The sequence below is a fragment of the Haliotis rufescens genome, unplaced genomic scaffold (assembly GCF_023055435.1).
Source record: "Haliotis rufescens isolate VD_foot unplaced genomic scaffold, xgHalRufe1.0.p SCAF_127, whole genome shotgun sequence".
NCBI lineage: Eukaryota > Metazoa > Mollusca > Gastropoda > Lepetellida > Haliotidae > Haliotis > Haliotis rufescens.
Window position 1 is genome coordinate 341,601 of NW_025963810.1, and position 69,109 is coordinate 410,709.

The window sequence follows — 69,109 nt, forward strand, 5'->3', positions numbered from 1 at the left end:
GGATACCAGGCAGTCCGGAACTTGACATCAGGTACTCCGTAACTTGATACCAGAAACACCATAACTGGATACCAGGCAGACCGGAACTTGACATCAGGTACTCCGTAACTTGATACCAGAAACACCATAACTGGATACCAGGCAGGCCGGAACTTGACATCAGGTACTCCGTAGCTTGATACCAGGCAGGCCGAATATCGACATAAGGTTCATCATAACTTGATACCAGAAACACAAGAACTGGATACCAGGCAGGCCGGAATTGGACATCAGGCACTCTGTACCTGAACACCAAGCAGACCAGAAGTGGACATCATCCACACTGGAACTGTACATCAGGCAGACCAGAAGTGGACATCATATGCACACCGTATGTGGACACCAGGCTGACTGGAACTGGACATCAGGCACACCGTAACTGGACACCAGGCACACTGTAACTGGAAACCCAGGCACACGGTAACTGGACACCAGGCAGACTGGAACTGGACACCAGGCACACCGTAACTGGACAGTAGGCAGACTGTAACTAGACACCAGGCACATCGTAACTGGACAGTAGGCAGACTGTAACTGGACACCAGGCACACCGTAACTGGACAGTAGGCAGACTGTAACTGGACACCAGGCACACCGTAACTGGACAGTAGGCAGACTGTAACTGGAAACCCAGGCACACGGTAACTGGACACCAGGCAGACTGGAACTGGACACCAGGCACACCGTAACTGGACAGTAGGCAGACTGGAACTGGACACCAGGCACATCGTAACTGGACAGTAGGCAGACTGTAACTGGACACCAGGCACACCGTAACTGGACAGTAGGCAGACTGTAACTGGACATCAGGCACACCGGAACTGGACACCAGGCACACTGTAACTGGAAACCCAGGCAGACTGTAACTGGACACCAGGCACACCTTAACTGGGCAGTAGGCAGACTGTAACTGGACAGCAGGCACACCGTAACTGGACACCAGGCATACTGTAACTGGACACCAGCCATATCGTAACTGGACAGTAGGCAGACTGTAACTGGAAACCCAGGCACATTGGAACTGGACACCAGACACATCGTAACTGGACACCAGGCACACTGTAACTGGACCTCAGGCAGACTGTAACTGGACACCAGGCACACCTTAACTGGGCAGTAGGCAGACTGTAACTGGACAGCAGGCACACCTTAACTGGACACCAGGCATACTGTAACTGGACACCAGCCATATCGTAACTGGACACAAGGCACATCATAAATTGACATAAGGCACACCGTAACTGGATACCAGGCACACCATAACTGGTCAGTAGGCACATCGTAACTGGACATCAGGCACATCAGAACTGGACACAAGGCACATCATAACTTGACATCAGGCACACCGTAACTGGATAGCAGGCACACCATAACTGGACAGTTGTCAGACTGTAACTGGACACCAGGCACATCGTAACTGGACATCAGGCACATCGTAACTGGACATCAGGCACACCGGAACTGGATACCAGGCACACTGTAACTGGACACAAGGCCACTGTAACTGTACACAAGGCACACCGTAACTGGACACCAGGCTGAACGGAACTGGACACCAGGCAGACCAGAACTGGACACAAGGCACACTGTAACTGGGCAGTAGGCAGACTGTAACTGGACACAAGGCACACCGGAACTGGACACCAGGCACACCGTAACTGGACACAAGGCACACTGTAACTGGACACCAGGCACACCGTAACTGGACCCCAGGCACAGGCAGAACGGAACTGGACACCAGGCAGACCAGAACTGGACACCAGGCACACCGTAACTGGACACAAGGCACACTGTAACTGGACACCAGGCACACCGTAACTGGACACCAGGCACACCGTAACTGGACACAAGGCACACCGGAACTGGACACAAGGCAGACTGTAACTGGACATCAGGCACACCGTAACTGGACACAAGGCACACTGTAACTGGACACAAGGCAGACCGGAACTGGACACCAGGCACACCGTAACTGGACACAAGGCACACTGTAACTGGACACAAGGCACACCGTAACTGGACACCAGGCAGAACGGAACTGGACACCAGGCACACCGTAACTGGACACAAGGCACACTGTAACTGGACACAAGGCACACCGTAACTGGACACCAGGCAGAACGGAACTGGACAGTAGGCAGACCAGAACTGGACACAAGGCACACTGTAACTGGGCAGTAGGCAGACTGTAACTGGACACAAGGCACACCGGAACTGGATACCTGGCACACTGTAACTGGACACCAGGCAGACTGGAACTGGACACCAGGCACACCCTAACTGGACACAAGGCACACTGTAACTGGACACAAGGCACACCGTAACTGGACACCAGGCAGAACGGAACTGGACACCAGGCAGACCAGAACTGGACACAAGGCACACTGTAACTGGGCAGTAGGCAGACTGTAACTGGACACAAGGCACACCGGAACTTGATACCCGGCACACTGTAACTGGACACCAGGCAGACCGGAACTGGACACCAGGCACACTGTAACTGGACACAAGGCACACTGTAACTGGACACAAGGCACACCGTAACTGGACACCAGGCAGAATGGAACTGGACACCAGGCAGACCAGAACTGGACACCAGGCACACCCTAACTGGACACCAGGCAGACTGGAACTGGACAGTACGCAGACTGTAACAGGACAGTAGGTACACCGTAACTGGACACCAGGCACACCGTAACTGGACACCAGGCACACCGGAACTGGACACCAGGCACACCGTAACTGGACATCAGGTACACCGTAACTGGACACCAGGCACATCAGATGTGGACATCAGGTTCACTGGAACTGGAGAACAGGCACACCAGGAATTAGTGACATTGCCTACTTACAGATACCCCTATCAATGTTACCAAAGGTCAAGACACATAATAAACGCTCTAATTGGGATCTTATGTAAAACGTTTATTATGTTCCTATGGATTGCCTTTTTTTTTGATTTATCATGTGTTGGAGACACAGGCATATTTGTATAGTACGATTATACAGAGTCTGATCACAGCTGATAGGAGGTCGTTATACTTTAGCTTCAAATGTACAGTTAAGTCAGATTTACATTTACACTGTATCATGTAACTGTCAACGTAGGAAGGCTTAGAAGCTAATTTTACTCTCTGAGAAGACAAATTAAAGAAAAGGCCTGTATGATACTGCAGATATCGAGGCAACTTGTTCATTATATAATGTCATTAAAGATAGACAACATTATTTTCTAGTAGTTCATTGAGGGAAAATGGAAATGCTGAAATTATGTTGAACTCCCTGTTTGAAATCATTACTTGTAAGTGTAAACATTGATAGATTATTCATGATTATGACTGTATGGAGTAATGGTCAAGAATCGACATTTATTGACTGAATGACTGACTGACTGACTGACTGATTGATGACACATGCTATTATGTATCTAGTTACAAAGTATTTTAATATGGTACAAAGTTGTACTGCAATTTACCTTGACAAGCACAGATGCACCAAGCAGTCGGGGTGATCTGCATGTCCCAGACACCGCCCCTCCTCTCTACACGTGCGGCGTTGACAGTTGATGCCTCGACATTCCAGGTGTAGATGATCCCAGTTGATACAAAGACTGTTGGAGCACAGGTGTGAACAGTCCATGGTCTTTGGTAACTGCACGCTCCCATGACGAATCATGTAGGCCAGTCTGTGAACCAGTACAGTGTGCCAAGTGCTGCTGTTGGGAAACTGAATTGTCATCCTACCATACGTAATCTGTCCTGACGTCTGTCCACAGCCACCCCACAGGACACATTCTCCGTTGGTCGAAAGGGAGGACCTTTCCCTCAGCTTCTGGAGGTATTTCTCTTGCCACCTATCCATTACCATCCGCCTGTGAAGACGTTCTATAATGTGACGTCATTGAGAGTAGTAGACGGGATAATACTCTCTGAACTCGTTCAACCAGACTGCATCGTTCCAGGTTGGAAGATGCGTCCGTATTAACGAACGTCATGGAAATCAACGTAAAAGTGTACGAATCTTTAAAACGCCTCCAACTTACGTTTAGGGTAGAAGGGTTTTTTAGACTCGCATGTTTTACACAGTTTTATTTAAGAGTTTCATATGTTACTGAATATTCTAATTTTCGGCCAAAATTGGAAATGGAGTCAAATTATAACTGACATATGTAAATGTAAAGAAAATGGTGTCCTATGTAATAGGATCATTTCCGTCATTGAAATATTAACAGCAAGTGTTATCTTTATGGTCAGTCACCAAATTCTTTGAAGTTGGTTATATATCATTCACTACATGGTAACAGACCGACCGACACAATAAACTTAAGGAGCGTGGCCTTATAACTATATAGAGACGGAGCTCGGTTGTTCTTGAGAAAAGTGTAACGTGATCTTGTATCCTTGAACCATCACTGTCTTGCAATATTCAATCGGAGTAAATCTGGCATCATCCAGATATCAACAAAGTTAAATAAACATAAATGCAGGATCAAATATACTGAACTTAAACAGATACGTCCGATTTTTAAAATGTCTTAACTGAACTATGTATTATTCTCTGCACTAACGAAGACAAGCGTGTTGATTGTCACAGTTAATTGAGCATTATCAAACGTTACAAACACAATCCTAAAAACATGCAAAACGGACGTGCGTCGCGCGAGTCACATGTCGTATGCCTGAATGCTAGGGTGACTGCTTATCATTGACGGTAATTGTTAGAACATACGGTCGTGGCTTAGCTCTTGTTCCTATTCATGGAAATCGGTTGTATGTGCGCAGATTGATGCGCAATAAGCTCATACCAGTCATGTACTAACATATCACCAATCCCATCTTAATCTTTTAACTGAAAGAACAGCTATGTGTATGCAGATTTGTAAGACGTTTGATAGCGCTTGACTGTAGGTCTAACTTCTATAGCAGAGACGGTATTTATTCCATTTGTGTTAACAAAGAACTTATAACAATGACGTCTGTTATTTTCAATGTTTATGTTTGATGTAAAAAGGGGGAAATGTTTCTCAGGCATCGGCGCGTGGCTGAATTACCCGGATGAGATTCTTGCTCAGCACGTCCCTCACCTCAAAGCCAACGCCAACATGACGCTTTAACAAGTCACACTACATGCATCACGCGCAACTTTCTGCGGGCTAACCACGTGGATTTATGCCCTGACCAGCCAAAAATCCGGACATCAATCCAATTGAACATGTGTGGGACTCTTTGGACAGACGTGTAAGACGACGTCAGAATCAGCATCAACATGAAACACGACATGAAATCCAGAGAATAGTGACGTCATGAGACGCCGATGCAGAGCTGTGATTGATGCAGACGCTGGCCACACCTGGTCTTGATAATTCAACTTTCAGTTGTGATAGCACTTCCACAGTAACGTCAGCCACATCATTCTACGGGTGTTTCTGTGACAGATTTCTGCTGACATCAACTCACAAGGCAGTGCATGTTTTGGAATATTATAACAGTTTACATCATGGTGACAATATAATATTATTTTCATTAAAATAAAGTCCGACGTTTCTTTTTTTGTTCAGTGTACTTGCATAGAAGTCCAAGTATTAATAAATAATAATAATACCGTAGTAAGTAAAATAAATGCAGTAAAAATATTTTAGAGTAAGAAAAGCTCTAACTCTGAAAAGCCCTCTCCCAAGTTGACCTTGACGTAATGTGACGTGATTAGGAAACATGGCAACTGTAGACATGACTGATGTGAATCAAGTCTGAAATAATTGTTCCACTTGATGACTCGATGACTAGGCTGATTTGATGTCATCATATCTAAGTCGCATGGATTCATGCTCATAATATCAATTACTAGATTGTTTGGTCTTGACTTGATTATATATAGACCCCGACATATAGCTGGATTATTATGGCAGTGTTAAATATAAAGCAAAAAAAAAATACTTTTATTCTAATCTAGTTGTGGATAAGGTGTAACTATCATAATTATATTGCAGTTTTAGAGAGTTTTGAAGAGTACACACTGTCCTCTGTAAATTTTTTGAGGTGAGGTGAGGTGAGGTGAGGTGAGGTGAGGTGAAATGGGGTTTAATGTCATATTCAAGATTATCACACTTATTTAGGGATGTGTTTGTGTGTGTGGCTGCTTGCTTTAGTCCGGACTACTGCCAGTTTCCTAGTGCTAGCGACTGAGATACTTTGGTACATGCGGTAAACATTCATATGCGAAGTTTTAGTATACTAAGGTATAGGGTAGACGATATAGCTCAGTTTTAGAGAAGATATTTAGTTTCATTAGTGATCCTATTTGATGACTACGGTAATCTATCATGAAGGGGATGGGTCTTCTACAACCCATGCCTGTGGTGAAAGGCGACTATGCTTGGCGTAAGAGGCGAGTAACTGGATCGGGTGGTCAGGCTCGCTAATTTGATTGATGCATCGATCCCAATTGTGTGGATCGATGCTCATGATATTATTAATCACTGGATTGTCTGGTCCAGACTTGATTATTTACAGACCGCCGTCGTATAGCTGGAATATTATTAGTTATGGTGTCTTTGGTTGCCGTGTACGGTGTCATATTAGGTTAGCAGAAAAATATTTGGCGAATTTATTTTGCGGAAATGTTTACATTATTTGGTATCTTTGTCGCACATGTCATGTCAAAACTTAAAACTGAAAAATTAACACTTACAACCTAAGACGTGAAGGGTCAAAAGGGAGACTACTCTTCAAACCTTGTTGATAATTTTAACTTTTAATATTCTTTATTAAAGACACGAACGTGATCCAAAAAAACCCATTAACGTCCTTGCACATAAAAAAATAATGATATTAAAACTCAAAACAGTGTCGAATAACGAATTTCTGTACCAGAATTTTCATGTGAAATATGTGAGGTGGGTGTATGAAAATCCAAAATGGCTGTTACTGACGGCATACGGTCTCATATTAGGTCAGTGACAACCATCTTGGATTTTTACTGACGGTATACCGGCTCATGTGGGGTCAGTAGTATGCTGAGTACGGCGTTAAACAACCAACCAACATGATAACAGGTAATGGAGTGACTACGGTAATTATGTACTTCAACGATACGCGTTTGAATGTACATTGTCGCGAAATATATAAGAAGACTATGACTACGGTAATGTATTTGGCGTATAAGGTTATTTTGCGCCGTTTATAACTGTATGTATACTGCAACCATAGAGTTCTCTCAGTCTGCTATCTATGAGCGATTGTTTGGATCTACGATGCTGTCTTCAAAAACTACTCTTTGCTTCTTTATATTTAATAAAGTTATCATCGTTCCTAGCCTGTGGTCTGCCATTCTCTTGCCAAAGTCGTCTTTTACTGCGCAGTTCATCGTGTTATAACTTCAGATTGTCTTTTTCCCAGTAGGGTTTGGGGTAGGGTTTCAACTTCATTGATGGGATACTTGCTGCAGTAGATGCATGGAGGGCTTCTGTAATGTACTCATTAAAAGTTTCTATATATTCATCATGGGATGCGAATTAGGACAAATTGCATGTCTTTACGAAAGTAATTTTCAGTTTCATAACGATACAGCATGAGATCAGTATCACACGCTTTCTTCCAATTGAGCTTCTATCCACCACATGTTTTTTTAGGACAGTCATTTGTTATACACAGAAGGATAGGCAGATGGTCTGAGACAGTATATGGTATATCAGTATCAATGGTATAACCATGTTGTGGGTTTGACACAATGGTCTGGCCAATGCGGATAACAATTTACAACGCACATCATGAGGAAAGCAACCAGTGTCATCCTGTCCTCATGAGAGATGATATTAATTACTGTTTAGCCCTAGGCTAAACATATGTCTGCTGCCAAGGGAATAGGTTTTAACTCTTGACAATTATTAACGACAGAAGAAAAGAATGGAAAGATGGGAATCTCGATACTGCCGAACAAAAGTTGATTTTGATTATAGTTGGAAGGTCGTCAATCATGCGCCTGCTGGAGTGAGAATACATATCGACGCCTGGCCAGGAGAAGGGCCGTGTTCACATGGGTGTACCATGCTCATTTGTGATTCGTAATTTTTAGGTTCACGTAAATGAGCTTGCTGAGGGAACCCTGCTGTGTTCGACTAATGTCCTGAAAAATGAGCTATCCCGTGCCTACTAACTTGTAAATATAAGGATTTCCAATGTTAAGGATAATTTGTGAAAAATTAGAAAAACAAGCATGAAATACTCATATCCCCCGCCAATATGACATGTCCGGTTGTGTGCAATGCATTAGCTCCTTTTTGTAAATGGCCTCAGCACTTGTTGCAATGGAAACGTAAAAAATAAAAATTTCTTAAATTCCTAAATAGCAAAAGGCAGTTCAGTATGTGTCTGGTAAACATGCATAGTTTTGTTAGAAAGTATTGAATGGGTTTTGAGTTATGCTCCAGAAACAAACACTACCCAATAGAACCTAAGTCCAACTTGTTGCAATGGAAACGTAAAAAATACAAATTTATAAAATTCCTAAATAGCAAAAGGCACCAGTTCAGTATGTGCCTGGTAGACATGCAAAGTTTTGTAAGAAAGTATTTAATGGTTTTTGAGTTACGCTCCGGAAACGAACACCACACTTATAGAACCTAAGTCCAATTTGTTGCCATGGAAACGTAAAAAAATTTTTTTTATAAAATTCCTAAATAGCAAAAGGCACCAGTTCAGCATGAGTCTGATAGACATGCAAAGTTTCGTAGAGAAATATTAAATGATTTCTGAGTTATGCTCCGGAAACGATTTCGGGACGCACACACGCATACACGCACACACGCTCACACGCACACACGCACACACACACACATACGGACGGAACCCATTTCTATATCCCCCGCCAACTTCGTTGGGGCGGGGGATAAAAAGCATTAAGAAATATATGCAATTTAATAAATCCAAGGGGGAATTATCTCGTGGGCTCAATGAATGTGACCCTCCTTCCCGTTCGTGTGACGAGGGGGGCCTAGTGGGTGTGACTTACGGTAATGCCGAGCTAGGCCTGTACCCTCCTCCCCGGCCGTGTAACGAGGGGGGAGGGGGGACCTAGTGGGTATGACACACGGTAATGCCGAGCTAGGCCTGTACCCTCCTCCCCGGCCGTGTGACGAGGGGGGCCTAGTGGGTGTGACACACGGTAATGTCGAGCTAGGCCTGTACCCTCCTCCCCGGCCGTGTGACGAGGGGGACCTAGTGGGTGTGACACATGGTAATGTCGAGCTAGGCCTGTACCCTCCTCCCCGGCCGTGTGACGAGGGGGGCCTAGTGGGTGTGACACACGGTAATGTCGAGCTAGGCCTGTACCCTCCTCCCCGGCCGTGTGACGAGGGGGGCCTAGTGGGTGTGACACACGGTAATGTCGAGCTAGGCCTGTACCCTCCTCCCCGGCCGTGTGACGAGGGGGGCCTAGTGGGTGTGACACACGGTAATGTCGAGCTAGGCCTGTACCCTCCTCCCCGGCCGTGTGACGAGGGGGGCCTAGTGGGTGTGACACACGGTAATGCCGAGCTAGGCCTGTACCCTCCTCCCCGGCCGTGTGACGAGGGGGTCCTAGTGGGTGTGACACACGGTAATGCCGAGCTAGGCCTGTACCCTCCTCCCCGGCCGTGTGACGAGGGGTTCCTAGTGGGTGCGACACACGGTAATGCCGAGCTAGGCCTGTACCCTCCTCCCCGGCCGTGTGACGAGGGGGAGGGGGCCCTAGTGGGTGTGACACACGGTAATGTCAAGCTAGGCCTGTACCCTCCTTCCCGGCCGTGTGACGAGGGGGAGGGGGACCTAGTGGGAGTGACACACGGTAATGCCGAGCTAGGCCTGTACCCTCCTCCCCGGCCGTGTGACGAGGGGGACCTAGTGGGTGTGACACACGGTAATGCCGAGCTAGGCCTGTACCCTCCTCCCCGGCCGTGTGACGAGGGGGACCTAGTGGGTGTGACACACGGTAATGTCGAGCTAGGCCTGTACCCTCCTCCCCGGCCGTGTGACGAGGGGGTCCTAGTGGGTGTGACACACGGTAATGTCGAGCTAGGCCTGTACCCTCCTCCCCGGCCGTGTGACGAGGGGGTCCTAGTGGGTGCGACACACGGTAATGTCGAGCTAGGCCTGTACCCTCCTCCCCGGCCGTGTGACGAGGGGGTCCTAGTGGGTGTGACACACGGTAATGTCGAGCTAGGCCTGTACCCTCCTCCCCGGCCGTGTGACGAGGGGGGGCCTAGTGACACACGGTAATGCCGAGCTAGGCCTGTACCCTCCTCCCCGGCCGTGTGACGAGGGGGGCCTAGTGGGTGCGACACACGGTAATGCCGAGCTAGGCCTGTACCCTCCTCCCCGGCCGTGTGACGAGGGGGAGGGGAACCTAGTGGGCGTGACACACGGCAATGCCGAGCTAGGCCTGTACCCTCCTCCCCGGCCGTGTGACGAGGGGGAGGGGAACCTAGTGGGCGTGACACACGGCAATGCCGAGCTAGTCCTGTACCCTCCTCCCCGGCCGTGTGACGAGGGGAACCTAGTGGGTGTGACACACGGTAATGTCGAGCTAGGCCAGTACCCACGTCGCGGGACGTTGCTCCTTATATCCACCACTGGTTTGTCTGGTACAGAGTCGATTGTCAGACAGTCGCGATACAGCAGAACAGAAGCAAACAGACACAGTGCACTATGTCATTGTATAGGGAATTGCCGTGGAGGTGGAAAGGCCAAGTGGCATATATCCATGAAGGCTGCATGAGAGACTGGCTTTCTGTCTATACCAGCCACGTCGCCCTGTTGTTAATGCACGTCGATGTATACCATATGTGCATATCAAGCATTATCATACGTCTGAGCGATAGTTCTCACTCATGTTTTAACCCCCGCGGTGTTAACATATTTAATTACTGCAATATATACTTGTAAAAAATGAATATCACAGATAACCCACTACCATAGCAATTGTTCTTTTCTAAAAGCCCTCTGAGACAATACAAACCCTATGGTGTACTGTTCACGTAATGAGAGGCTAGCTACAAAATTACAAAACTTCAGCTACAGATTTTCGTTGGGATTCATGGCCAGAAAACCACCCACAATCCTATATGCTGATGGCAACACCACTAATCTTACAATCAGGTTAAGATATGTGACGTCGGGGATTGTGTGCTGTGCTGTGCTGTGCATCCTGGTGGTATAGACTTTTGCTCATGCTGTCGACCACTGGTTTGACTTCCTTTACTGCACGTATAATAGAGATGTACATGATTGAGTTGCTTGTTTGCTTGCTTGCTTTGCGTTGGGTTGGGCCGATGCTATTGCTCAATACAGGTGTATTCATTGTCTCGCTGACCCGTCAGTTAGAATAGGCCTTCAGCAACCCATGCTTGCTGTGAAAGGCGACTAACGGGATCGGGTGGTCAGGCTCGCTGACTTGGTTGATGCATGTCATCATCGATGCACAGTATCCCAAACACTGGATTGTCTGGTCCAGTCTCGGTTATTTACAAGCCTGTCATATAGCTGGAATATCGCTGAGTGCGGCGTTAGACAAAGAAACCAACCAACCAAACAAACAAACAAACATTGTCTCACTGACTGACAGAAGCGGCTGACAAACAAGCGGGGGTGGGCGGGGGTGGTGGCGATGGGGGAAGTGCAGTGCTCTCATGATGTCTTATAAAATTTAACTCCACGGTAAAAGATTCATTCAGCTATGCATGTATATTATCTACAAAAGATAATGAAAAAAGGATTGTTACACGCAAGGGTTCGAACACACGATCTCTGTTTTTAAAAAAGTGTCTCGCTACCGACTGCGCTACAAACACACATAGAATGTCAGATGTAATTTTCCTAGTCATACCTAAACATTTTTCGAGGTTCCCGAAAGGAATTGAACATGCCAGATTTAACATGAAAATGTACAGGAATTGACAAAATGTGACTCGATTGCTCATTCGTGATGTTAGAGACGGGGCCCAGCTTTACTCGACCACAGGACCATGTAACAATAAAAATATAAAAAAAGTCGCAAAAAATCACACACGAGGCCTTCCTTGGCCTCGTGTATGATTTTTTTGCGACTTTTTTATATTTTTATTGTAAGGCCTCGTGTATGACTTTTTTATATTTTTATTATTACATGGTCCTTTGACTCGACACTGGACTACCCACAGCCGACTTGAAACCGCTGTGACGTCATAACTGGCGATGATGACGTCACACTCTCTGTACTTGAACTCGGTGACCTTGGTCCTCAGACAGCTCTCAAAGACGCTTTATGTGGTCAAATTTCTGTTGATATTCGGCCAGAAAACGGGTCAACTTAAGATGACGTTTACTGCATAATGCGTTATTGTATGGGGCCAGATTGCGAATTGAAGAATTGTCTAAATTTCACTCCTAATATACATGCATTAATAAGGCCATGGAATGTTTTCTAAAGGAGTTACAGAAAGGAAAGGACTTATATTACGTTGATAAATTATCTAAAATGTCACGTGACCACCGCCATACTGGTCTGAAGCTGGACCAAGAGGCGAGGTGACAGTGACGGAAGTACAAAAATAGGATGAGGGGGGTCGGCACCGTTTTCGCTTCTCTTCCAATTTTGATGATTGGCATGGGGAACAAAGTACATTGTCAATGCCTTGTCTTTCATTTCAAGCACAAGCAATGTGCAGATAATGTAATCTGAAGTAATGAACATTATTTTTATTACCTAGCTGTTACCATATTAGGTGGGACACCACCCATACTTCGTCTGGATCTGGAGTGGCCATACCCCTCCCCTTTTCTTCATAAATGACTCTCCCCAAACCAGGAACTAAGTAAATATATAACATGATGGTCGTTAAAGTTAAATAAATAATGGTGAACATGTTGTGTTTGTGATATTTGGGTTGGACTCTCCCTCTCGCCCCTCTCTCTCAAGTTTGTTTTGACCTCAAAAACACGCACAATTTCATCGGGATTTTTTATCGCTAAATATAACTCACAGAAAATTCTCAGTGAATGTGTACTTTAACATAAATGTCATATGTCTATCACTGTTAGTACATATACTTGCCAATGATATGAATTATTGGACATTTAGATTTCAAACAAGGGCGCTTACTTGACTTTGCTTGCCATATTCGGGTGCGTCCACATTATGATTAATGTAGAAAAATAGGAAACTTATAATACCAGCACTTTTATCGATGGCTAGGCAGTGCATAGATCTTTTGGATTTGGTGACTTTAGATACTGATGGAAAGACAATCAACTCGAGTTTCATGTTTACAATTTGGTTAAACTGTGTGAAGAAATAAAGACGTTGTAACACTTTTGATACAATGTATACGTTTTTGTAACCGCGACGTCATCACAGTGCGGCACTGAGCAGTATATGCCAAGCCGGCTGACGGCCAGGCACCATGAGGGTTAATAATGGTGTACATGTTGTGTTTGTGATATTTTGGATGGACTCTCTCTCTCCCTCTCAATGGAAGACTCTTATAGGATGTTGTGGGCAACTTCGCACGCGCAACATATAACGGACCCAGTGTGGTTGACTATATGCTTGCCTCGACTGATTTATTCCAACATTTCAGTAATCTTAAAATTCTGGAAAGAGATGACTAGCCACTTCCACTTGTTTGTGCATTTTATTGGAAAAATGATGTCACCTTTAGTTCAACTCATTCAGTGCCCCAAAGTAATAACACTGAGGATACAAGTAATAAGGCTGTACACCCCTGGACAAAGCATATATGGAACAGAGAATATATGTAAGAGTTTTTAACAAAATTTCATGATATATTTCTTGTGACACCTGACCAAATATTTGCAACTGTTGAAGAGAATATGTTACAGTGTATCAATATCATAATTTGGATGTAGCAGTCTGCAGCTAGTGACATGAAGAAAAAACACAATTTCGGCCAATCACAGATAAATCAAACTGCCTTTATGCAACAACCCCCCTGGTGGGACTGTCCTCTAGACAAGACGAGACGATAGTGTCTAAAACAGTAGAAATACCGTATTCGACGTAATAAGCGCCCAGGGCGCTCTCAAAATTAGAAATAGGGGGCTCTTTTTAAAATATTATTTTGGTGAGAAAAAAAAACAGAGTTGAAAGATAAATTTCGTGGTTAATGCTGACAGCCTGAAATGTTTATGTACGGCAGACATATTTTTTCAGAATTTAATTGCCAATAATTAAAGGTGCATATAACACACGAGTGCATATCATACGCGAATAAATAAGTTTTGTGTACATTGATCAGTCGGAAGGAGTGTTCATTGGAATTGTTCACTAGCCAATATATTAGCAAATATCACCGTGGGCGCTTATCAGAGCGGGGCGCTTTTTACATCGAATACGGTATGCAGCCCTGAGAATATCACCGTGGGCGCGTATCAGAGCGGGGCGCTTATTACATCGAATACGGTATGCGGCCCTGAGGGCTCATAGAGCTACCAGTACTATCTTTGATACTTCCAGGAGGCTACGAAATGATCTTAAGAAGCTTTTTTTCAGGGGCAAACAAAAAAGGTTATTTTTAGCAACAAAGAACTGTGTTGATAAATTCAAGAAAGGATCCCAGGTGTTTTTGGAAAAATCCTCAAAAGGGGGAGAAGCAGTCGTACAATCACCATGAAAATATCAGTTGAACTGTGGTGTAACCATGTCTGTCAGTGACACTGTATTTGATTTCTCAGCTATGACTGACATTAATCTGTCTCCATCCGACAGAACATTTTAACAACATAAATGATGTAAACAGACCATTTACAGAGGAAGAAATATATTCTTGTTTAAAAGAGTTGAAATACATTCCCTCCTAAGTGGGGAAACAGTGTTATTTGTCCACTGCACAAAGGCAGGAAATGTCCAAGAACCTAATAATTAGAGAGGAATATCCCTTATTGACTCAATTTGTACAATACTCTGTGTTGTATTCAAGAAAAGACTGGAGTTGTGGGGTGATAGAAATAACATGTTATCCGTGCAAGCCAGTTTTAGGCCAAATTATTCAACTGTTGACCAGATATTCTGCTTGCAGGCCGATTCCTAAAATATTCATCTAAAAAGGGGGAAGATTTTATTGTATATTTATTGATTTTACAAAAGCATTTGATCTATTCCAGAGTTATATGGGCATCATGGGACATTTCTAAATATTGTTGTGTCAATGTACACTAACTAATCTATCCTCTTGTGTTGGAGCAGACAATGGATTAACAGATTACTTTAGATGTAATATTGACACCATCAGGGTTGCACTTTAAGCCCGCAAATATTATTCATTTCAATAAATCAGTTGGTTAATATGTTGGATTTGTTGGCAAATTGGAGAAGAAAAAACTTATAGGTAAAATTACTGTTATCAAGTCATTGGCTCTCTCAACTCTTGTCCATATTTGTATGGCACTGCCAAACCCCCCAAAAGATTTATTACAAATTTAAATAAAATTTCGATTTTTATTGAATGATAAACCAGATAAAATTTAAAGTCAAAATCTGAAAAACAATTACGCTGATGGTGGGCTTATAATGGTGGACATTAAAATATTTATAGACTCACTAAAATTATCTACATTAAGAAGGTATTTAAAAAAGAGTACATATGATAATCCTTCAGTTTTTCTTTCACTGATATGATTAATTTAGGAGTTAATGCTGATAAATATTTATGTGTGAAAAACCCTTTTTGGGAGAGATGTTTTAAATGTTTGGGGAAATTATGGCAAAATATTTATAACAGATTCAGAAAAGATTTCCGAAATTCTATCACAGCCCCTATGGCTAAATCACCAATTTAAACATGAAAACTACATAATTTAAAATTGGTTTATAAAGGGTATAATGACAATTTAGGACTTATGTAATGAGAATGGATTTCTGCCATTTGAAATATTTAAAGTATGTTATGATATACAGGGTACAATATTAGATTATAATAAGGTTAAACTTAGTATACCTAAAGAATGGAGAGACACTGTCAATCATTATATCCAAATACCAATACATGACTTAAATCTTAGTCCACAATTGAGGGATATATTTATACCCGTTCAAGGATCTAGGTACCTTTATGATTGACTAATTACAATAACAAAACCACCCTTAGTAAATGAAAAATGGCAGTCTCTTTTTGACGATGACATTCCATGGAAAGAAGTTTATTCAAACATCAGAAAATGTACTAAAGATACTAAATTGATTGACTTTCAGTTTAAGTTTATCCATAGAATAATTTACACCAAAAAGGAATTATTACAAATGAAACTAGTTGATAATGATATTTGCTCCTTTTGTGATTTCAATGGTGAAAACCTTATACATGTATTTTGGGAATGTGAATATGTTAAACACTTTTGGAGCAAACTGGAAACCTTTTTAAACCTTGATATCAATACTAGGATCTCACTTACCAAATACTCAGTTATTTTTGGATTCGACAAAAATAAACTTTTACTTAATCATATTATAATATCCAGTAAAAGATATCAAGTATTAAGGGTGAGAAACCAAATTTTGATAATTTTAGGAAAATACTAAAAGAGTCAGCTATGACTGAAAAATTCATTGCCACAAAAAACAATGGTCTATTACAATTTGAACCAAAATGGGGAAAAATCCTACACAAATTAAAATAACAATCATGCCCTGTACAATAATGCCATTGATCAGTAACGCCTCAAATAGCAATACTATCATAAATGCTTATATCTGACTATCGGTACAACTTTTCATGCTTTTCTTGAAACATATCATATATGTATATATATTTCAGTTATACATGCTATATTTATATCACAAGAAATGTACATCCATGTAACGTATGTTCACTACAATTGACTAAACCTACTGTACAACCTCTGTCTCTGTGACTATGTCTGTGTCTATATCTGTGGTTCAGAAGAAATTATATAAATTAACTTAGTCTGACTTAATGCATGTAAAAAACCTATGTCTATATGTCTATGTGTACATGTCTATATGTTAATGTCTCTGTGACTATGTCTCTCTCTCTGTATGTGTATGTGTATGTCTGTTTATGTCTATTTGTCAATGTCTGTATGTATATGTTTATGTCTATATGACTATCTCTAAATATCAATGTCTACATGTCAATGTCTATATGTCAATGTCTGTATGGTCAATGTCTGTATGTCTATGTCTGTATGTATATGTTTATGTCTATATCACTATCTCTAAATATCAATGTCTACATGTCAATGTCTATATGTCAATGTCTGTATGTCAATGTCTGTATGTATATGTCTACATGTCAATGTCTGTATGTCAATGTCTGTATGTCAATGTCTACATGTCAATGTCTATATGTCAAGGTCTACATGTCAAGGTCTATATGTCAATGTCTGTATGTATATGTTTATGTCTATATCACTATCTCTAAATATCAATGTCTACATGTCAATGTCTATATGTCAATGTCTGTATGGTCAATGTCTGTATGGTCAATGTCTGTATGTCGATATGTCTATATGTCAAGGTCTATATGTCTGTCTATATGTCAATGTCTATATGTCAAAGTATACATGCCTATGTCTGTGTATCTACATGTATGTCAATGTCTATATGTTTGTCTATGTCTATATATATATATATATATATATATGTTTATGTTCATATGTCTATATCTATGTCTACATGTCAATGTCTATATGTCCATGTCTTTGTTTATGTCTACATTTATTCAGAAGAAATCGTGTAAACTTATTCTGACGTAATGCATCTAATAAACACAAATATATCTTTGACTGCCTGACTGTCAGATTCAAAACAGTCACTAATGGACCCCCTCCCCCAACATACAATGTATACAAGGGATTAAAAGATTCTCACCACACCAGTGTAGCCTGTGGCTTTCATAACAAAGATAAACAACATTCAACATTCAAGTCTTTATTTACCTTTATCTTTACAGATAATCACGGTTGTTGACGGATGTGGACAGATTGGTGCAGTTGTCATGGTTTATAAGAAGACTCTCAAAGGGGCTTGTACCCTATCCCTGGTTCCCTAACACCAAGACTCTAAAAGGGGCATTGTACCCTATCCCTGGTTCCCTCACACCAAGATTCTAAAAGGGGCATTGTACCCTATCCCTGGTTCCCTAACCCCAGGACTCTAAAAGGGGCATTGTACTCTATCCCTGGTTCCTTAACCCCATGATTCTAAAAGGGGCATTGTACCCTATCCCTGGTTCCCTAACCCCAAGACTCTAAAAGGGGCATTGTACTCTATCCCTGGTTCCCTAACCCCAAGATTCTAAAAGGGGCATTGTACCTTATCCCTGGTTCCCTAACACCAAGACTCTAAAAGGGGCATTGTACCCTATCCCTGGTTCCCTAACACCAAGACTCTAAAAGGGGCATTGTACCCTATCCCTGGTTCCCTCACACCAAGACTCTAAAAGGGGCATTGTACCCTATCCCTGGTTCCCTAACACCAAGACTCTAAAAGGGGCATTGTACCCTATCCCTGGTTCCCTCACACCAAGACTCTAAAAGGGGCATTGTACCCTATCCCTGGTTCCCTAACACCAAGACTCTAAAAGGGGCATTGTACCTTATCCCTGGTTCCCTAACACCAAGACTCTAAAAGGGGCATCGTACTCTATCCCTGGTTCCCTAACACCAAGACTCTAAAAGGGGCATCGTACCCTATCCCTGGTTCCCTAACCCCAAGACTCTAAAAGGGGCATTGTACTCTATCCCTGGTTCCCTAACCCCAAGATTCTAAAAGGGGCATTGTACCTTATCCCTGGTTCCCTAACCCCAGGACTCTAAAAGGGGCATTGTACTCTATCCCTGGTTCCTTAACCCCAAGATTCTAAAAGGGGCATTGTACCCTATCCCTGGTTCCCTAACCCCAAGACTCTAAAAGGGGCATTGTACTCTATCCCTGGTTCCCTAACCCCAAGATTCTAAAAGGGGCATTGTACCTTATCCCTGGTTCCCTAACACCAAGACTCTAAAAGGGGCATTGTACCCTATCCCTGGTTCCCTCACACCAAGACTCTAAAAGGGGCATTGTACCCTATCCCTGGTTCCCTCACACCAAGACTCTAAAAGGGGCATTGTACCCTATCCCTGGTTCCCTAACACCAAGACTCTAAAAGGGGCATTGTACCTTATCCCTGGTTCCCTAACACCAAGACTCTAAAAGGGGCATCGTACCCTATCCCTGGTTCCCTAACACCAAGACTCTAAAAGGGGCATCGTACCCTATCCCTGGTTCCCTAACACCAAGACTCTAAAAGGGCCATTGTACCCTATCCCTGGTTCCCTAACACCAAGACTCTAAAAGGGGAGCCTACCCAGTCTGGAACAGACTTGTTACATCGAGACATATTGTGTGGCATGCCACGGCGCGGCACAGCAGAGCATGGCATGGCCATGGCACGGCATTGGGAGTTCAGAGGCATGGAGCTGTGTCATCAGGTAGACATGAACTAGTCATCAGGCAAGACCTGAAATGAGAATTTGAATCTTAGACCTGAGCAAACATGTTGCTCTTCTTCAATACTGAATAACAGAATAACAGAATAACAGAAGTTTATTGTATTTCAGGGTCAGGCGGCCTCCAGTACAGTTTTCACAAGTTTTTAGAATATGTATACATATTAACACATATCAACACTTACTGTGCATCATCATTCTTATAACATGCACACATATCCCTATGGAAAAATGTTATCTAACCATTAGTGTTATGACAAAGACCCCTTGACTTTCATGCTTAATTTGAACACTCCAAAGGGCATGTAAAACTGTTCTGGACAATCAGTACCACACCTCAAAGTTTAAATTTCTACCAAGTCGCCTTTAGGCTACAAGCATTTTTTTCCAGGTAGCCAGTGGTAAAGTCAAGAAGTCAAGCCAATATTGTAGGTGGCCAAAAGCATTTGAAATTATCTTTTATCAAATAAGTATTATAATATGTACAAGTCATAGCACTAGTCTTGAAATTGTATAATAGTGGGAGACAACTTGATTTTTGTTATTTGTGAGTCAAACAATTATGCAATTTACATTACTAGATTATTTAGGTATATCCTTGCTTATCAAATGAACCTTGTCAACTGAAATAAAATACTAATTACATTAATATTTAGATATTTCTGTTCATTGTCGACTTAAGGAGGAATTATACGGAAGTACAATTATTAACAGACATGTTTTCCACAATCACCTATTATGTATTTTTGTGTCTTCAAATGTGAAGCAATAGAACTTAGTCGTCACAAGATATTTTTCATGGTAGTCATTTGGCTACCTCTGAATTTTAGACAGTAGACAAATTGAAATTTAGGTCGAACTGGCGACTGTTTTAGTGGCAACTTTGAGGCCTGAGTTCGTGTAAACAATCACCCCATCTATCCAGGTAAACAATCACCCCATCTATCCAGGTAAGCAATCACCCCATCTATCCAGGTAAACAATCACCCCATCTATCCAGGTAAACAATCACCCCATCTATCCAGGTAAACAATCACCCCATCTATCCAGGTAAACAATCACCCCATCTATCCAGGTAAACAATTACACATCTATCCAGGTAAACAATCACCCATCCACCCAGGTAAGCAATCACCCCATCTATCCAGGTAAACAATCACCCATCCATCAAGGTAAGCAATCACTCCATCTATCCAGGTAAACAATCACCCATCCATCAAGGTAAACAATCACCCCATCTATCCAGGTAAACAATCACCCCATCTATCCAGGTAAACAATTACACATCTATCCAGGTAAACAATCACCAATCTATCCAGGTAAAAAATCACATATCTACCCAGGCAATCAATCACCCATCTACCCAGGTAAACAATCACCCATCTACCCAGGTAAACAATCACATATCTACCCAGGCAATCAATCACCCATCTACCCAGGTAAACAATCACCCATCTACCCAGGTGAACAATCACCCATCAACCCAGGTAAACAATCACCCATCTACCCAGGTAAAAAATCACTCATCCACCCAGATGATATTGGAGAGTGAAGAAGTGAATGGGTGGGTGGGTGAAGGGGTGAATGAGTTGGTGGATGGGTAAGTGAGGCGTGGTAGGGTGGATAGGTGGGTTGGGGGTGGGTGAGTTAAGTGGTGGGTGGATGGGTGAGTGAATGGGTGAGTGGATGGGGGTGTAGGCGAGTTAAGGGGTGACTGGGTGGGTGAGTAGGTGAGTGAATGGTTGAGTGGATGGATGGATGGATGGATGGGTGGTTTAGGGTCAGTGAAGGGTCATTGGGTGTGTGAGTGAGTGCTCAATATCCTAGCTATTTTGTTGACCGCCTGTAAATAATCTAGTCAGGATAAGGCAAACCAATGACAGATAGCATGAGAAACAATCCCACCCATTGGGGAATGACGACCTCTGTTGACCTTGACATTCACTCAAAATCCACCCAGCACCACACTACACCATAGACATCATGAACATTAAATTTCAGAAAATGCACTCCAACATAAAAACTCCTGGTTGACAACGAATGGCTTTCCGGTAAGAAGAAATATCCACTTGGTGAAAAACTAACTGGAGGTTAATTAATGATGGAGTCATTTGTGTTTCGTGTTTTGAGGTCAACAAGAAAAGGAGGCCTCAGGGTTTCCTCTCTTTCAAAATTAGTGTGAAAATCTTCAGGGGAACAGAAAGATAACAAGAAAGAAGTGAGTAAAGCTCACATACCCCTGTTATCCCCGTTGGTCAACAACAAATAGTAAATAGTTTGTTAATTAATGAAATATACCTGTTGCTTTAAGTCAGAGGAACTGCCCTTTCCTTTGTAACCCCATGAGGATGCATATGTTTGAAATGAACACATGTTTTTGCAAATATATTTCAATCTAGTGTGGGATAATCAATGCTTAGCACATAATACATTTTTGATGTTTCTTAATGTGTCCATGGAAACGGCAAAAATTAAAAAATTCAGAATCTTCAAACTAGCAAAAGGCACAAGTACTCATTGTGGTACATGGGTGTAGCACGTTTGGTGAAGCTAGGGTGCATGGTTAAAAAGATATGGGCCATACAAAACACCCACCCTAAAAGTTTAAGTTTCTAATGTTTCCATGGAAACAGCAAAAATGAAAAAATTCAAAATCTTCAAACTAGCAAAAGGCACAAGTACTCATTGTGGTAAATGTGTGTAGCACGTTTGGTGAAGCTAGGGTGCATGGTTAAAATGTTATGGGCCGTACAAAAGCTCGGACGGAAGGACGGACGGACGGACGGAAGGAGGAACAGACGGATTGCTATATACCCCCGATTTACTTCTAAACAGGGGTATAACAAGACAGTCCTATATAACTTGTGTGCTGAACACAAACTGGGCAGAATTTGAATCTTAAATAGACAAATTGATTGTTATCAATCCATTAATTCCACCATGGTATTGGTAGATTTCAATGCCATGTAAAAGCACTTCAGATGATGCCCTCCAAGTTCAGCTAAGATCCAAATGTTCACAGCTCGTGAAAAACTAGACCTCAGTGAGTGAGTATGACTTTATGTCACTTGTCCATGCAATGTCCCAGCAATGTCCCAGCAATGTCCCAGCAATGTTCCAGGAATGTCTCAATGTCCCAGCAATGTCCCAGCAATGTTCCAGCAATGTCCCAGCAATGTTCCAGGAATGTCTCAATGTCCCAGCAATGTCCCAGCAATGTTCCAGCAATGTTCCAGGAATGTCTCAATGTCCCAGCAATGTTCAAGCCATGTTCCAGGAATGTCTCAATGTCCCAGCAATGTCCCAGCAATGTCCCAGCAATGAACTAATCATCTTTAAGTCCAACTTGATGAGAGAACTTCTATCTAATCTGACTGTCCATATACAAGATTAGTTATCGAGCTATCAAAACAATACCATGGAATTGGGATTCGGAACTTTGAATTTCAAAAGTTGTTGCCATGGAAACGGAAAAGATATAAATTCTAAACACCCATAAGTAGCAAATGGCACCGTTTGGCAACCTGGTCTCTGTGTGTGCAGTTTCAAGAAAGAATACCTATTCGTTTTAGAGATATGGTCCGGTCAAACACACTACTATGAACAGAGTCAAAGTTAAATTTGTTGCCATGGAAACAGGAAACATTAATATCTTTAATTTCATATCAAACAGCAAAAGGCACCACTTTAGCCCTTGATTAATATACGTACCAAGTTTGGATTAAAGATTTTGAAAAGCTTTCAGTTCTGCCCCGGGAATGACACCAACCTCCTTTTCAGCTAAGTTTTATTTGTTTCCACAGGAAACAGTGAAATATCAAATTTTGATAAACTTCTAAATAGCAAAAGGCACCACTTCAGCCAATGGTTAATACATGTACCAGGTTTGGATGAAAAGTCTTTCACAGTTTTCAAGTTGTGCTCTCGAAACGACACCGACCCCCACCCTTTTTGAGACTAAGTCTAAATTGTTTCCATGGAAATCGAGAAAATTAAAAATGCCAAATATCCGCAAATAGGAAAAGGCACCACTTCAGTCGTCGACTATATTACACAGACAACTTCTCCCCCCCCCCCCATTATATGCCGGGGAAATAACAAGGCGACCTAATATGTGAGGAATCAATCCAAGGACTTTATTGTGACCACAGAATGCCACCTTCCCCGCTGACTTACAGGTTTTTGTCCTGTCTTCAGACATTTGATTCCAACAGAATTACACAAACAGTTTACACATCTATAAAATTTTAAATCTCAAACTTTGTAACAAAGAGAGTTCCCTGAAACTATTGGTTACCATGCAGGTAGATTAAGAGCAAGATGAAAGCTAAATGCACAGTCTGCAAGTTTAGCCACTGGCCCCAAGCCCGCATCAAGTGATGTGCTGTTCAGTCTAGTAGGCTCAGCTAATAAAAATCCTTACGATAACACTAAAATATACAACACATGATACTTCGGCCAACATAGTACTACAAGGGTCAAGTGTTTGATCTAATAAAAGTCCATACGATTACACTAAAATGTACAATACTAATACCACTACTACTACTACTACTACTACTACTACTACTAGGCTATTTATATTGCACATATTTACAGGATTATAACAATCAGTCAATGATTGGGACAGGTCGGTATATCTGTCAGTTCGTTATAAACCTGTTCACTATAACTGTAATTTGCTCTGAATGTGTGTGTGTGTGTGTGTGTGTGTGTGTGCGTGCGTATGCGAGCGTGCGTGCGCATGTGTGCGTGTGCATGTAAACCTCTCTCACAATGCCCTGTAATCGAAGACACTCTGTAGCCTAGATCTACCAATGTCATGATGTATCGAGTCTGTAAAGTCTATTTTTCACTTTCGAGAAGAATGTGTTTAACCTGAAGCTATGTAAACACTCCTTAAGACACCCTGTAATCTATATCTACACATGCAATAATGTATCTGGTCAGAATACAGTCTCTTCTGACCATCTGACTCATTTCAAGAGAATTACTTTAACCAGAAAACACATAAACCACCCTTCACACACCCTGTAATCTAAATCTACCCATGCTTTGATGATGGATCTGGTCACAATACAAGTCTATTTCACCACTTGACCATTTCCAGACATTGCCATTAACCCGAAACCAAAAACACATGCTTAAGACATCCTGTAATCTAAATCTACCCATGTTGTCATGTATCTAGTCACTGGACACAGTCTTTTGACCACTAGACACCATCTCCAGAGAATGACTTACACCAGAAACAATACAACCACCCTTCAGACACCCTGAAATCTAAATCTACCCATGTTGTGATGTATCTGGTCTTTTGACCACTAGACACCATCTCCAGAGAATGACTTACACCAGAAACAATACAAACCACCCTTCAGACACCCTGAAATCTAAATCTACCCATGTTGTGATGTATCTGGTCTTTTGACCACTAGACACCATCTCCAGAGAATGACTTACACCAGAAACAACACCAACCACCCTTCAGACACCCTGAAATCTCAATGTACACACGACACGATCACATGTCATGATGTATGGGGGCAAGGGCGGATCCCCCAGCTCGTGTGCTCATGGTGCTTACTTTATTACCCCAGTCAATGGATCAGTGGGCACTTGATTTTCATCCTCAGCTCCCTGGGGAGTATACAACCCAAGCTGCCTGTGAGGTGCTAGAAGGTTAACAGCAACATTAGCATCTCATCCTACCGGGTACCCACTGACTGCTGGGTGAACAGAGGCACATTCTAACAAAGTCACTTGCCTAAGGAGACACCACATGTGGTACATGTGCTTCAGTGTGGGGCAGGACCGAAGCCCTAGAAACTCTCAGGAGTCAAGCTGCTGAACGTGGTCACCCATCCTAGGACTCTCAGAGACCAACGTTGCTTAACTTCACCTGATTAGTGATTTGTGCGCTGTGCACAGGACCACGTGCCACCAACATTGACAATTTCCAGAGAGTGATTGAGTGATTGAGTGATTGAGTATGGTTTTACGCCGCTTTTAGCAATATTCCAGCAATATCACGGCAGGGGACACCAGAAATGGGCTTCACACATTGTACCCATGTCGGGAATCGAACCCGGGTCTTCGGCATGAAGAGCGAACGCTTTAACCACTAGGCTACCCGACCACCCCCATTTCCAGAAAATTACTTTTAGCAGAACCAGCACAAATCACCCTTAAGACACCCTGTAGATAAAACCTACCCATGCTATGGTGTATCTGGTCGGTTTGACCACAAGACCCATCTCAAAGGAATGACTTTCGGTAACAAACAACCAAATGTTTTCGCATAGGCTTCTATAGTAACGTTATATTTCTTTTAAAAATAACTAGGCATTCAAAAGCTATTACATGTTCATGTATGCACAGGCTGGCCTTAAAGCTGCAATAAAAACACCAATTTTGCCTAGGTCAGCTGGCTCGTTTTCCAAGTACAGGAAGCTGAACACACCAACCCCCGTCCGCACCAAATGTCACCTACTTGAAAATATCTGTGCTCACATAAAGCACAAGTCATCTTGTTAAAAAAGTCAGCACCAAATATTGAAAAACATGGTGAGTTTTAATTACGGACGGACGGAGAGACGAGATGTCGCATTTTATGACGGACGGACTGGGGGGAGACGAGATGTTGCATTATATGTAGGGGACGGACAGACAGACGGAGAGATGAGATGTCGCATTATATGCGGGGGACAGACAGACGGACAGATGAGATGTCGCATTATATGCGGGGACAGACGGACAGAGAGACGAGATGTCGCATTGTATGTGGGGGACGGACAGACGGACGGAGAGACGAGATGCCGCATTATATGCGGGGGACATACGGACGGACAGATGAGATGTCGCATTATATGCGGGGGACGGACAGACGGACGGAGAGACGAGATGTCGCATTATATGCGGGGGACAGACTGACAGACGGACGGACAGACGAGATGTCGCATTATATGCGGGGGACATACGGACGGACAGATGAGATGTCGCATTATATGCGGGGGACGGACAGACGGACGGACAGACGAGATGTCGCATTATATGCAGGGGACAGACGGACGGAGAGACGAGATGCCGCATTATATGCGGGGGACATACGGACGGAGAAACGAGATGTCACATTATATGCGGGGGACGGATGGATGGAGAGACGAGATGCCGCATTATATGCGGGGGACATACGGACGGACAGATGAGATGTCGCATTATATGCGGGGGACAGACTGACAGACGGACGGACAGACGAGATGTCGCATTATATGCGGGGGACAGACTGACAGACGGACGGACAGACGAGATGTCGCATTATATGCGGGGGACAGACTGACAGACGGACGGACAGACGAGATGTCGCATTATATGCGGGGGACAGACGGACGGAGAAACGAGATGTCACATTATATGCGGGGGACGGATGGATGGAGAGACGAGATGTCACATTATATGCGGGGGACGGACGGACGGAGACACGAGATGTCGCATTACATGTGGGGGATAACAAATAAGGCCTACATGTTGTAAGTTTATGAATGGTAAGTTGTTTGCAGACCTGTGCTGATAGCAACTGAGGATAGATAGCAGTGTCTGAATCCTTAACATGGAATTTGGGTGTGACACTGATGAGATTAAGTCATCAAAGAAGCTGGACTCATTGAGCTTTCTGGAACTGGTGGACTGGTGGGGTCGTCCCATTAACCAGTGTTTTTGATATGCCGACAGATAATCTGCATGTTTAGATTAGCTTGTGCTTCTTTGATATTTCGACTATAGTCTGCATGAAGTAACCCCGAAATTGACATGATATACATTTATATACATATATACATCAATAAAAATTCTTTTAATTCATTTCTTCATTCTTCAATTCATTAAGATCAGTACCCAGTTCAATGTGGATGGCATCAAGGTTCTCTACAGCGCTGTTCTCCCCAGCAACAAATTGTTTTTTGTAAGGGTCAAGGTCATGTCCAAGTTGTCGGGATTTCTTTGTCTGCACATGGCTTGTACCACCTGCTTCGAGCTGAAGAACGGTAACTTCAAGGAAAGACTGTTCTGTCTTTATAAAGTCTAGAATCTTGAAGAGTGAGTGAGTGACTGAGGTTTTACGCCGCTTTTAGCAATATTCCAGCAATATCACGGCGGGGACACCAGAACCCGGGTCTTCGGCGTGACGAGCGAATGCTTTAACCACTAGGCTACCCAACCGCCCAGAATCTTGAAGAGGTTAGCATTGGTACTGACAGTTGAGATGATTGTGGCAGTTGTTGATGGCCAAGGTTGTTCAGGGTGTTGGTTGTGGAATGGCATGATCTCATACAACAACGCCATTGGATTCTGTCTCCGTTTCTGGACTTAAAACTAAATTTGTAGGCCAACTACACCAAATACTGTCCTGCATGATTGTTTGGAATATAGCGAGGCACTTGTGTGTTTGCCATATTGCTATGCTATGCAATAGTCTATGACATCACATACTTATACTCAAATTGAAGAAATCCGCTCACTAAAATGAATTAATCTATAATCAATATAAAATGTGTTCACTCAGCTTATCAGTCGGAGTAATTGATAACTGGCTGACATGAATTCACCAGGGTCCCTTTCACCAGAATAGACAATAGTCGGCATGCTACCCTTAATCCGGATTACCTCGGATTACCCGACCGGCTACGTGGGTGGGACTAACCCGGGACTGGTACCCCTACATTATTTACAGAGTCCAATATATAAATGACAGGTCCATTTTTTGTATTTTATCTATTGGCGCGCAAGAACCAATGTTGAGTGAGTGAGTGAGTGAGTTTGGTTTTACGCCGCTTTTAGCAATATTCCAGCAATATCATGGCGGGGGACACATGAAATGGGCTTCACACATTGTACCCATGTCGGGATTCGAACCCGGGTCTTCGGTGTGACGAGCGTGAACCAATGTTCATTGTGTCAGCATCTTGGACCTACACCGGAAACATGGGGAGACATTGAAAGAATTTGAAAACATCTTTTAAAGCTCCACATAAATGCTTGGAATTAAGGCAAAAAAGTCCTCAAAGAAAAGCAAAGCAACTTTAAAGTGCCAAAAACTGTCAGGTCGACAACTGAGCTCCACAAGAAAGTGTGCAGTGTAGGGGTGGCTGGTGTCCAGCAAGTTCAAACACTGACAAGTGAGCTGTATTCTGTTAAGGCCAAGGAAGGAAAACACCCCCAAGGAGGATGAGAGTTCCCTGAAACCAAAAGGTAAAAGGTAATAACACTTGAATCTATTTATTCCTTTGGCCAGACTCTGAAATACTTGCAGGGAATAAAAGTGCTCAATGTTAAATGATTTTGGTGGCTAACCTTGCCAAATTCAAGTATTTGTCTTTTAATGAGGCCACTTAATAAACTTTCAATTTTATTGACAGTTTTCAGTTGTTAGGTACAGTAAGGGATCAAATTCACATACATAGAAGTGTTTTTTTCAATACCATAAGAAAACAATGTTTTACACCCTTATTAAGGGCTTAAGGTGGATAGAAATAGAAACAGCATTTGATCCGCTAGTGGAGATAATTCAGAAATGTCGAAGACTATCACATGCTTAAAAAGATTCATTTAGAAGTTTCCAAAGTAGTCAATGGTCTTTTTTAATCTGCAGGGCTGCTTCTGGTGTTTATCTGTGCTGCATGTCGGGGAGATGGGCTTTCCGTGAGCATGCCAAGACTTTGCTAATGTGTGGGGGTGACGCTGTCTTGGATAGAGATAAGAACAGCTGTGGGGCTTTAACTGAACAGAGAGAGTTTAATGTACTGACGGCATCTGTCGAAGTACCTAAACTGTACAAGGAGGTAGTAGTCCATCTTCCACTGCCAATACGGGTGGTGAAGTGAGAAGGGGATGCCCATCTTCCACTGCCAATACGGGTGGTGAGGTGAGAAGGGGACGTCCATCTTCCACTGCCAATACGGGTGGTGAAGTGAGAAGGGGATGCCCATCTTCCACTGCCAATACGGGTGGTGAGGTGAGAAGGGGACGTCCATCTTCCACTGCCAATACGGGTGGTGAGGTGAGAAGGGGACGTCCATCTTCCACTGCCAATACGGGTGGTGAGGTGGGAAGGGGACGTCCATCTTCCACTGCCAATACGGGTGGTGAGGTGGGAAGGGGACGTCCATCTTCCACTGCCAATACGGGTGGTGAGGTGGGAAGGGGACGTCCATCTTCCAATGCCAATACGGGTGGTGAGGTGGGAAGGGGACGTCCATCTTCCACTGCCAATACGGGTGGTGAGGTGGGAAGGGGACGTCCATCTTCCACTGCCAATACGGGTGGTGAGGTGAGAAGGGGACGTCCATCTTCCACTGCCAATACGGGTGGTGAGGTGGGAAGGGGACGTCCATCTTCCACTGCCAATACGGGTGGTGAGGTGGGAAGGGGACGTCCATCTTCCACTGCCAATACGGGTGGTGAGGTGGGAAGGGGACGTCCATCTTCCACTGCCAATACGGGTGGTGAGGTGAGAAGGGGACGTCCATCTTCCACTGCCAATACGGGTGGTGAGGTGAGAAGGGGACGTCCATCTTCCACTGCCAATACAGGTGGTGAGGTGGGAAGGGGACGTCCATCTTCCACTGCCAATACAGGTGGTGAGGTGGGAAGGGGACGTCCATCTTCCACTGCCAATACGGGTGGTGAGGTGAGAAGGGGACGTCCATCTTCCACTGCCAATACGAGTGGTGAGGTGGGAAGGGGACGTCCATCTTCCACTGCCAATACGGGTGGTGAGGTGGGAAGGGGACGTCCATCTTCCACTGCCAATACAGGTGGTGAGGTGAGAAGGGGACGTCCATCTTCCACTGCCAATACAGGTGGTGAGGTGGGAAGGGGACGTCCATCTTCCACTGCCAATACAGGTGGTGAGGTGGGAAGGGGACGTCCATCTTCCACTGCCAATACAGGTGGTGAGGTGAGAAGGGGACGTCCATCTTCCACTGCCAATACAGGTGGTGAGGTGGGAAGGGGACGTCCATCTTCCACTGCCAATACTGGTTCCAGATAGACCCTCAAAGTGTCATATTGGAAGTGAGAGTTTCCGTGTCCAGTGCATGAGCACAGATATACCTCCACCATCACGTTCAGGCAGACAGAAAGCTACCAACAGAGTTAGTGATGACACACAAAGGTCATGAGAGCCAGGTGGGTGGAAATAAGGGAAATAACTAAATACAGGGGACCAAATTTATGTAACGGTAACTTAAGCTGATCACCTGATGCAATGTACAGCAATCAGTGTGTTCAGGTGTTGGGAAAACCCCTTTTCAGCCAGCAACTCAAGTAACCTACATGCCCACTGAGATCCAGGTGAGGTGAAATGAGGTTTAACGTCGAGTCCAAGATTATTGCACTTATATAGCGGCGTGCATGCACATGTGTGTGTGGTTGTGTGTGGCTGCTTGTACTGGTCCGGACTGATGCCGATTTATAGTGCTAGCTCACTGAGATACCATGCCGCAGTTTAGCATGAATACCCCACTCAGACACAGTATACTGACTCCGAGCAGACCAGTCCTTGTTTTAGCCCCTTATTGCCGAGCGCCAGACAGGGTAACAACAAGTACCATCTCTTAACGTCTTTTGGTATGACGTGGCCGGGGATCAAACCCCAGACCTTCCGCTCTCCGGGCGGACGCTCTACCACTAGACCACGGAGGCGGTCACTGAGATCCAGACTAGTGACCACCAAATTTTGGCTTTAAACACAAAACCTAGCTCACACTGAAATTTATGAAGCAGGTGAAATGGATGTTTGCCCACAAACATTTCTTGATACACGGCATCAAACAGGCCAGCCTTGATACAGGCCAGCAACAGAAAGTTTATTAAAAATTCTAAATGCACGTGACCTGCCAAGGCTGAAGAAATCTCTCTCAAAGACTTGTGATGATGATGCAAAATGTAAATGGGGCATCACACAAAACGCAGAAAGCAGCAAAAATTGTTGTTGCACAGTAAGTATTTAGATAAAAACTTCAAACTTAGTCACAATGAAAGTAACTTTGAAAATTTGAGAAAATGCACTGACTTTCGTCTCGGCCCTAAACTGATTGAAAAGACACAAATCAACCCCCACAGTCAACAGTGTGAAGCAACCAACAAGGCATTGCGCCGGTCATTACCTCTGGATACAACCTCTGGATACAACCTCTGGATACAACCTCATGATACAACCTCGTGATACAACCTCGGGATACAACTTCGGGATACAACCTCGGGATACAACCTCGTGATACAACCTCGAGATACAACCTCGTGATACAACCTCTGGATACAACTTCGGGATACAACCTCGTGATACAACCTCGGGATACAACCTTGTGATACAACTTCGGGATACAACCTCGTGATACAACCTTGGGATACAACTTCGGAATACAACCTTTGCTCGTAACTTCCATGGTAGAGCCCACAGTGCTGTCCATCGTGTCAACTGCAAGAGTCCGGCAAAGTCAATATGGAAACTTCGACTAGGGCTTGGGTGTGCTGTCAGGGTGAAAGGAAACATAGATGGTGAGATTACCAAAAGCCATAATTAAGAACCTAAAGCTAAGACATACAAGAAATCCCAGTAAGTAACGACTGCCATGCAAAGAAAAAGCTGGAATTATTCAAACTCCATCATTGTAAAACAATTCGCAAGACGTACTCAGGCCACGAAAGGCTCAGGCCACAAAAGGCTCAGGCCACAAAAGGCTCAGGCCAAGACATACTCAGGCCACGAAAGGCTCAGGCCCAACTGATTCTGATTTAGTGTCGTAGAACCTTTAACCAGACACAGAACAAACACCCTTAACTCTTTCAACATAAGCCAACCAGAGTTATTTCCCTTGGTACATCAAGTTCCCACAACCATTGAACGCCTGCACACCAAGTTCCCAGAGACTTGTTGAAGAGAAGTATTCCTGTTTCTTTAAACTGTTCTGGTATATTTATGTTTGTGGCAATACCAACAAGCTACCTATCACTGCAATGCCCAGATTGTGTAGTACTTGAAAATTCATGAAAAAAATGTTTTAATTTCTACCATTCTTTAATTAAAGGAAATCACAGGTGAACAATCAGTAAAAAACAGACAACGTAACAGATTAGGAAGCTATAAATAGATTGACTGTAACAGAAAATGTGATAACAGTGAATAAATAGTGTCTTCTGACCTTCCGGCAGCAGGAGGAAAGTCATCTTCCCGAGGCAAGGGAGTTAGCTGACTATAAAAGTCCAGTTTCCACCCTTGCATAACTAGGCTCGAAGTCTGGAGTTACATTGTGGCTGGAATAATGAGTCTTTACATAGTCCAGTGAAAATCGCGTAAGAAACTAGACATCCGGTTCATAAACAACATGGATTCCATCGTGCAGCTTTCGTTCGACTGCAGGATTTCCAAAGCATGTGTACTGTCAACTGGGTGTAAGACCCATTTTATTACAATATAGGTCTTGATTATAGATCAGATCATCTTGACTAAGCGCCGCCATATTGTTTGAAGCAAATGGAAGTGATACGAGAGGGAGGTGGAAACTGACCGGTCAGTTAGAGGGACATAGAAGGGCCATAACACAGAACTGCCAGTGGTGGCGCTAGGATCGAGTGATGAAATTCCAGCGTAGTTCGGTAAGGGTGGAAACAGACCGGTCAGTTGGAGGGACGTAGAAGGGCCATAACCTGTGATTGCCACTGGTGGCGCTAGGATCGAGCCATGAAATTCCAGCGTAGTTCGGTAAGGGTGGAAACAGGACTTTTATAGTCAGTTAATTCCCTTGCCTCAGGAAGATGGAGGAAAGAAGGTGACCCAGGCGTTGCACAGCTGAGAACTGATATGGAGATGTGGAGGTGCTTCACCTGAAACAGAGACCATATAACAGAGGGATGGCCCTCTAGCCTATGCGCGAAACCATCAGTGCTACGGCTTGTACTGCGCAGCCTGTCCGGAAGCGAGCAGAAACGCGTTCACTGCAGTCATCGTTGTTGCCTTTTTTTCCCATGCAAAAGATATATTTCACAATACATAATTACACTCATATATTTCTTAACATTGTTAACATCACAACTGAGATGTGTTGGTGCCCTAAAGCATGTCGTTGTCACTGTATTTGATGACTGTGATCACGCTTTGTCTTTGTCCGAGAGAACAAAATGGCGCACATGTAAAATCGGCAAAAGTGCAGATTTTGATTTTCAATAACGGCCTCTAATTCGCAATGAAAGTCCTTGGTTACCTAGGTGTATAAAAAGGAGATATGTTAAAAATTGGCTTAGTGCCATTAACAAATTTAGGGCGGATCCGAAATTTCAGATTTTGACTCCAGAAATGGGACTAAATCTGAATTTTCCCCGAAATAATTACACCACAACTCTTAATTTTCGCATGCTTTCAGACGAATGTGTTCCTATTATCGGTCCTGAATTTAGTAGTTTTACATTCATCACAATTTCCCCCATGGCTTGGTACCAACGTTATTTAGATACGATCGGTAGTTTTTTTGGTATGATTTTTGGCGCAAGGCCATATTTTACGTCACATATTTTAAGTTAAATTACCATATAGCAGACGACATAACATGCATTTTGTCTGTGATTATCATCCGCATATATCCTGTGAAACATTCTACAAAGTGACTTATATTGTATGATATTAGAATTGTTTTTGTAAAACGCGTATTTTTTTTACCATTGCTTTCACCATTTCTTCGTAAGTTTAACTTTGTTTCAGTTAGGCCTAATCACATATCGAGCATATACTACATACTACGATACTACATATTTGTTATCTTCTGTAGGTTTTGTCTGTATAAATCATGACTACATTTAATCGATTATTTTTTTTATGCCGTGTAAATATTGATTATGAGCAAAATGATATTGGCCTAAACCCAATCATAATAATGTAAATATGATGAAGGTACTACTTACTTTGTGTATTTACACAACAATGAAAACATCATACAAAAATAAAAATCCGTTACATGAAATATTTGTATAATAAAATTATCATTTGCTTTGTAAATGCAAAGAAAGAAGAAGGATTATATCGGCAGTCGTCGGGAGAGAAGTTCCAGACAACAAGGTCGAAGGTGTTATTCAGTAAAATATATAGATGGAAAAATACATTTACATATGTCAGAGTTTGTGATGTTTTGTTTTGTTTTAATAGTAATACATGTGTAGTTGCATGTTTTGTTCCAGGTTAGAGTTTAAAGTTTGTTTTTCATTGATCAGATATAGAAAACTATGATGAAAGAATTTTGAAAACAACAAACGTTACTACAGTTTACGATATACTAGTACATATCTGGTACCATGCTCGTTGAAGCTATAGTGTTATACCTGAAATACCTAATTATTTGCATGCTGAAATATCAATCTAATCGGGTAATATCGGAATATTTGGAATTTAACAGTAGCCTCCCTTTGAAAAAAAACTTACCTCGCTCCAGCAAACCCCATTATCACTGCTAGCCCCAAACTGGCATTAACCAATAACTTTTGATTCTTTCGAAGCCCATTGTCGGACACATCGAAAATTCATTTAACATCGCTCGTAGTTTAATGTGTATTTCTAATTCATTGGAACTATTAGCATTATAAAATAGTAGCGAGTTTACATGAAATAAAAACATTAATATGGCGCCATTTTTTTTCTGGCTAATAGTAAAGCATTTACACCAGTCGGTGATCATGCATTTTTGCAAGTAAATCTAGTCTGGACTTATTATTAGATATGAAGTTAATATGGAGATATATTTTGTGAACATCGGGAATATGGTGATATGTTACAAGTGTCTTCCCTGCTTCTGGATGAGTTTTATTTACACTTCCTGAGTTCCTGTGCAATTTACCGGATCGTAGTTTTCTGTGGCGTTCGTAGTAGATTTGGTATATTTGTTTATTTATAATAGTTAACAATTACAGCATAAAATGAGATATTTTAACTGATTTTTGAAACAAATAGAATACGTTATAAAATACTTTTGATATCAGAACGGCTTTTTCTTCACATGCCCTCGAAAACTTACGCTTGTGGACAGACGTCATATTTTCATTTCCTACCTTTTTCTTTGAGTGAATCTTTTAAGGAGGTTTTTACCAACGGCTTGGTAGCGGTAACATCACTGTCATTCTATTTAGACCAAGAGTCATCCGAAACCAACCCCTGGTCGAAGAGAGGGAATTCTTCAAGTGGCATATCTAGGTCCAAGACGAAATCGTCCCAGTGAATGAAGTCGTCCATGGCTGTGGCGGATGTAAATTGAAATAAATGTCCCGGAAGACACACATGTTCAGCAAATAATTTGCAGCCAACTGACATGTGCTTATGAGAGATATCATAAAAAAATCTTTGTAATCCGCTAAGAGACGTCCTTTTATTGGATTGTCGCTGGTCGTAGTTGGAGAAATCGCGGATAAGGGAATTAACTCTTACCCCGGATATTATGTAATATTGTTTACGTGGTTACCAGAATGGTCAGTCGTGAATGTCTGCGCATCTATTGCGCATCTGCAGCGATACAGGGAGGTTAACAGCAGGGTGTCGGGGTGTATCAGTTACATGCCAGACCGTAGCGCTGATGGTTTATGATAAACTGTTGGGGAGGGCCGTCCCTCTATTATATGGTCTCTGCCTGAAACAATAAATAAAATATTTGTCAAATAATACAGGTTTTATTTCGGTAACATGATTGCTATTTAACCTTGTTGTGTTATTTTTTTCAATGGAACAACAGAACAGGTGTGTAATGGCTGCTGCTGCTGCTGCCTACTTGAGGTATACTCGTTAGGCCAGGTAAGCTGGTTAGCCAAGGTAAGTAAATGTGAGAAATAACACAAAAGGTTGAAACAAATTAGAATGTTATCATGTAGCATACAAAGACAATAGGATCTAATTATATTTACATCACTAGACAGCATAGGTTACTGAAGGAGCTTGATTGGCAGGTGTGTTGAAAGTGGATTATCTCCCTTGGATGTGGCAGTGTTCTTCACCTGAAAATATAACAAAGGATTTTAACAGTTTTTCTTGTTGAATCGTTGAAATATGAATGCTTTTGAGTTATATGAATGTTATATTTGAACCTAGAATAATAAAAGTTCATATTTTGCAGCAGCAACACCCCAAAAATATCATCTCGTTAACTTTGGTTAGCGAGACAAGTGAAAAAAAGAGAGGAAAAAATACAAAAGGCTGAAATAAATCACTTAACTATCCAATATCATACACAGACAGCGAACTAATATGTTTTCAAACACCAGATGGCACAGGTGACAGTAGGAGGTGGACTGACAGGTGTTGAAAGTGTGGATTATCTCCCTTTGACTATTCTTCACCTAACATGAAACTTGAAAAAATAATAACAACACTTTGATGACTTGTTTGGTTCTACGATTTTGTATTTGAGATCAGGTTGAGTTGAACTGTTTGGATTGTTTGTTCGTTTGTTGATGCTACAAACAGCAATATTCCAGCTATATGACAGTGATCTGTAAATCATCGACAAGACGGTCCAGTGATTGACATCAAGAGCATTGATCCAAGCATTTAGAATACGATGACATGCATCAACCAACACACATATATATATTTATTTTGTTTGTTTGGTGTTTAACGCTGCACTCAGCAATATTCCAGCTATATGACGGCGGTCTGTAAATAATCGAGTCTGGACCAGACAATCCAGGTTCACTCACAAATTCCTCGCGGTCACGCCCACAATCTTAGTCCTTGTTCCAAACTCATACAGAAAATCCTGGAGGAAAATATTCCATGAAGCCTTCGAAACCATTGTCGTCATCATCGTGAAACAGTTTGCAAATTTCCCGTTCGCCCTCAGGATTTAGTTCAAGCAAATCAAAATCCACCACGAATTCAATAAAATCATTGTCTGACATCTCATCGCTATATGAATCATGACTTGCAGCCATTACACACGTATGTTCAAAGTCAAATCACAACACAAAGTTTACGTTCAGAAAATTCAGCTATCTAAAGAAACTTTCTAAATAAACACCCCATTATACCAACTCTTGTTTCCGGTAGTCACATGACTTGTTAACGCGAGTATAGGATGTATACTTTTATGTTGTTGTTTACTTTTATACACGCCGGCCGGTAGACCACCGTATGGTGTCTGGGGAGTCATGACATCTTGGCTGGTCTACTGGCCTACAGTGTTGAAAGAGTTAAGACACCCTGTAATCTAAGTCTACTCATGCTATGATGTATCTGACCACTAAACAACAGAACCGCCTCCGTGGTTTGGTGGATAGAGCGTCTGCCCGAAGGGCGAAACTATATGACTTTAACTATAAACACCACAAACCACCCTTAAGACACCCTGTAATCTAAATCTACTCATGCTATGATGTATCTGACCACTAAACAACAGAACCGCCTCCGTGGGCTGGTGGATAGACCGTCTGCCCGAAGGGCGAAACTATATGACTTTAACTATAAACACCACAAACCACCCTTAAGACACCCTGTAATCTAAATCTACTCATGCTATGATGTACCTGACCACTAAACAACAGAACCGCCTCCGTGGTTTGGTGGATAGAGCGTCTGCCCGAAGGGCGAAAGGCCGGGGATTTGATATGTAACTGTGTCATACCAAGGACATTAAAGAATGGTACTTGTTGTTAACCTGCCTGGTGCTAGGCAATAAGGGGCTAAAACAAGGACGGGTCCTCTTGGAGTCAGTATACTGTGTCTGAGTTGTGTATTCATGTTAAAGTGTGAAATGGTATCTCAGTGGGATACCACAATAAAATTGGCATAAGTTCAGTCTAGTACAAGTAGCCACACACAAACATCCATGCATGTTGCTATATAAGTGCAATAATCTTGCACCCCCTTTCACCTCACATCACTAAAAAACAGTCTATTTGACTACTTGATCCATGTCCAGAGACTGACTTTAACAAGAAACACCACAAACCACCCTTAAGACAACCTGTAATCTATATCTACCTCTGCTATGATGTATCTGATCACAGAACAGAGTCTATTTGACCACTTTATCCATGTCCAGAGACTGACTTTAACTATAAACACCACAAACCACCCTTAAGACAACCTAAAATCTATATCTACCCATGACATGATGTATCTGATCACAGAACAGAGTCTATTTGACCACTTGATCCATGTCCAAAGAATGACTTTAACTATAAACACCACAAACCACCCTTAAGACAACCTAAAATCTATATCTAACCGTGACATGATGTATCTGATCACAGAACAGAGTCTATTTGACCACTTGATCCATGTCCAGAGAATGACTTTAACTATAAACACCACAAAGCCACCCTTAAGGCACCCTGTAATCTATATCTACCCATAATATGATGTATCTGATCACAGAAGAGTGAGTGAGTGAGTGAGTGAGTGAGTGAGTGAGTGAGTGAGTGTAGTCACTGTTGCCAGGGAGTCTTGGACGCCTGCAGGAGAGTTGCTTTATACACAGGCTTATAGAGTGCCTTCATTGGGCACACAGGACCATAGCCAGATTCCACTTGGACAATGTGCGGGGCATTTTAATATTCTCCAGTTGAAATTATTTCATGAGGCCAATGTGCAGCTGATCCTGGCTGTTCCCAACTCAGACGTCTGACTTTGACAATCTGTGATCCAACAAATATAAAATAATGGTCAGGGTCAAGACAAAAACTTCAAATATCCTCCTCAGGACAGCAGACCAAAGGGAGCTTACTCATCCACCAAATGTTGCAAATTACCTCCCCTTTGTCTACAGTTGTTTGTTTGTCACAGTCGCAGATATTCCAGCTACATGACAACTCCATTTATATGAATAATTGGAGCAAACTCCTCAGCTCAAACATGGCAAACCTGCGATGACTTTGAGGCAGCATTCTTCGTACTCACAGACATATCAACCAGAGGACGACTTTAACCAAAAACAAAACACAAAACACCCTAAAGACACCCTGTAATCTAAACTACCCATGCTATGATGTATCTTGTCAGTATACATAGTCTATTTGACCACTTGACCCATCTCAAGAGGAGGACTTTAACCAGAAACAACACAAAACACCCTGAAGACACCCTGTAATCTAAATCTACCCATGCTATGATGTATCTGGTCAGTATACACAGTCTATTTGACCACTTGACCCATTTCAAGAGGAGGACTTTAACCAGAAACAACACAAAACACCCTGAAGACACCCTGTAATCTAAATCTACCCATGCCATGATGTATCTGGTCAGTATACACAGTCTATTTGACCACTTGACCCATCTCAAGAGGTGGATCTTAACCAGAAACAACACAAAACACCCTGAAGACACCCCATAATCTAAATCTACCCATGCTATGATGTATCTGGTCAGTATACAGTCTATTTGACCACTTGACCCATCTCAAGAAGAGGACTTTAACCAGAAACAATCCAAAACACCCTGAAGACACCCAGTAATCTAAATCTAGAAATGCTATGATGTATCTGGTCAGTATACAGTCTATTTGACCACTTGACCCATCTCAAGAGGAGGATTTTAACCAGAGACACCACAAAGCACCCTGAAGACACCCTGTAATCTAAATCTAACAATGTCATTATGTATCTGGTCAGTATACACAGTCTATTTGACCACTTGACCGATCTCAAGAGGAGGATTTTAACCAGAGACACCACAAAGCACCCTGAAGACACCCTGTAATCTAAATCTACCCATGCTATGATGTATCTGGTCAGTATACAGTCTATTTGACCACTTGACCCATCTCAACAGGAGGACTTTAACCAGAAACAATACAAAACACCCTGAAGACACCCTGTAATCTAAATCTACCCATGCTATGATGTATCTGGTCAGTATACACAGTCTATTTGACCACTTGACCCATCTCAAGAGGAGGATTTTAACCAGAGACACCACAAAGCACCCTGAAGACACCCTGTAATCTAAATCTAACAATGTCATTATGTATCTGGTCAGTATACACAGTCTATTTGACCACTTGACCCATATCAAGAGGAGGATTTTAACCAGAGACACCACAAAGCACCCTGAAGACACCCTGTTATCAAAATCTACCCATGTCATTATGGATCTGGTCAGTATAAATAGTCTATTTGACCACTTGACCCATATCAAGAGGAGGACTTTAACCAGAAACAACACAACCCACCCTTAAGACACCCTGTAATCGAAATCTACCCATGCTGTGATATATCTGGTCATCGTACACAATTTATTTGACCACTTGGCCCATGTCCAGACAATGCTGTGAACCTGAAGCTACATCGAACACCCTGTTACACACCCTGTAATCTAAATCTACCCATGCCCTGATGTATCTGGTCAGTTGGTTGGATTGTTGTTTAACGCCGCACTCAGCAATATTCCAGCTATATGACGGCGGTGTGTAAATAATCGAGTCTGGACCAGACAATTCAGTGATTGATATCATGAGCATCGATCCAGGCAATTGGGATCGATGACATGTATCAACCAAGTCGTCGAGCCTGACCAAGTGATCCCGTTAGTCGCCTTTTACGGCAAGCATAGGTTGCTGAAGACCTATTCTACCTCGGAATCTTCATGGGTCTGGTCAGTATACAGTCTATTTGACAACTTGACCCATTTCAAGAGGAGAAACTGTTATCTAAATCTCACCTTGCTATGATGTATCTGGTCAGTATACATAGTCTATTTGACCACTAGACCCATCTCAAGAGGAGGACTTTAGCCAGAAACAACACAAAACACCCTTAAGGTTACACACAACCAAATGTTTTCCAATAGACTTCTATAGTAACGTTATATTTTTTTTAAAAATAACTAAGCATTCAACAGCTATTACCTGTAAACACACCACCCCCAGTTTCGCACCAAATGTCACCTACTTGAAAATAGCTGTGGTCATATTCAGCATAAGTCATCATGTTGAAAAAGACAGTACTAAATTTAGAAAAACATGGTCAGTTTTAATACCTGGATTGATGTACATTTGAAAGACATAAAAATCTTACAGAATATCCTCCATTCACAGCCTGCAGATATCTCTCGATCTGCACTGAAGGCTCACTACGAAAACCGCACTGTCCAAACTGGTTCTGATTTGGTGTAGTAGAACCTGTAGACAAATCAGAATACAATTGCACTTGTCAAATCTGTGATTTATGTATTGTATATATATGTAGCTTCTCAGAAAAAAAATGGAAATTGGATTAAAGTTCACTACTTGTTCCAATCCAGCATGTCTATATGGCACCGGAATACATAGTTTTGATGCACAGAAAGAGTTGTGAGAGTTTAATGATGTTCACTTCATCAATGTTTTACAAAAGGTATTTCTGTATTAATAAAGAAGTTTCTACCTTCATGCACTGACCATGGGAGTTAATTCATATTTCATAAAAGAAGGGGGTCAAGGGTCAATTCTATAAATGATTGAGGCTGCATAGATCATATCACCCTAATTTTTTTTTTCAACTAAAAAAATTGAACAAATCTTTAAACCTCAAAACCAGTAAGAATACATATTTAAAATTGAGTAGTGGTCTGTTGTTTGCCTTCCTTTGCTGACATCATCAGAACATAGCAGAGTCTGCTACATTCATGGAATATGGTTTTGACACTCATGACCTGATGCGATTGATATTGTTTGAGATTGCTCGAACTTACACCATCCATTGTTTATATAATTAAACACTCAAATGGCTGTCAGCATTTGGTAAATCATCTATGGAGGGGCTATCACAAATGTTTGTGCTTTCATTTACTTCAAAAATCAAAAGTATAATCACCTATGATATAGGCTGGTGACATAAGTACACATGGAAAGGAATCAGAAAAAAATCTCAAAATTGGACAGAGAGCATGGAATTCAGGCCAACAATAAGCAAGGGACACATTTAGCAGCTTTAAAGTCATCATATATGTAAGGCTGGATAATGAACTTTACCAGAAAATAGGAAGTAAAGGGGTGCATTGTTGCCAGCAATCTCAAAAGCTGACCAGTGAACCATACTGCCTATTAAAGCCGAGAAAGGGAAATGGACCCTCAAGTAGCAGAAAGCTCTTTGAAACCACAACATGGAAGGAAATTACACTTAACTCTATTGATTTATTTAGTTAAGACTTTAAAATACTCACAGGACATCAAACATACTTACTGTTTAATGTTTCAAGGTGGCTAAACTTGCTAATTTCAGTTATTTGCCAGTTTCAATGAAACAAAGTTAAAATTCCATATAATTTTGAAAATGGACAGCTTATCCTGACATAAATGTAATTCTTTTTATTCACAATTAACAGTGTCATGTAATACCAGCTTAAAATAGAGTTTCTCTCTAATAATTTATGGGTTTATAGGGGAATGAAAGATACAATGCATTTTACTAAACAGGGGAGATAATTTAGTATTGTCGAACACTATCACATTCTTTACAGATGATTTCAGAACCATAATGTTACATTCCAAAAGAGCCAGTGGATATTATTTTCATCTAAGCAGGTTCTGGGACTGGTGTATAGCCCTTACTTCATGTTTGCAAACTAAAGAAAATGCACAGTGGGGCATTAAGGGAGCACTGTCAGAAATGTCTAGTGCATGAGGGTGATCTTATTATGGCACTTGATAGTGAGCAACAGAGGGGCCTCAAGTGGACTGGGGTTCTTAAATGTACTTTATTGTACCTACATGTCCAAGTTCCACAACTTCTACAAGGTAATAGAGCGCAGCGAGGCAAAACAAGGGTTGTCAATCACACACTGCCAACACCGGACTTCTGATCAGCTTCTCCAAATGCCAAATTCGATGTCGAAACTCCTACTTCTTCTGCATGAGTGCACATATACCTCCCCAGTCAACATCAGGCATGCTAAAAGCTGAAAAAAGTGTTCAGACAATATCAAATGGCAAACCAGTTTGGATATAACAGCCAGGAGTCAGTTCTTGAGGGGACAAAATAATTATTTGAAAGTCATATGAGTGAAAAATAAGTCTGTTTTAAGACACTTAATAGAAAAATAGAATCATTCATTCACAAAAAAGCACCTAACAGAAAGATATATTGGTATACTACATTGTTTACTATAAATAAGGGGATTTGTGACATATTCTGCTGTCAGCAGTGTACATGCTTCACATTCAAAATAACGGCATCGCGTAACTTGACCGGCAAGCGATTGACACAAGGCAGAAATTGTTGTGGCAGTGGTGACTTTATCCTAATCTGTTGTCAAATTTATCAGTTTCAACAAATTCAGAAGGCAGGAGGAGGGCTTGATGGACAGAGGTACCCTGGGGGGTTCGTGCTGAGTTCGACCACAATACAAAGCAAAATTCATTTCCAGGCCATCCAAATGCTCCATTCAACCCAAAATGTCCCCAACTTCACTGTCATTATTTTTAAATTTGCCTCCATGGTGTATCCATGGTGAAATATAAACAGGAAAGCATGTAATGTATGAATTACTGAAATGTGCACTCACTCTACAGATTACACACAGCCAAATGTTTTCCCATAGACTTCTATAGTAACGTTATATTTTTTTTTTAAATAACTAAGCATTCAACAGCTATTACCTGTAAACACACCACCTGCAGTTTCGCACCAAATGTCACCTGCTTGAAAATAGCTGTGGTCATATTCAGCATAGGTCATCATGTTGAAAAAGACAGTACTAAATATAGAAAAACATGGTCAGTTTTAATAACTGGATGGATGTACATTTGAAAGACATAAAAATCTTACAGAATATCCTCCATTCACAGGCTGCAGATATCTCTCGATCTACACTGAAGGCTCCCTACGAAAACCGCACTGTCCAAACGGGTTCTGATTTGGTGTAGTAGAACCTTAAGACACCCTGTAATCTATATCTACCCATGCTATGATGTATCTGGTCAGTATACAGTCTATTTGACCACTTGACCCATCTCAAGAGGTAGATCTTAACCAAAAACAACACAAACCACCCTGAAGACACCCTGTAATCTAAATCTAACAATGCTATGATGTATCTGGTCAGTATACAGTCTATTTGACCACTTGACCCATCTCAAGAGGAGGACTTTAACCAGAAACAACACAAAACACCCTGAAGACACCCTGTAATCTAAATCTACCTGTGCTATGATGTATCTGATCAGTATACAGTCTATTTGACCACTTGACCCATCTCATGAGGTAGATCTTAACCAAAAACAATACAAAACACCCTTAAGACATTCTGTAATCTAAATCTACCTGTGCTATGATGTATCTGATCAGTATACAGTCTATTTGACCACTTGACCCATCTCATGAGGTAGATCTTAACCAGAAACAATACAAATCACCCTGAAGACACCCTGTAATCTAAATCTAACAATGCTATGATGTATCTGGTCAGTATACAGTCTATTTGACCACTTGACCCATCTCAAGAGGTAGATCTTAACCAAAAACAACACAACCCACCCTTAAGACACCCTGTAATATAAATCTAACCATGTCACTATGTATCTGGTCAGTATTCAGTCTATTTGACCACTTGTCCCATCTCAAGAGGAGAACTTTAACCAGAAACAACACAAAACACCCTGAAGACATCCTGTAATCTAAATCTACAATTGCTATGATGTATCTGGTCAGTATACAGTCTATTTGACCACTTGACCCATCTCAAGAGGTGGATCTTAACAAGAAACAACACAAAACACCCTGAAGACATCCTGTAATCTAAATCTACAATTGCTATGATGTATCTGGTCAGTACACAGTCTATTTAACCACTTGACCCATCTCAAGAGGAGGACTTTAACCAGAAACAACACAAAACAACCTGAAGACACCCTGTAATCTAAATCTACAATTGGTATGATGTATCTGGTCAGTATTCAGTCTATTTGACCACTTGACCCATCTCAAGAGGAGGACTTTAACCAGAAACAACACAAACCACCCTGAAGACATCCTGTAATCTAAATCTACCCATGCTGTGATGTATCTGGTCAGTATACAGTCTATTTGACCACTTGACCCATCTCAAGAGGAGGACCTTAACCAGAAAAAACACAAAACACCCTGAAGACACCCTGTAATCTAAATCTACCCATGCTATGATGTATCTGGTCAGTATACAGTCTATTTGACCACTTGACCCATCTCAAGAGGTAGATCTTAACCAGAAACAATACAAAACACCCTGAAGACACCCTGTAATCTAAATCTACCCATGCTATGATGTATCTGGTCAGTATACAGTCTATTTGACCACTTGACCCATCTCAAGAGGAGGACCTTAACCAGAAACAATACAAACCACCCTGAAGACACCCTGTAATCTCAATCTACCCATGCTATGATGTATCTGGTCAGTATACAGTCTATTTGACCACTTGACCCATCTCAAGAGGTGGATCTTAACCAAAAACAATACAAATCACCCTGAAGACACCCTGTAATCTAAATCTAACAATGTTATGATGTATCTGGTCAGTATACATAGTCTATTTGACCACTTGACCCATCTCAAGAGGAGGACTTTAACCAGAAACAATACAAACACCCCTTAAGACACCCTGTAATCTAAATCTAACAATGCTATGATGTATCTGGTCAGTATACAGTCTATTTGACCACTTGACCCATCTCAAGAGGTGGATCTTAACCAAAAACAATACAAATCACCCTGAAGACACCCTGTAATCAAAATCTAACAATGCTATGATGTATCTGGTCAGTATACATAGTCTATTTGACCACTTGACCCATCTCAAGAGGAGGACTTTAACCAGAAACAATACAAACACCCCTTAAGACACCCTGTAATCTAAATCTACCCATGCTATGATGTATCTGGTCAGTATACAGTCTATTTGACCACTTGACCCATCTCAAGAGGAGGACCTTAACCAGAAACAATACAAACCACCCTGAAGACACCCTGTAATCTCAATCTACCCATGTTGTGATGTATCTGGTCAGTATACAGTCTATTTGACCACTTGACCCATCTCAAGAGGAGGACCTTAACCAGAAACAACACAAAACACCCCTAAGTCACCCTGTAATATAAATCTACCCATGTCACTATGTATCTGGTCAGTATTCAGTCTATTTGACCACTTGACCCATCTCAAGAGGTAGATCTTAACCAAAAACAACACAAATCACCCTGAAGACACCCTGTAATCTAAATCTAACAATGCTATGATGTATCTGGTCAGTATTCAGTCTATTTGACCACTTGACCCATCTCAAGAGGCAATATTCCAAAAGTCTGTAAATAATCACAATTGGACCAGACAATCCAGTGATTGATATAATGAGTAAAGACCCATGCTGTGTGGGTACAACAAGCTACACTCGGCAATATTCCAATAGTCTGCAAATAATCACATCTAGACCAGACAATCCAGTGATTGATATTACGAGTAATGACCCACGCTCTGTGGGTACGACAGGCCAAACTCAGCAATATTCCAATAGTCTGTAAATAATCACATCTGGACCAGACAATCCAGTGATTGATATTACGAGTAATGACCCACGCTCTGTGGGTACGACAGGCCAAACTCAGCAATATTCCAATAGTCTGTAAATAATCACATCTGGACCAGACAATCCAGTGATTGATATTACGAGTAATGACCCACGCTCTGTGGGTACGACAGGCCAAACTCAGCAATATTCCAATAGTCTGTAAATAATCACATCTGGACCAGACAATCCAGTGATTGATATTACGAGTAATGACCCACGCTCTGTGGGTACGACAGGCCAAATCAGCAATATTCCAATAGTCTGTAAATAATCACATCTGGACCAGACAATCCAGTGACTGATATTACGAGTAATGACCCACGCTCTGTAGGTACGACAGGCTTCACTCAGCAATATTCCAATAGTCTGTAAATAATCACATCTGGACCAGACAATCCAGTGATTGAAATTACGAGTAATGACCCACGCTCTGTGGGTACGACAGGCTACACTAGGCAAAATTCAAATGGTCTGAAAATAATCACATCTGGACCAGACAATCCAGTGATTGAAATTACGAGTAACGACCCACGCTCTGTGGGTACGACAGGCTACACTAGGCAAAATTCGAATAGTCTGTAAATAATCACATCTGGACCAGACAATCCAGTGATTGATATTATGAGTAACGACCCAAGCTGTGTGGGTACGACAGGCTACACTAGGCAAAATTCGAATAGTCTGTAAATAATCACATCTGGACCAGACAATCCAGTGATTGATATTACGATTAACGACCCATGCTGTGTGGGTACGACAGGCTACACTCAGCAATATTCCAATAGTCTGTAAATAATCACATCTGGACCAGACAATCCAGTGATTGATATTACGAGTAACGACTCATGCTGTGTGGTACGACAGGCTGTCAACCTGGCCACTGAGTTGATCTACCCTTGTTGATGGGATCATTTGTAACCCCGAATCCCCTCAAGGTGTCAGGATACAATACAGTATGACCGATGCTATATGGTACGACAGGCTGTCAACCTGGCCACTGAGTTGATCTACCCTTGTTGATGGGATCAGTTGTAACCCGAATCCCCTCAGGGTGTCAGGATATAATACAGTATGACCGACGCTATATGGTACGACAGGCTGTCAACCTGGCCACTGAGTTGATCTACCCTTGTTGATGGGATCAGTTGTAACCCGAATCCCCTCAGGGTGTCAGGATATAATACAGTATGACCGATGCTATATGGTACGACAGGCTGTCAACCTGGCCACTGAGTTGATCTACCCTTGTTGATGGGATCAGTTGTAACCCCGAATCCCCTCAGGGTGTCAGGATATAATACAGTATGACCGACGCTATATGGTACGACAGGCTGTCAACCTGGCCACTGAGTTGATCTACCCTTGTTGATGGGATCAATTTGTAACCCCGAATCCCCTCAGGGTGTCAGGATATAATACAGTATGACCGACGCTATATGGTACGACAGGCTGTCAACCTGGCCACTGAGTTGATCTACCCTTGTTGATGGGATCAGTAGTAACCCCGAATCCCCTCAGGGTGTCAGGATACAATACAGTATGACCGACGCTATATGGTACGACAGGCTGTCAACCTGGCCACTGAGTTGATCTACCCTTGTTGATGGGATCAGTTGTAACCCCGAATCCCCTCAGGGTGTCAGGATACAATACAGTATGACCGACGCTATATGGTACGACAGGCTGTCAACCTGGCCACTGAGTTGATCTACCCTTGTTGATGGGATCAGTTGTAACCCCGAATCCCCTCAGGGTGTCAGGATATAATACAGTATGACCGATGCTATATGGTACGACAGGCTGTCAACCTGGCCACTGAGTTGATCTACCCTTGTTGATGGGATCAGTTGTAACCCCGAATCCCCTCAGGGTGTCAGGATATAATACAGTATGACCGACGCTATATGGTACGACAGGCTGTCAACCTGGCCACTGAGTTGATCTACCCTTGTTGATGGGATCAGTTGTAACCCGAATCCCCTCAGGGTGTCAGGATACAATACAGTATGACCGACGCTATATGGTAAGACAGGCTGTCAACCTGGTCACTGAGTTGATCTACCCTTGTTGATGGGATCAATTGTAACCCCGAATCCCCTCAGGGTGTCAGGATACAATACAGTATGACTGACGCTATATGGTACGACAGGCTGTCAACCTGGCCACTGAGTTGATCTACCCTTGTTGATGGGATCAGTTGTAACCCCGAATCCCCTCAGGGTGTCAGGATATAATACAGCATGTCCTGACTGCACAAACGTTCAACATCCTTGATGACTAGATTAACACAATCTATTCTCAGTGACATAAGACTCACAAATAATAAACAAATTTGTCTGTAAAGAAAAGTAAATATTTAACACATTCGATGGTGAGTGTTCTTGTAGACATACACCGAAAGTTATTTTTTTATAGCTATTTCAGGTTTGTATGGGTGTTGTCGCCACACTATTCCAATATTCCAGCTATAATTATGACGGTGTCTGTAAATAATCAAGTCTGGATCAGACAATCCAGTGGTCGACACCATGAGCATCGATACACTTAAAGGAGATTCCAGGACATGCAACCAACCAAGTCACTGAGCCTGACCAGACGGGCTACCGGTAGTTATAACGCTGATAGAAATCCAAATGTAACTATCCATATAGTTTACAAACACAAGATCAAAAGACACACACATTTACACATTTGTAATTTGGACAGTTTCAAGATTTTTTCAAGTGAATCGTGTTACACAGATAATCAATGGCGCATGTCAGGTGTTTATAGAATTGATAATGATATTGACAATGTCAGCCACTGTGGACCATGCCGGATATTTTTACATGCCGCGTGCAGGCATGGCAAGGGGGCAGACTGTGTGAAACTGAAGTGTTGTTTGATATATGGCGGCGGTCTGTAAGCAATCGAATCTGCACAAGACAATCCAGTGATTGACATCATGAGCATCAATTTACGCAACTGTGATACAATGACATACATCAACCAAGTCAGCGAGCCTGACCACCCAATCCCCTCAGTCTCCTCTTGTGACATGCATGGGTTGCTGAAGGCAACTCTACCCCGATCTTCATGGGTCAAAACTGAGGTGACACTGGTGCATGACATTAACATGTCAAACAGACATGACATTCATCTGCCCATACCCAGGCCCATCATGGCCGCTAAGAATGCAGATATTTTCTAGGGAATATTATACTAAGGCCAAACAAATGATATCCTTGGTTCTCAGGCACCGCCGGCATCATCATAAATTCTGCCACACGTTTCGCTTTTATTTCCATTTTCAAAAAGGAAAACTTAAAGATCCTAATATTTAAAAACAATGCGATCCAATATAGCACGCAGTTACTTCCCTTTAAATGCACACTGCTTTACTGTACATCTCGTGTTCTGGTCATGGGGGCAATAGGAATTTGTCTGCTTCTTTATGTCGGGTGGAGTGTATCCGATGATCAGTTACTTCCCTTTACATGCACACTGCTTTACTGTACATCTCGTGTTCTGGTCATGGGGGCAATAGGAGTTTGTCTGCTTCTTTATGTTGGGTGGAGTGTATCCGATGATCAGGGTAGTAATACGACATCGTCATCTTTGAGCTCATGCATGGATATAGCGCTGTGTAGATGGACTATAATTATTTGACCTGTTTGTTGCAGTGAGCTCATGCATGGATAAAGCGCTGTGTAGATGGACTATAATTATTTGACCTGCTCGTTGCAGTATGTATAAATCCTTAATGTCTTTTCTCTTCTGTAAAACACATCATTTGCCTATTTAATAACCTATTATAATTTATTAATGATGCACTGTACAAATCCTTCTCCATGTCTGCATGTACAGGACATGGCAGCCCAGCTGTAAGGCTAAACAAAAGAACAAACTTGTCCGTGCAGGCTGAGGGCTCTGATATCCTGTAACGGAATCCAAAGAAACCAAACCGTGATTTGAAGAAATCAGAGAATGAAATCATTCAATCTGTTACTCATGGAGCTGAAGAGATACCCGTTTATTTTAGTGGGCTTACTTGAGCAAATCGGCATAAGTTCAGACTAGAAGTGTGCATGCACCAACGCACGTTGCAATGTACGTGCATGCTCGTCGCAATGTAAGTGCAGCAATCTTGAACACAACGTTAGCCCCATTTCACCTCACGTCACTAAACCAGAGGCCCTAGATACAAATGTAGCATAACGATCTGAACCGTTTCCATGTTATGATCCAGGTTTCAAGACGCAAGGCTGGACCCCAAGGCAAATCATGTTGGCATAAATGTATTATTCTCTTTATAACAAACATATGTATACATTTATCTGTGTAGTGTAGGGTGGAGATAACATCGGTTTGCATGTTATGGTCAAGGTTCTAACGCCTTTGGGAGTGCCGGACAGATGAACAGAAGGGCCAGTCCTGGTAGCATAAGTGCATTCCTCTCCTTGTACTCAGCAATTGTACATATGGTCATACGGTGGGGATCTTAACTGTGTCCAAGTTAAGCACTCCTTTTGGCCCCGCCTCTCAGCCCCTGGGGGGGGGGGGGGGGGGGGGTCAGCCCTGCCATTGTACAACTGTGAATTCCCATCACCTGAGAATAGTTCCAGCCAAATATGGTTGATGTCTACCTCTTAGTTCCACAGAAAAATTCATTTAAAGCAATATTGCCCTTTTAAGCCCCGCACCTCAGCCCTTTTCGGGGGTCAGACCCACCATTTGTAGAATTTTGAATCCTCACCACCGGAAAATACTTCCAACCAAATACGGTTGATATCTATCTCTTAGTTCAAGAGAAGAAGTTGCTTAAAGCAACATAGCCTAATTACCCCTATTTGGCCCCGCCCCTTAGCCCCTTGAGGGATCAACCCCACCATTTCTACAATTTTGAACCCCCACCACCTAGGGATGCTTCGAGTCAAACTTCATTAATTTCCAATTAGTGGTTCAGAAGAAGAATTGAGTCATTTGAAAAAACTGTTGACGTAAGGACGACGGACGATGGACGGACGACAGACGCCACGGTATGGCAAAAGCTCACCTTGGTACTTCGGGCCCGGTGACCTAAAAACAGTCCAGTGGACCACTTTACCCACGTCCAGAGAATGAGTTTAACCAGAAACGCCACAAAGCACCCTGTAATCTAAATCTACCTATGCTGTTATGTATCTGGTCACAGAACATAGTCTATTGGACCACTTTACCCATGTCCAGAGAATGTCTTAAGGAGAAACAGCACAAAGCACCCTAAAGACACCCTGTAATCTAAATCTACCCATGCTGTCATGTATCTGGTCACAGAACATAGTCTATTGGACCACTTTACCAATGTCCAGAGAATGTCTTAAGGAGAAACAGCACAAAGCACCCTAACCAGAAACACCACAAAGCACCCTTAAGACACCCTGTAATCTAAATCTACCAATGCTGTCATGTATCTGGTCACAGAACACAGTCTATTGGACCACTTTACCCATGTCCAGAGAATGAGTTTAACCAGAAACACCACAAAGCACACTTAAGACACCCTGTAATCTAAATCTACCCATGCTGTCATGTATCTGGTCACAGAACACAGTCTATTGGGCCACTTTACCCATGTCCAGAGAATGAGTTTAACCAGAAACACCACAGACCACCCTTAAGACACCCTGTCATGTAAATCTACCCATGCTGTCATGTATCTGGTCACAGAACACAGTCTATTGGATCACTTTACCCATGTCCAGAGAATGCCTTAGGGAGAAACAGCACAAAGCACCCTTAAGACACCCTGTAATCTAAATCTACCCATGCTGTGATGTATCTGGTCACAGAACGTAGTCTATTGGACCACTTTACCCATGTCCAGAGAATGACTTTAACCAGAAACACCCCAAAGCACCCTTAAGACTCCCTGTAATCTAAATCTACTCATGTTACGATGTATCTGCTCTTGGGCCGGTTGGTAGCCCAGCTCATCACACCGAAGACCCGGGTTCGTTTCTGGTGTCCCCCGCCGAGATATTTCTGGAAAATTGCTAAAAGCGGCGGAAAACCATACTCACTCACTCAGTATGCTCTAAGAACAGAGTCTATTTGAACACTTCATTCATGTCCAGAGAATAACCTTAGCCAGAAACTGCACACATCCATCCTTAAGACACCTTGTAAGACACCTTGTAATCGACACCTACCCGTGCTATGATGTGTCTGGTTACTATACACTTGACCAATTCCAGAGAAACAACACAAAAGACCCTTAAGACACCCTGGGCCCACTTGCAAAAAGCGATCTTAGCGCTAAGACTGTTGTAAGCCTAAGTCAAAGTATGGGAGTTTCGATCATCTTAGCACTAAGATCGCTTTGTGCAAGTGAGCCCTGGACACTGGACACAGTTGATTTGACCATTTGACTCATCTCCTGAGAATGACTGAACCAGAAAAATCACAAACCACCCTGAAGACACCCTGTAATCTAAACACAATCCCTTTAACCTGAAGCTATGCAAACCAATATCTGGCTAGTATGCATAGTCTATTTGACCACTTGACCCATTTCCAGAGAAAGCCTTCAACCTGAAGCTACACAAACCATCCTTAAATCTGAATCTCACTTCCAGACCATCCACATTAAACATGAACCTAAGTTTGCCCCTGGCGGCCCAGTGCTTCATGATCAGCAACTCATGCTTGTCCTCAGATAGGTTGGTTGGTTGGTTGTTTAACGCCCCACTCACCAATATTCTGGCTATATGACCGCAGTCTGTAAATAATCGAATCTGAACCAGACAATCCAGTGATTAATATCATGAGCATCGATCCACGCAATTGGGACAGGTGACATATATCAACCAAGTCAGCGAGCCTGACCACCTGATCCCGTTAGTCGCCTTTTACGACAAGCATAGTCCCCTTTTACGGCAAGCATGGGTTGCTGAAGACCTATTCTACCCCAGAATCTTCACGGGTCTTGTCCTCAGAAGCGACAGATTCAGATGGTCAGTCTTGATGACTTGATTGCATGTCATCATGTCTCACTTGTGATGACCGTTGCTCATAATGTCAATCACTGGATTGTCTGGTGGGATGGGTAGGGGGGAGGTGATGTGAGGTAGGGTGGGGGTGGGGTGGGGTGAGGAGAGGTGAGAGTGTGTGTGTGTGTAGGGGGGGTTGCACTAGTCCAGACTGATGGCAGTTTTATGGTGTCAACTCACTGAGATCATGCTAGCAATTTAACATGAATACATAATCACTGGATTGTCTGGTGGGGTGAGGTGGGGTGGGGTGAAATGAGGTGGTGTGGTGTGAGGTGAGGTGGGGTGAGGTGAGGTGGGGTGGTATGAGATACCCCAAAATTATCAGACTGTGTATACAGCTCAACTGCAATTTGGACTGCTGGCACAAGACATGTGTAGATCTTGAGAGTTTCTAATAAAACAATCACGATGAAAGTCAGTGGCAAGAGAATCAGGTCACAGTTCAGCAAAGGTCACACTGCCTGGATCAAAGGTCTCACCTTTCAATCTGAAGAATCAGAAAGTGCCTCTCCGACCCATATACCCAGGACTGTCACCAGGATGAGTGCTGAAGACTTCTCACTGGTCACCATGTCCAGGTTGGATGGCACTGGTCTGTCCCCGCCACACTGTGACTGCATCTCTCCCTCTGTGTGGCTGTTGGGTCAAACTGCGGCCAGCAAGCAAGACCTGAAACAAGAGTCAAGCAAAGCTGATGTGGAGGGAATGTGACAATGAAAAGATGGCCGAGGCAAGGAACACAGCTCTGAGATCGCATCATTCAGCATCCACTGACTATGACAAGCCTCACCTGCAGATAGCCAGAGAAAGAAAATACATGCTTGAAAATGACATTGAAATGTGTTATGTGTGACTTCATAGCACCTGATATGAAGTTGTACAACGCAATCAAAACAGGCAATCCCGACCAAACCCAGCAGCATCTAACATAGGACTTGCCTTGAGTCTACAGTACATGACACCCCTATTGGAAACACAAGAGCCAGATTACTGATGGCGAAGACAGACATTCCACCCCCTTGTAGGAGCAGTATGCAGAGGACCTCTAACAAGGTGGCTAAGACTGATACTGAACTGAATACACAGGAGTAGAATTAGTGAAGGAAGTTAATCGCAAGAGGGTACTGAGCCTTGCGAGATGAATATTTTAATGGATGACCGATATAACTCAATGACAATAACAAGCAGGAAGAAGTCAGGGCAGAATGCATCACAAGCAATCAGCATCACCTGCGAAACAGTAACTGACAAGAAGTTCATCATCAGCTTATCATTCCAGAGTAAGCTCTGCTGGACTGGTGCTTGGCTGAAAGGAAAAGGAATGGATGTGAAATGTCCAGGGGGGCACCTACACTGTACTGCAAACATGTCGGCCTTCGCTGTTTAATATGGGAGAGGACATTGGAAATCAGCTTGCACTACAGGGTACACCGTCAGTCAGGTCATAATAACTGATGTCAACCAGCACCACAGTTTCTAAAGTAAACGTGGTCCGAAATTAAGCATAAAAATCAAGGGGTCCTTGCCATAGCCCGATAAAAAAGTTAAGTGTATTGTTATTTTTTACTGGCATGAACAGCTTTGAGACCCCTTGTGTTTCTCCATATCACTAACACTGCAGCTTCATCATCACTGTAGTTTCTGGGAAGATTTGAAAAATTAAAATTAATTTAGGTAAAATATCAATGCATAAAAAAATAAGGTTTCTTGACATTTTTTGTCAAAAATAAATCCCATTGTATAATTACACATCATAGCAAAAGTTCTAGGTCTGTGGTTTCTGAGAAAATGTTTTTAAAAGATTTTCCAAGTAGTAGAAGTGTATTTTTTATGTCTTGATTATTCAACAAGCAGGAATTTAACAGCTCTCAATCACAATGTTCTTTTACATATCATATCACAGTTACTGCTTGCTGTGCACAGTTGATTATTATTACTTTTTTGTTAAAACAACATTTTTGAAGATCATAAGATATCACTCCAGCAAGCAGAGACCATAAAACAGATTATGGTCTCTGTGCCAATTTTAAGTTACCATGGTTACTGTCAAAACCTGGTATTTCCAAACTAAAGTCAATGGCCACATCAATAAATTTAAATTATCTGAACAAATAACACACGGGTAATGGCTAACAATAGCATGCTTATCTTTTGAACAAACTTCTGGCTGACAATATTAGAGCGATCATCCGAGTTTCAGCTTACCTGTGTTTTTTCTGAGAAAAAGTCAAAACAATCCAATTCACACTGGAGACACTTACCGTGACCATTCACAATTAGCGGTCATAATATATTAACGAACATTGCTCCATTATTCCTGAGAGGAGAGAGGATTGACACCAGTGAGCATGTCTTGCCTCGGCCGCACCCTGTGACCCGGCCAGTGCCTGTTGGTGCAGTCGAATGCAAGTCTTGCTAGATCCGTGTCTATAACTTATTCTATACTTTCAAAATATCTTTAAAAAGTATAAATAATGAAGATACTACCTTATGTATCCACGGGCTGATAAGGTATCCCATGACATTTCACATTTTGCTTATAAAACAGCAAACCATCACGATCACTTCCCAAAATCACTTCCTGGTCGCCATTTTCTGGTTCAAGAAAGTTCAAGGTCGTGTTGGATGGTACTTCTGCGCTGGCCGCTGGACACAGACGAAAGCTTGGCCCCGTCTCTAAGTTTCGGGGGCGCAACAATATCGTGGAACTAGTTTCAGAAAAAGCTCCATGACTTTGCATGCTACCCGTGGTATGGATACCGTATTGAATGTGTAGGAAACAATACATCGATGTGAGAAGCTTATTAAAACTGGTACCAAGCTTCGTTGCGCTACAGACAGAAGGAAACCAGTCCGGTTGAAACCTCCCCGAGCAAATCTTGATCTAAATCTTTCACAGAGGGCCTGAACATGCTGACGTCAGAGCTAAAAACATGACGTCATTACCTTTGTCCGTGCACGTTCGAAAACTTTGCAGTGACTCAGCTATCAGTGGTATCAAGTCAAATCTCAGCTTGGCCTGAAAAACATGGAACTTTAAAAAATATTTTCAATCAAAAGGCCTCTGTCTCACAGACTCGCTTGGCCAGATTTGTACTTATATGCAATAATTTTCCTAAAGGAACAATAGATTTATAAATGTTAACACAAACTGTAGCTTTTATTGTGTAGTGGAAAAGGGTTCTGCATTATGGTCAGAAATTATACAATATGACATAACGTGACTTGTGTTGGCGGGTGAGGGCAGAAATTGAACAGACAACAGGTGTAAACTGAAAAATATTGACCCTATTCAGAAAAAGAAACTTTTAGTTCTCCACAACTGACTTTAAATACTTATATTATGAGGACCTTGATATGAATGAAAGTACCAGAAGAGTTTTGGTTTGCTATGCATCTACTGAACTACTGAGCTAATTACTGTTTTTCTTAGCGTCGCATAGATTTTCTAAATAATAAATGTTCCTGGTATTAACGTTACAGCCAAAGTTTGAAGCATGGAGATTCAGTACAAATTGAGACCCGTCAAGAAAAGAATAGATCTTCAGCAACCCATGTTTGCCGTAGAGGCGCCCATGGTTGATGCATGTCATCGTATCCCAGTTGCGTGGATCAATGCTCATGATGTCAATTACTGGAGTGTCTGGTCTAGACTCGATTATTTAGAGAGTGCCATCATATAGCTGGAATTTTGCTGAGTGTGGCGTAAACAACAAACAAACAGTACAAATTGAGAAATATGCATACAATTTCCACTAGATGCTATAGGAATGTGTGTGTGACAGCTCTGTAGATATACCACATAGCTGGTTCTTAATTATCTATCGTGTTAACCTGCTCGGTGCCGAGTTATTTTTGTAACGCACTTTTTCATAAAATCTGTAAAGTGAAGGTTGTGCGAGAATTGTGACACGTAAGTAAGCAGAAACATTCCGAGAATCTGTGTACTTTGATTTGATTGTTTATTTTTCAAGAAATACCATGTGGTTGTGCGTGATTTTGCGTCAGTCATAGCGTCACGCAGGACGGAAACTTTGACAATTGTTGTAGAATTTACCAAATCATTGCAATGTGTATATTTTTAATTACCTAATTCTTGCTACGATTCTCTTCCAATGCATTGTCTGAAAATGTTGCGCTGATGTACATGTATGCAACGAATAGACGAATGGATAGCTCAAAATAGGAGAAAATGCTACACTGTGTAAAATCTGATTTTTTGTTTGTTTACATTTCTAAGAAGTGCAGTTTTACTCGGTGCGCAGCGTTCGTTTCCAAACCTAATTTATTATGCTTGATTTCTTCTGGACACTTGATATTGGTGACAAGGACCAGGACAAGGACCAAAGCATTCAAGGATGTATGTATACTAGCTGAGTGTGAAACATACGTGATGTTCTAGGCGTCTCATAATTCCACACAGGTGAAACGGGTTTTTGTAAACACTCTCCAATATACGTATGGCGCAAAGTTTACGTCGGCGTTCGTGTTTGGGTATTTTCCAAAACATTCTAAACGATTCTAGGGTTATCGGCGACGTTTTGGAATGATCATTGGTGATTTGATAAACGATAGATACCCGTGATCACTAATATGCCCTTTTTGAAATTCATTTCTCCCAGTAATTATCCGAAATTTCAATTTCAAAACATGCTGTAAATAACGCCGTGAATTGTGACTTAGTAATGTTTAAAAATGGCGTGATCTATCATGTACCTCATTTTCAGTAATTCTGCTTTGCCTAAAATGACAGTGGATGATATCACAAAACAGGCAATTTCCCACAGAATGAAAACCTGTGAAGTGTAATTGTGTGCGTGATGTGTATTGAATTTTATTCAACTCCAAAGTGAGGTTTGAAGAGGAGGGACATATCGGTTTTAGATACTGCAGTAATCTAGACTTTCTAAATATCATAGACCTTTAATAGCTGTATTAAACCACGCTTCACCTCACCTGTAAATAATCGAGACTGGACCCGACAATCCAGTGATTGACATCATGAGCATCAATCCACGCAATTGGGATTCGATAACATGCATCAACCAAGTCATCAAGCCCGACGACCCGATCCCGTTAGTCACCTCTAAAAGACAAGCATAGTCGCCTTTTGTATATGGGTTGCTGAAGAGGTATTCTACCCCGGACCTTTTCTTCACGGTCCGATCGCCTATAAGTCGAATCTTACGACAAGCATAGTCGCCTCTTAATGCAAGCACGGGTTGCTGAAGACCTATTCTACCCCGGACCTTTTCTTCACGGTTCATCACCTATAAGTCGACTCTTATGACAAGCATAGTCGCCTCTTAATGCAAGCATGGGTTGCTGAAGACCTATTCTACCCCGGACCTTTTCTTCATGGGTCCGATCACCTATAAGTCGACTCTTATGACAAGCATAGTCGCCTCTTAATGCAAGCATGGGTTGCTGAAGACCTATTCTACCCCGGACCTTTTCTTCATGGGTCCGATCACCTATAAGTCGACTCTTATGACAAGCATAGTCGCCTCTTAATGCAAGCACGGGTTGCTGAAGGCAAATTCTAAGTCGGATGTTCACAGGTCCTCAGACACAATATACTGACTCCGAGCCGACCAGTCCTTGTTTTATCCCATTAATGGCGAGCATGCAGCACACAGGGTAACAATAAGTACTGGTCATCTTTTACGGTCTTTTGGTACCAGTATCAGGCCAGGTGATCGAACCACCGACATTCGCCCTCCAGACAGACGCTCTATTCACTAGACCATGGGGGCGGTCCTGAAAGTAGGAATGACGTATGATATAATGATGGTGGGGCACAATGTATGATACTCTAAAATCACCCCATGCATGCATGTTGTGTTCAGATTGAATGGTTATATGACGGACCAGACAATCCAGTGATTGATATCATTGATCTTTGGGAAACGATGGTCGATATGCATCAGCCAAGTCAGTGAGCCTGACAGATACCGTTAGTCGCCTCTTATGACAAGCATAAGGTTGAACAGTAGTCCACTTTTAGTGTAACTACAATTATTTAGAGTTGATTCATTTGTTCATTACTTTGTCAGGCTTTCAAATATGTGCATCCTACAGCTACACCTTAAGTGCCAATTTGGTGTGGCCATATACATGTCATCATGATCATATAGCATACTTAACCTGGGTCAACTTCATTAAACGTTTGAGGAGAAATCTGCATTATGTGTTCGTTTCTTAGTTTTATTAGTTTCATCAAAATCAGTAAATACACTAACGTGTTACTGGATTTCTGGTCCATCCATCACTGGATTGTTTGGTTTGTTGACAGGCCGCCGTCGCACGACAGGAGTACTGCTGTACTGCGTCAGGCAATAAACACTTACTTTTATCACGCAAACTGTGTGGATATGGCAGGTGCTACTAGTAGAGCGGGACATGATTACCCTTTTCGCGAACACGTGGTGTCGTCACTGATATTTAGTGGTCCATTTATATAATCTTTACAGCTGTTTTGCTCTCAAAGTGAAGTTTGTTTCGGTTGATAATCAAGACTGGTTATTCTCTGGCACTGACATTTTATTGTCCGTTCGCCGGTCATCCTTTCTAAAACCGTTCAATATTTTTCAACAAAAACAAATGGTAGATATATCAAACAGATCCTGAAGTGGTGCCTTTTGCTATTTACGGATTTTTGGCATTTTTATTTTTCTCGATTTCCATGGAAACAATTTGTACCAAGTCTCAAGAGGGGGGGGGGGGGGGGGGGGGGATTTCGTTTCAGGAGCACAGCTAAGACACCGTCCGATATCTTTCAACAAAGCGTGGTTGATATATCAAACATATCCTCAAGTAGTATTTGCAGATTTTTGGCATTTTTCTTTCCCGATTTCCATGGAAACAATTTGTACCAAGTCTCAAGAGGGGGTGGTGGATTTTGTTTCCGGCGCACAACTCAGAAACCGTCCGATATCTTTCAACAAAGCGTGGTTGATATATCAAACATATCCTCAAGTAGTATTTGCAGATTTTTGGCATTTTTCTTTTTCTCGATTTCCATGGAAACAATTTGTACCAAGTCTCAAGAAGGGGGTGGTGGATTTTGTTTCCGGCGCACAACTCAGAAACCGTCCGATATCTTTCAACAAAGCGTGGTTGACATAGCAAACAGATCCTCAAGTAGTATTTGCAGATTTTTGGCCTTTTTATTTTTCTCGATTTCCATGGAAACAATTTGGATTTAGTCTCAAAAGGGAGGGGTGGGTGTCGTTTCCGGAGCACACCATAAAAACTGTGAAAGACTTTTCATCCAAACCTGGTACATGTATTAACCAAGGGCTGACGTGGTACCTTTTGCTATTTAGAAATGTTTCAAAATTTGATTTTCCCCCGTTTCCATTTTTAACAAGTTAGACTTAGGATGTAGCAGAGGTAGGTGTTTCCGGAGCAGAACTAAAAAACTAGTCTGACATTTTTCATCCAAACTTGGTACATATATATAATTAAAGGTTGAAGTGGTGCCTTTTGCTATGAAGAAATTATTTTTGAAAAATATCTGTTTCCATGGCAACAAGTTTGACTTTGACAGTTAATAGTGGTGTTTGTCCGGACCATGTCTCTAAAACTTAAAGGTATTCTTTCATGACACTTTACACACAAAGACCAGTTTGTCAAATGGTGCCTTTTGCTACAAAGGCCTGTTTAGAATTGATATTTTTTTCTGTTTCCACGCAACAAATTTGATCTTGACTTGGTCATATTGGTGAGTACCTGACGTAGAAATACAAAGTTCCAAATCTTGTATAGGACAGACAGATTAGATAGATATTCGCTCATCAAGTTGGACTTAAAGTAACAGTCTGATGACTTTTTCTCTCGAATTTGTGGAGGCCTGGGGGATTTGTCACCTTCTGATGACTTGCATCAACATGCTATATATAATATTACAAGACTGTTTCAGTTTTAGCTACATAATACAACAGATCGAGTCCTTGCTTTGTCCAGAATCATTAATCTCGGTGTTATCAAAGAACATGCTTGAACAAAGTTGCTTTATTCCGAGGCTGCCATTTGTATGTGTAGAGTGAAGGAAATAGTATCTCGTTGAATTCAGTTCTTAAAATTTCCCAGGACTACCCAGGTACTGTGTCAAGTAGTGGCAATCAGATTCGTGTGTTGCTTGTCAAACGTTCCAATCTCCATGGGTACCATACATCTGACAGGCTGACGCACCTGTCTATAGTCTGACCAAGTTTTATAACCTGGCTAAGGCCGCATCACCATAGGCTTCTCGTCCGCCGTGAGTCGGAGCGAATGTAGTGCACGCGCTGCACGAAATTCACGTGGTTGAAACTGACACGACACACTGGGAGATGTTCAGGACAGCAATACACACACATATAGTCTGGAGATGTTAAAGCCAACCATACTCTTGCATGTCCACATAATCGCCATATTAATGATACTCTGGCAATCAAATTTCTGAAGGCTTTTTAAACTTTCGAATTCACATATTCTACCATACCCCATACCTCGGTTGGACCATGCTTTCAAATGAATAAATCGGTTTTAGATTTTAAGAAATGTTATTAGAATTAAAATTTAAGTAAGGCTGAATGAAATATTTTAACTATGGTCAAATATGCTTATTATGTCAAACCTACATATCACAGGTCTTGTAGATTTTATTGACTTAGGTCAAACACACCTTATACAGTTTGACAAAATCTGCAAACTTACACCTTATGCAGTTTAACAAAATCTGCAAACTTACAGCCTAAATGCAAAGCTATGACACCTGGCCAAAATACATAAAATTGTAGGCTGCACTCAGCAATATTCCAAATAACCAAATAATCGCATCTGTACCAGACGATCCGGTAACTAGTATTAGAGTAACTACCTACCTACGCCGCATGTCATCGGATCCCAATTGCGTGGATCGATGCTCATGATATCAATCACTGGATTATGTGGTCCACACTCACAACACACAAACAAACATCACTGAGCCTGCAGACCACCCTATCCATTAAGTTGCATCTTTCCACTAGCATAGGTTGATGGGAATCAATATTCTAACCACGAATCCCCACCCAGTGTAAGAATATAATACATAATGTTTTAAACACACGAATTTGGAACATGCTTGATAACTGGGTTAAGGCACAAGGATAACACAATCTATTTTTAATGAAACGAGATTCACAAATAATAAACACGTTTGTCTAAAGAAAAGTAAATAATTAAGACGTTCGTTGGTGTGTGTTCCTGTACTGCAGTAGACATATACTGTCTTTTTATAGTTATTTCAAGTTGGTTTGGTTGTTGCCTAACGCCGTGCTCAGTAATATCCCAGCTATATCACGCTGTCTGTAACTAATCGATTCTGGATCAGACAATCCAGTGATCGACACCATGATCATCCATCCTCTTAACTGAGATTCTAGGACATGCAGTCATCCACTGAGCATGACCACCCGATCCATTTCGTCGCCTCTTACAACAAGCATGGGTTTACTGGGTATAACCGGGAGCCCAGGTGGATTGCCAGTAGTTATAACATTGATATATATTAATATGGAACTATATTCATACAGTTTACACACTCAATTGTCTTTCAAATTTATACAGTGTTACACCGGTTGTCAATGCAGGATCAAGGATTTATAGTATATTAAATGTTAATTGATATTGACACTGTCAGCCACCGTGGGTCAAGGCAGATGTTTACACGCGAGCAGGCATGGCGAGGGGCAGACTGTATTAACTGAAGTGACACTGGTGCATGACATTCTCGTGTCCCATTCAACTGGCCATATCCTGGCCTCATCACTGGCAGCCAAGAATGCAGATATTCTCTGGGAATATTATACTGGCAAATTGTCACAAACACTTTCCTGCGCTAGACAAACTCAGAGATAAAGCGTCGGATATAGAGATTGCTTGCTGCGCCTTCAAATATCACTCACTCTTCCATCTCCGAACTGTGCGGACATTCTGCCCATTACAATAACATTGTATGTGTCCCTTCCAAAAGATTTAATTCTTCACTTGGGAACAGAACTGGAAACTGTAGACAACAATATACATGTATTTATCATGCTACTTCTTGCTTACTGTATTTGATATGTATGTGTCAGTGTAGTGAAATTGACTATGGTGCACATTAGATGTGACATATTGAATACACCCAAAGAAAACTATCAGTACCTAAGATGATTGATAACAAGCGAGTTAATAAATACACCATGGCTTTAAAACACATCTGGAGCACTGATTGTAAGTATTTTAAGGCACCATTTGCCATGTCCCAGTTATTGCCTAAACTACATTGTGTAACATTTAGATGAAGCAAACAGGCAGAATTGTTTGATATATATTAAGAGTTTGGTGTGCAGCAGATATCACTTCTTTAAGCCTTTGAATTTGTTGCAATATGTTAAAACACTCGAGACCCTTGGTATCATTGCCAAGACAAAAATATCTGTCCGATCAACAAATAATTCATATTTTGTAGCTTTATGCTCGCTGGAGACGACCAAGTGTATGCCTACTTCAAAGTTTCCACGTGCTATGATCTGTCAATCAGATAGAACATTGTGGCGAAACTAAAAATCCCTTTTAGATACCGAACATTGTGGTACATTGAGAACTGGGCACAACCTCATTATAACGTCTCGTTACTGCACTTGCACCACATCTCCGGCACGAATTAATAGAAACAGTTAGCAATTTGCCTCTTGTTTTGTGATATTATCATTTTTGAACCACCTCTTTAGGAGTCTGTCGAAAGTAAGCTCAGTAGAACCAAATTAGGTGGAACGATTGTAGATGTATGTCAAAACGTTTGATACAGTTAATGACAATAGTCCTCATTAGTTTCTATTCACTGAAGAAACGTTGCGTTGTATATTATTAATTATTATTTCCAGGAAGAGATACTTACAACCTGAGTGTTCACTAGCAAGTATTATTTTTTCCACTTAAAGAAACAGGGTTTTGCTTTACTTATCTCTGGGCTGGGCTTCTGTTGGAGACACTCGCTGCTTGGAAACACAGTTCATTTCTGTAAAAGGAATTTTCTGGAACACATTATTTGCTTTCTCTGGAAAAGGTGTGTTTATTTTTAAAAATACACATGCCTTCAGCCTACCAAATTATGGCTCCCTATGAGTAGTGGGGCAAGGTAGTTAGGAAAAACACTATTTTCTTCATGTGACCTTAAACACAGCTATTTTTTTTTTCATTGAATGGAGGGGATAAACCACAAAATATATAAGCAATGATCCCGAGGGGACAAACCACAAAATATATAAGCAATGATCCTGATTATGTCATTGATAGCTGGTATGTTTTGCATCCTTGAAAAATATTAGTTTTGTACTGTTTACTTTTATTCTCAATATTTATGGTCATGTGGTTTCTTTTTTTTTAAGATCACACATATTCTGAAGAACAGCTGCTGTGTATATTTAAGAAATATACTAATTTCGAGTGAATGTATATAATGGTCGTTTTTCATTCAACATGAGTGGTTCTTTTTTATTTTTATATTTATGTTTTTCTCAAACTTTCAACAAGATCTTATTTCCTGTTTTCCGTGAGAAAAAAAAGTTGTCACGGGATTAGGCAATATATTTAGGGCCGTGATATGGCGTAATTTGAAAATAAATTCAAATTTGTTCTTGAAGTCCCCTTACGTAGAACAAAATCGGTTTTAGTACATTTAGGGCCATTTTTGTTTTAAAAAAATGTATTCTTGTTCCAAGTTATTCTGTTCACGTTTTCATTTCATGCTTCAAGTTTCCTTTGTGAAAAATCGGTTTTAGTACATTTAGGGCCATTCTTGTTTTCAAAAATGCTTTCTTGTTCAAATGATTCTGTTCACGTTTTCATTTCATGCTTCAAGTTTCCTTTTGTGAAAAATCGGTTTTAATACATTTAGGGTCATTCTTTGTTTTCTAAAATGCATTTTTGTTCTAGTTATTCTGTTCACGTTTTCATTTCATGCTTCAAGTTTCCTTTTGGGGCATTTGGGGCCTTGAAAAAGGCCGTCGAGGAAGCTAGGTTCCTGACATTGATGTTAGCGGCGGCCGAACTCCCTGTGGTCGATGAAGCCCTCCACTCCTCGTCTGAAGTCTCCGTACTCCCACCGGAGCTCCGCGCCAGCACTGACCCCCGTCTTGGTCACCATCCAGAACCTCGTCCGTTCCCCCCTCCTCCCCTTAACCCGGGTTAACTTACAGTTAGCGTTATCCCTAGAGTGGTTCATGGTTGCCCCCAAATTTGAATCAGGGTCAATACGATTACCCTGATGATTTCTATGGCCGTCCAAAACAAGTTCCTCATCACCATGAAACCCCTGAACGTGAAGAAACCGGTAAGTTAAATTTAGCCTGTCGTACTCATCCAACCTCCCATCAACGTCTGCCCTCGGAATCAGCTGGCCAAGATACTCGCACACCACCTCCTTCCTCCTATGATTCCGAGTGGCAAAAACCCCCTTCCCAATTTCTCCACCGACAGGTGCAACGATAGGTGCCGAAAACATATCCCCCCTCCTCTCCCTCTCCTGCACTGCCCTACGAGTATTGTGACCCCTCAAAGAATACCGCAAAGGTTCCCCCAAAACGTCCCTATCTCCCTCCCCTCCCTCCAAATTTCGACCTATCCTGACCTTCTTAACCTTATACCCACGGCGAGGAGATTCCACGTAAGCGAAGCCCACGTTGATGGCGACCGCCCGGAACTGGGTAGTGAAGGCTTGGCGTCTACCGGCGAGAGCTAGGAGTTGTTGGTCTTCAGTCCAGGCTGCCACTTTGGCCTTGTACTCCGTGAAGAGTTCCAAAGTTGGGATGACACTGTTGTCCGGGCTTGGAGCAAACAGGTTGGCAAACCTGGAGAGGAATGGACAGTCGCACTGTATGTCCCGATCCACAGAGAGGCCGCGTCGAAGTAATCGATTTCCAGACATCGTTGGTGTTCTTGGAAATAAAGAGCAGAATGACGCGGCACTGATGGCTCTCTCTTTTATAGTCCCGCTAAAACTACAATGATTGACAGGTACACGCGTAAGAAATTATGAACCCAGGTCGTCACTGATTGGCTCCCGCTAAAACTGTCATGATTGACAGGTACACGTGTAAGAAACATAAACCCAGATTGTCACTGATTGGCTAAACTTTGCAAAATTTGGCCCTTATTTGTCTCCTCGAAAAAAGCGTTTAATTGCATACATTAATCTGTTTTCAATAATGCTGTGATTTCATTTAAAAAAAATTCGTCCAATAAAAAATAAAATTTATTCCCGATGCTCAGTTTTGGAATGTGTAAATCCAAACATACCCATTCATAAAAATCATTAACGATGTTGTGTCATATTGATTTGAGATCCAACAAATTTTGTTGAATGACAAACTGTGTAAAGACTTTATGCCTTATCGCCGATTGTTCTTGAGAAATGCATAGATATGAATGATTTGCAAATGTTAAAAATGTGTTAAGTCAAGGTACAACCTTGTCACTGCTTGAAACATAAGAAGATCAAATTAAGATGAGGTGAACGTGCATGTGTGTTGTTGATCAACATAATTGATAACCCCTTCTCCCCTTTCCCCCTAAACTTGGTCCAAACGTAGTGATATACTTAGCGAGTAGTTTCCCCAGGCAGTTCTCTAATATTTATATTTAATGGAATACTGAATTCATCCCATACTAAATATTACATAGTGGGCCCCTTATGTGTCAGTTAGATATTAATATTTATTGGGATGCAGGAGTTCTGTTACATATATCAATGACCAAGTGACTCAATCGTTTGAGTCGGAATAAAAATAAGGGAACGAGACGGATCCAAGAAACAAATAATGCTTTGCTCTAGGCCTAATCAAGCTGCAGTCACTGTTTCCATTTTTCACACGATCAGGAATTGGCTGTGAGCCAAAACTGCCCGTCCAAAGTGACAGGCGTATTTGCGCGACACTGTGTATGGTTTGCGAACAGCAGTTTTCCCTTCCCATATATACAATGTTGTATACGTACAGTCTCCAAGTTACGCGTGAACAATATGGAGATGGGAGTTTGTTTATTTGTTGTTGTTGTTGTTTTTTGTTTAACGCCCCACTCAACAATATTCCAGCAGTCTGTAAATAATCGAGTCTGGACCAGACAATCCAGTGGTTGATATCATGAGCATCGATCCACGCATTTGGGATCCGGTGACATGCATCAACCAAGCCAGCGAGCCAGACCACCCGATCCCGTTAGTTGCCTCTTATGACAAGCATAGTCGCCTTTCTTGGGTTGCTGAAGACCTATTCTATCCCGGGTCTTCAAGAGGAGTGTAGTCACGCGCAGTAAGCTGTGAGTAAAAACATGGGCACTTTTAAAACTGAAATAAAGATTACAATATGGGTCTGTATGTCAGGCCGGGTTGTGCATAAAGAACAATTCTGTCGGGTGAATCAACTCCCAGGAATTAATCAGCACCTGGTGTATAAATATCACACTATTGCACATGGCATTGTTATCATTTGCATTCTGCTTGTTAGGGCAAAATCGGAAAGCAAACTCATAAAGACAAAGGAAGATTTCCATGACAAAGCTCACAAGGGAACGTGTTGCGAGTTACGAGCCCCAAACACAGCCATGAACTTGCATAGGCAACACTGTTTCAAAGTTATGTCTGATACTTCCTATACGTCGCGCCTTTGAAAGTCATGATATTGCCGAATTATTCTGATGTGACTTAAAATCGTAACTTATTCATTCATTCTATACGTCGGATATCTTATAATAGGGTTCTCTCTATAAGGACAGAAATCGGAGATAAACCGTTGTTATATCAATTAAAAAATGACACGTATTTAATTTATTTTTTGATTTAGGGAGTTTGTAACTGTGGTAAATAGTTTACTTCATGCATTGTCACTTTAAACAGTAAAACATGTCACTATTAATTTCGGAGAGAAACTGTAGTCTCTGTGAATTTGATTGGAGGAATGACTGAAGCACGAAGATGAATCATTTAATTATTGAATATTAATATAACTGGTGACTGGAGAAATACAT

General features: G+C 42.0%; 1 long non-coding RNA gene across 1 annotated transcript; it reads right to left on the bottom strand.

Moving 5' to 3' along the window:
* Positions 1-31,125: 31,125 nt before the first annotated feature.
* Positions 31,126-56,859, bottom strand: LOC125371644. The gene is made up of 4 exons (XR_007220297.1): positions 56,561-56,859; positions 54,553-54,742; positions 36,447-36,536; positions 31,126-32,042 (listed from the first exon to the last, which is right to left on the bottom strand). It is a non-coding gene; the product is annotated as an uncharacterized LOC125371644 (long non-coding RNA).
* Positions 56,860-69,109: the final 12,250 nt, after the last annotated feature.